General features: G+C 41.5%; 2 protein-coding genes across 4 annotated transcripts in view; one reads left to right on the top strand and one right to left on the bottom strand.

Moving 5' to 3' along the window:
- mapk8b (mitogen-activated protein kinase 8b) overlaps positions 1-26,835 on the bottom strand; it is a 29,717-nt gene extending 2,882 nt beyond the window's left edge. For 2 of the 3 annotated variants that reach the window (XM_085361253.1, XM_085361254.1), the window contains exons 1-9: positions 26,560-26,835; positions 13,732-13,912; positions 12,610-12,739; positions 11,928-11,986; positions 9,054-9,192; positions 7,188-7,353; positions 5,000-5,071; positions 3,048-3,230; positions 506-630 (exon numbers count right to left, since the gene is read on the bottom strand). In XM_085361253.1, the coding sequence (XP_085217379.1) occupies positions 506-630; positions 3,048-3,230; positions 5,000-5,071; positions 7,188-7,353; positions 9,054-9,192; positions 11,928-11,986; positions 12,610-12,739; positions 13,732-13,853 (996 nt within the window). In that variant the 5' untranslated portion in view covers positions 13,854-13,912; positions 26,560-26,835. Of the gene's footprint in view, positions 1-505; positions 631-3,047; positions 3,231-4,999; positions 5,072-5,831; positions 5,943-7,187; positions 7,354-9,053; positions 9,193-11,927; positions 11,987-12,609; positions 12,740-13,731; positions 13,913-26,559 lie in introns of those variants that run through there. The other variant, XM_085361255.1, reaches the window with a different exon arrangement.
- A 4,203-nt stretch (positions 26,836-31,038) lies between these two features.
- frmpd2 (FERM and PDZ domain containing 2) lies at positions 31,039-55,197 on the top strand. The gene is made up of 30 exons (XM_085360460.1): positions 31,039-31,110; positions 31,570-31,702; positions 32,317-32,480; positions 32,753-32,818; positions 32,917-33,096; positions 33,211-33,286; positions 35,477-35,564; positions 35,851-36,007; positions 38,636-38,707; positions 39,042-39,216; positions 39,305-39,440; positions 39,528-39,666; positions 39,936-40,088; positions 40,213-40,398; positions 40,890-41,049; positions 41,175-41,367; positions 42,135-42,223; positions 42,432-42,512; positions 46,429-46,536; positions 46,817-46,933; positions 49,229-49,437; positions 49,588-49,686; positions 50,312-50,405; positions 51,797-51,882; positions 52,558-52,753; positions 53,211-53,425; positions 53,971-54,037; positions 54,118-54,324; positions 54,642-54,718; positions 55,157-55,197. The coding sequence occupies exons 1-28, from the start codon at positions 31,039-31,041 to the stop codon at positions 54,153-54,155; spliced, it is 3,549 nt and encodes a 1,182-aa protein (XP_085216586.1). The 3' UTR covers positions 54,156-54,324; positions 54,642-54,718; positions 55,157-55,197.
- The last annotated feature ends 16,892 nt before the right edge of the window (positions 55,198-72,089 follow it).

Here is a 72,089-nt window from a genome sequence, read left to right as displayed (position 1 = left end):
CGCAGTCAAAAATCAATCTGCACTGGCTGAGTCACAGCGTTTCCAAGGAGAGGCTTCACATTTGTCACCATCTCAATTTTAGAGACTGAAGCACAAAGACACAGCTTTACAGTTTGTAGTCTTGAGACAGAAAAGGGAGCTTAAAATGGCATTTGAAAGGTGTTAAACTTTACCTTTTCACTTGTTTTACAGGAAAATGTTCAATGTTCTACAGAGGAAAGCTACATTGCGGCATTCCTGCTAAACTTCAAAAGACCCTTAAATCGAATTTTCCCATCAGCTATTCAATATGAGGGATATATTCCAGCCTAAAGCAAATTATATTACACTTAGAGCGGCTTTGATGTTGCACATTAAGGATTTTTTAAGAGGTCTGAAATGGGTAGAGCTCAGGTGTGATTGCCATAATCAATGAACATAGATGCTATTAGCAGTGATAACCACTTCCATGTGATTATCACTCAAACAGGAATGCAATGAAAATACACGAAACTCAAGTACTTACTGCCTCCACCTCAGTTGGGTCGTACCACACGTTGATATAGGGGTGCTGGAGAGCCTCATCCACTGAGATCCGCTTTGATGCATCTATTACCAGCATCTTTGATAGGAGGTCACGGGCTTGGCTCGCTGAAAGGAAATAATTGAACATAAAAAATATGCAGGAGTGTGCGGCTTGGTTGATGAGATGCATTTCCTGTTGAGATGGGATGTTGGTGCAGGAAACAATGTAGGCAGCAACCGCTTTGAAATGTAAACGAATGAGTATCCATGAGGAAGGGAAAAAATTCATAACATAATTTTCGTGGTACCACTTATAAAGTCCTGTTTTTCCATAAAGGAAAAATTCTGCTTATATTAAGCTCCAAATGTATATTTTCAGACCCATTTTCTTTCCTAATACAGCGTCAAATCACAACAGTCCCTTCAATATTCTTTATATTGTGAGGTCCCTTCAATAGTAGTGAGAAAACCCCAACAATCAGACAACCCCCTATGAGAGAGCAGGTGGTGACAGTGGGAAAGAAAAACTCTTTAAAAAGGAAGAAACCTCCAGCAGAACCAGGCTCAGGTAAAGGGAGGCCATCTGCCAAAATTGGTTGGGGGTTCACAGTTGAGATTAATCCCCATTTGTCTTATTCTGTGACCCTAAGTTTGCCTCTATCTGAATCACACTGACCATTCCTTTTTAAGTTAAGGCCTCACTCACATAGAGACTAGTCACACAGAGGTCACTTGTAATCTACTAATCGTGAAGGATTACAGGAGTTTGCTTGTTGTTGCCAACTTGTTTGCAAACATTCACCAACTAGTTGCTAAGCAGCAGTGAAACTGAAGAGTGAGATGCCACTCAGAAACAGAGCACGTTCAGCTTCAGAGTAAAAGCTGTGTCATTGATTGATTTCAGCAGTAAGACAACTTTTACTTTCAGGGCTAAAATTCTCTGCACCACACTTTTTCAAGTTTCACTACTGCTTGTTGATTGGCTAGCAAGTTTGGGCATCAAACCACGGGCGACTGTGCCAATCTACTAGCAATCAAAGCAATCACAAGGTGGGTTTTTTTTTTTTAACTCATTAAACTTCTTTATTCAAGTAAAAGTGAAAATGTACAAGCTCTGAAATATACCCAAAATAGTAAAAAGCAGCTCTTTGAAGGACATTTCTACCAGCTTTTTTCGTGCCAAGCTAACTGAAGCTCTTGTTCTTTTAATTATATAATGATAAAATGTAGCAGTCCATGGGAATACAAACGTTTTTTGTTTTTCTTTGCCTCTACACCTAAACAGAAAAAAAAGAGCAGTCAAGGGTTAAAGTGGGATTTGGCACATGGGGGAACGCTAATATTGGTGAAAATGGCTGAGTGTACGGAAAAGCACCACAAATCACAATAATTCCTGTTGTGAGGTCCACAAGGTGGTTTTTGGTGCAGCGTAGTCTTTGTGACCATTTTTACCCAGGGAATACATATTCTACCCTAAACTAACGGAGGTTAATAGGAAGTCATGAACCAATCCTGTATGACTGAGAGAATTAAACTTTCTTGTGATTGGCTATCCCTCCCAAGCAAAAAGTCTGAACGGTACATGGTTAGAGCTTATTTGCTCACTCAGAGGTTTGTACCTGTGATGTCTATTTTAGGGTTTTGACACTGACTCACACAGACCTTAAACTAGAAAAAAAACTGCACAAAGCCTTTAGAACAAATAAAGCCAGCTTTCAAAACACTGCTCCCCGATGCTATCCAAGATGGGAAACTCACCGAGGTTTTTGCCTTTTCAACAGAGAACATGTATCCACTTTTGTCTCCATTTGAGCCTGTCAAGGACATCCGCCCTGATTATCACACATTGTTTCACATTCTGTATGAAACCTGACAGAGTGAGTCATCACAGCTAATTGATGTTGTTAAAGCAGAGAACTTGAGGGGGGAACACACTGTCATCACACGTTCCTACCTCTGTGAAGTAACAAGGACTGAAAAAGAACGACTTTTTTTTTTTGCGACATCTTACAACAGCTCTGTGGCACTCACTGTGAGTGTTCCTGTCACCACCTCTGCATTTACAGAGAAAGACACGCTTGAGGTGAATTCCTCTTCACAGAAGAAACAACTTTGGTGCTGCCGGCTTCTAGAATAAGTGGTTAAGCAAAGACTGCCGCCGAGCAGTGATCTTGCTTTGGCTTTGCTGTCAGCAGATATTTGTTAGGTTGCAAACCCAAAGCACATGTGGAGGAGAAGTTCATATCTATACGTCCTTGAATGTGTACTCACTGACTACCCACGGACTCATTTGTTACACTTCCAAATGCAAAAACAACCCCCCCCCCCCCAAAAAAAAACCTCTAAAAGGTCACAGATGATAAATTCTACATTAAAAAAAGAACAACACAGCTTTACAACAGTGGTTTCAAGCAGTAAAACGGAAACACACTGTGGCATAACTAATGACTGCCTCATTGCTCCTACTAACAACCATCCACCAAAACTGTTTCAACACTCATTACCTTCTTATGCTTGAGTAAGAATTTACAAGACACCCCTACCTTTCAGTTTATTGTGCTCAGAGTCTGCAGGAAACAGGACATCAGGGAAGAGCTTCTCGAAGCTGTAGCCAGCATACCGTGGCCGGTTCTCCACATAGGTCCTCACGGACTGGTTGAGCTTCATCAGGAACTCCTGAGATGGCGTCCCCAGCTGCTCGATCACCTTGTTCCACTGGTCAATATCTTTTGGTTATAGTGTTAAGAAAAGCGTACGGCTGGATTGGAAAACAAGATGCTCCAGTTTGAGAGAAGTTTGAGGAATGTTTGATCTGGTTTGGACATGTTCCCCAAATACTGAGCTGATAAAGAAAGCTCAAACAAAACAAAACAAAACAAAAAAAAAAAAAAAAAAAGAACGAAAGCAAATGACTACAACCACAAATAGCTACAACACAGCTTTGAAACTAAACGATTTTCGTTTGCACATTATTCCTGTAGAAACCTGTTAGGATGGGCTGAGTGGGATACACACAATCTGAAAAAAAACAATACACACACATATTTCAAACATCTGCACTCTGCATAGCTAGACGTCAAGTGAAGCAATGTGAGGTTCACCTGTAAGACATCCAGATGTTGGAAATACAAGTCACACACATGTAAGGACAGATAACACATTCAGACTGCTTGTTCACATCTTTGTTCATCCTCAAACATGAATGAACAAACAGAAGGAGAAACCTAGCCTTGAGAAAACAAAAAGCTCTGGTTGTTAAGTTCCTAATGCCAAAGTACATTTGCTATGATTGATTTTTTTTTCTTTATCCTTTAGTCTGTTGTTTAGCAGCTTTTGTGAATGTAAATAATTTGCATAAAGACAAATCAAAGCTACCGACTGCTAGCATCCTAGTAGTAAGCTAATGAGGAAGCTAGCCTTTAAGCCATGTTTTCAACCAAACACCCTACACTGCTAAAAAGATCCGATAAAAACAAATCAATTGACAATATCATCCTTGACTTAATTTAAAGAGGATGGCATTGACACAAAGCTACAGAGTGGCCTTTTTTTCACATAAAAGGTGGAGCTGGCTTTTGGATCTTAAACTAAAACCAATTGGGGAGGGCCTAAAACCAGCATTCTCTCTAGTGTCCAACAGGGGGCGATACTGGTGTTTGCAAAAAGCCTTGTTTGAAAGTTTGTAGTAAAAGTTTGTATTTACCTCGGTAAATACTTTCCTGATCTTATGGGCTCAGTCACTTATTCTGAATAAAACTTTAAGTCCATTATGTGAATTTTTGTTACTTTAAGTGTCAGAAAGCAGGATTGTTTAGGATATTCTAGCAACTGCGGACTGATAGTCAGTGAATGTGCAGTTTTACAGTCTGATACATAATACACCTAGATGATGAAATTCTAATGTCGTATTGAAGTTTAAGACTAGGAACTAGTCGGTGACATCATGATCAGCCCATTAATAAAAACCCATAACTACTAAACAAAGGAGCTCTTTAACAATATGTTGTTATATAGGGACCTTTTTGAATCAGGGCATAAAATGCCTGTATTCTTTCCCTCCACTGCTTCACAGTTTCTCTAGTGGGATCAAATAGGGTTGTAGTGCATGTTTACTTTCTTGTTAGAACCATTTATATTGAACAGGGTCTGATACAGCATAATAGAAGTGCTAACCTTGGTGTAATAAGACTTACTGGGTCACCTAAATAGATTGGAGCCATTATTCTTGTCACCACATAATTAAACTTGTACTTTGCCTGCTGTAAGAAGCCAGCATTTGCCATGAAAGATGGCTACAATTCTTCCAGCTCTGCCACTGCGAGTGATGAATGTCGACCCTGAGCGCAATGTCGTCATCGCTCATTAAACAGCAGGTTTGGCAGGTTTTTTCCCCCCCTTTTGTGTGCAAAGATATGAACAAGATGTCAGACAGAGGATGGGACAACGGTCGTTTGAGGAGGACGGGGGTTTGGATGGAGGTTCAACTTAAGGATACGATCAGTGCCTGGAAACAACACACTACCCCGGACCATTTCAGCCATGATACAGCCAACAGACCAGACATCAACTGAAAAATGAAATGACAACCACCGAATTAGCATGCAGGACTGAAAACCAAATGGAAAACAAAAATGAAAATAAGAACAAGAGGAGAGGGGAAATTATAATCCATAAACACGATGATGTTCGTGCAAGGTGACACATGACGCAAAATGACCTGCATGCATCTGAGAGCACTCTCACACCTGGATCAGTGTTTAACAGGTGTTTGTCTCCATCATAGCTGCAAAAATGTATGTTTACTTCTCCTTCAGACCATGACTTTTAACATTTATGAGAACTTTGTTTTTTTGCAAAAATGCAATTTAATGTTCTCTGTATCCTCACTGCAACTTAAGCTGGAAAGTGTTATCTAATGATGCCAAGAAATCATTTTTTTGTGTTAAATTTTAGATTAAGAGTTTTTCTTTCACATTACAACAAAAGCCATACGCTAAGCAGTTCGAGGATACTGGAGGGCATTTTATGCAGTTCACTTCTCAGCTATGGCAGAGCAAACTATCAATTCTATTTCAGGTCTTTCATGTGACAGTCATGGTGCTCGAAGCAACAGTGTTGCTGCTCGAGTGAGTGAGGAGGGAGTCGAGCCAGTGGATCTGCAGGAAGAGCAGGTGGGCGGCTGCAAGTCAAGGTGTCAGGCAAATCCAAGAAACAGAATTTCTATAGCTGCGATGTATTTGATGAGAAAGAAAAATAACAAAAAATAAAAATCAGGAAACAAAAGAAGATCTGAAAAGGTGACTGTTTTGAGGCCATCTTCATTTCACATGAAATGCCAGACACTGCTACAAGCAGCTCAAGGATACAATCCCTTCCTGGAAAAAGGATTTTGTGGCGAACCATTTCTGCCATAATGCAGCCCACAGCCCAAATATCCACTACATATGCGCAGCATCAAAGGAGGGAGAAGAGAATAACCCAAAACAATGAAATAAAATAAGAAAGAAAGATGCAACAAGTCAGCAGGAAAAAAAAAAAGAATCAGGTCAGTGTTTCTGATGAGCATTAGTTTTTATGAGACCCTCTAATTGTTTTTTGAGAGGGGACTTGTACTACCTGCACCTGTGCTCTAGGGCAATATGTACACTTTAAATCAACAGAATTTTAAAAGTAACAAACAAACAGTGCAGCTCTCCAATTACATTTAGTGTTTTTGCTTCCACCTGACTCTCAGCATGTTATTAGCCAATGAATTCAGTCTTTATTTCCTTACTGGGACAGAACATTATAACAAAACTGTTGCACTCGTGGGCTTCTCTAGACATTTTATGTCCAGTATTACGGTAACCTAATGAGCTGTGCTGGCATTCACCTTACAGTGTCTGCAGCTCAGTGCTGATAATGTCAATGTCTCACACAATCACAGCAGAGAATCTCAGACTTCCCACAACAAGGCCATCTTCTTAAAAGGAAATGCTCATCTAACACAAACCACCGGCACCACAGCTGCACCCAATGCGTCTCCCTAGCTTTTACTGCACTGTTATAGATTTTTATCTATATACAGAACTGAGGTTTTAGTGGTGATAGGTTTTAATCACATATCGCAGTACATCTCTTATGTTTTGTTTAATCTCTGCTAGCTTTGGGCTGCACTAATTCACAGCACAGTCCTCCTAGTCCTCTACTAATCTTTCTGCTCAACTATATGATATTGGTGCTCTGGCATCTAATGGATCAATATGACATATTATACCATACGTCAACTTCTGCGCTTCAGACTGCCTTGCTCAAACTGTGATGTGTTTCAAGCAGGGGTGCACGGTGAAACTGCTGAAGCATGCATTAGTGCCTGTATTCATACTGAGGTTTACTTTTTGGCTTAGCTGAGCTGAGCTCAGGCAACCTGTTAATAAAACATCAAACACATGCTAAAACACTGCTGGGCACCACAGTCCTCAGACAGGAAGTTCCCCACAAAGCACCGATGCCACACATGCCAACTCCCCCCCCTGAGCGTAACCTTTACAGGAAAAGGGAGTGTGTGCCTGTGTGTGGGAGAGAGTGTTTGGGAAGTGATCCTGAAACATCTCAGGGGGTGAGGGCCATGCAGCAGGCCAGGCAGCAGCTCCTCATTAGCCGGTCGCTGTCAAGAAGCCGCTTCATCCACTTCCTGCACTTACCGTTGGCCTGGTAGCCCATTCCCAGGATGACTTCAGGGGCGCGGTAGTAACGCGTCACCACGTAGGGCGTCATGAGGAGACCAGTGGCGGCCGTCCGGGCCAAACCAAAGTCCAGAATCTTCAGTGTGCAGTCGGACTTTACCACGATGTTGCTGGGTTTCAGGTCCTGTTCAAACACAACACCACCGCAAAAGTTACAACCTGACATAGATTAAACATTTCACAAAAGACAACTAAAAGACTTGACTGAAAATCAAACTCGCTTTGCAAGGAGACTTTTTTTTGGTGCAGGGACAAATATTCCTAGAAATGTCTATATATGGGAAACACAGTCGCTGGTGTAATGGGGCTCAAATATCAGGGTTTGTTTTCCCTCAGAAGAGGCGATCATTCTCTCCTCTACTAAATGAAAAGCTGATACCCACCGAAAGGATGATGAATCACTGTAACCACAAAGTCTTTGTTTTGTTTGGTTACACCATTTCATCCTTGTTTATCTGTTCTCTTGAGTTCAGTGTGTTCATTTCCCTGTGTGCTTTTTTTTGGCAATGCTTCCTTACAAGAACTTAAAAAACAGCCCATCTGCTCAAGGGTGTCTCCTCTCTTCTGAAGCTAACCTGACAGAATCGAGAGGAACTATAAGCAATCCTGCGATAAAGACTCATTGCCTATGGCTATAACCTGGCCATATGCCAGGTGATTTATTGCAATAATTTCCCCCTTTCAATCTTATTTGCATGCAGGCTAATCTGATAACATCTTAATGAGCCTCGTCTGGTTTTGAGAAGAAAATAAACAGACTACACCTGAAGGGTACTCACTGGCAAACGCTAATTTCAGGAAATCTTTAATGCGCTACAGCTGAAAATCCTCCTGATAATAATTATCATCACTTGTTAGTCATAAGAACATCAGACTGGAGGGCTAAACCACAGTCAGTCATACTGCCACCTCCATAGGTAGCTTCTGAGCAGCTGAAACAGACCAGAGAGCTCTGATCACTGAGACAATGCCCCCCAAAAAACGAGAGCACGATCTCTGGCGATCCGTGACTCACGTTGCATCTGTTCACCTGATGAAAGCTTCGCGTGCCAAGCTGCGCCAGTGTGAGCGAGGCTGGTTAGCTCCGCCTGCGGTTCAATTAGTTCTGGCTGGCAGAGCAAGAGGAGCTCTGCTAAATCTACTGGAGCACATCTCTCTGAGGGTGATTGACAGGAGGCTGCCAGTCACTCTGTAAGTGTGTCCATATGAAAAACCTATTCATACAGCTGTTGATGCCTCAGGATGTGTACTGTCATTCTGTGTGTGATCTTTCAAGGTAACGACAAGTGTGCAGTGTGTGTCTCCACTGCAACCTGTAAATGTGTGATTGTGTTATCTGGTGCTTTCATGTTAGAAACGTCAGTAAATGTAAATGCAATGAGATCCAGTCAACTGCAGCTTTAAAAGAGCGCCTTGACATTTTAGCAGGCAAACTTATCCTGTGGACGGGCTGGAAGGTTCCACTTTTATGTCTGCACACTAAAGAAGCTGCAAGAACCCATAAAGCTTAGCCCACAAGCATGCCATCTATAGTGTATATCATGGCAGGAAGTTAAATTACATCACATTTTACTTAGAGATGATTTAAGCATTGGTTTGCACAACTGGTCAGCAAAAACGTACCACCGTCACTGCCTTCCTCCAACCACCCTACTGTGTTTTCACTACTACACTTCGATATCTTTCAGTAGTCTCATATTTTTCCTTTGATGTGAAACTTTAAATTCATAAAAACACAGACTTAACTCAGTGTAAGCTTCAGCTTGCAACTGCTCCCAGTCACATCTGTACAGCTGCATATATGGCCCCCCTGGTATGGCTTACCCTGTGTATGATCCCTGCGGCGTGCAGATGTTTGATTCCACATAACATCTGGTAGAGCAGGTACGACAGCCTCTCGTGGTCCAGCTCCATCTGAATCACCTGACAGAGGTTGGCATCCATCAGTTCCATTACTAGATACCTGCAAGGAAAGAGGTTCAAATAAGCACACAGGCAGAGACAAACAAACACAGGGGCTTTTTATGTTTGTTTCAGTGGGTGTATTACAGTGTATAGATGCAGCATGTGCACGTGCCTGACTCTGTATTACGTTTCCTACATGCCAATAGAATATGAAGCGACATTAAAGTGTGAGATTCTCTCACCCAATCAGCTTTAATTTGCCTGGCATTTTGGAAATGACAGTACGGTATCTCCTCCAAACAGTGATGATGTTATCACAGTTGTCAGCTGTTACATCATCAGTCACTACATGGAGTAAGAAACCGCTGACAGATTTTTTTTTTTTGTTACAACAACAACAAAAAACAAAGCAACATCTTTGTGTGAGAACGATCATTTACAAAGCAGAACCTGTGCTTGCACACAGCTTATAAAATACTGAAACTGGCTACAATGCATTACCAATAGTATGGGTACACATATGTATGTGCTGGTATACATTCAAGTAAACAAACACCAAAGCAAATGCAGTGTTCATCCTCCAACTCTGCGATGGCCCCGCTACCCTCTGGCTACGATTTGTCCAGTTTCCTTTTTAGCTCCACAGCAGAGTACACACACACACACACACACACACACACACACACACACACACACACACACACACACTCTCTCTGGGCTTCAAAAGGATGGCATTAATCATGTTCGTTCCCATCATACTCTTGGTAACCATCACTTCCCCCACATCCCAGCATTCCCCTCTGATTTTACAGCTACTTACACGGACATCTTGTCGACTTCGAAACACATCCAGGGCAACTAAAGTGCATTCATACATGGCACATATACAGTGGGGCAAAAAAGTATTTAGTCAGCCACCGATTGTGCAAGTTCCCCCACCTAAAATGATGACAGAGGTCAGTAATTTGCACCAGAGGTACACTTCAACTGTGAGAGACAGAATGTGAAAAAAAAAAATCCATGAATTCACATGGTAGGATTTGTAAAGAATTTATTCGTAAATCAGGGTGGAAAATAAGTATTTGGTCACCTCAAACATGGAAAATCTCTGGCTCTCACAGACCTGTAACGTCTTCTGTAAGAAGCTTTTCTGTCCCCCACTCGTTACCTGTATGAATGGCACCTGTTTGAACTCATCATCTGTATAAAAGACACCTGTCCACAGCCTCAAACAGTCAGACTCCAAACTCCGCCATGGCCAAGACCAAAGAGCTTTCGAAGGACACCAGGAAAAGTATTGTAGACCTGCACCAGACTGGGAAGAGTGAATCTACAATAGGCAAGCAGCTTGGTGTGAAAAAAATAAACTGTGGGAGCAATCATCAGAAAATGGAAGACATACAAGACCACTGATAATCTCCCTCGATCTGGGGCTCCACGCAAGATCTCATCCCGTGGGGTCAAAATGATCATGAGAACGGTGAGCAAAGATCCCAGAACCACACGGGGGGACCTGGTGAATGACCTGCAGAGAGCTGGGACCAAAGTAACAAAGGTCACCATCAGTAACACACTACAACGGCAGGGAATCAAATCCTGCAGTGCCAGACGTGTTCCGCTGCTGAAGCCAGTGCATGTCCAGGCCCGTCTGAAGTTTGCCAGAGAGCACATGGATGATACAGCAGAGGATTGGGAGAATGTCATGTGGTCAGATGAAACCAAAGTAGAACTTTTTGGTATAAACTCAACTCGTCGTGTTTGGAGGAAGAAGAATACTGAGTTGCATCCCAAGAACACCATACCTACTGTGAAGCATGGGGGTGGAAACATCATGCTATGGGGCTGTTTTTCTGCCAAGGGGACAGGACGACTGATCCGTGTTAAGGACAGAATGAATGGGGCCATGTATCGTGAGATTTTGAGCCAAAACCTCCTTCCATCAGTGAGAACTTTGAAGATGAAACGAGGCTGGGTCTTCCAACATGACACTGATCCAAAACACACCGCCCGGGCAACAAAGGAGTGGCTCCGTAAGAAGCATTTGAAAGTCCTGGAGTGGCCTAGCCAGTCTCCAGACCTCAACCCCATAGAAGATCTGTGGCGGGAGTTGAAAGTCTGTGTTGCTCGGCGACAGCCCCAAAACATCACTGCTCTCGAGAAGATCTGCATGGAGGAATGGGCCAAAATACCAGCTACTGTGTGTGCAAACCTGGTAAAGACCTATAGTAAACGTTTGACCTCTGTTATTGCCAACAAAGGTTATGTTACAAAGTATTGAGTTGTATTTTTGTTATTGACCAAATACTTATTTTCCACCCTGATTTACGAATAAATTCTTTACAAATCCTACCATGTGGATTCATGGATTTTTTTTTCACATTCTGTCTCTCACAGTTGAAGTGTACCTCTGGTGCAAATTACTGACCTCTGTCATCATTTTAGGTGGGGGAACTTGCACAATCGGTGGCTGACTAAATACTTTTTTGCCCCACTGTATATAGTATAGCTACAGCTCTTGACAGGTGAGTGTCAGGCTGGTGACAGATTGTGGCCAATCAGCCTGAAAACTGGTTCATTCCTGTCACCAGCTGATTCAGTCTGTGCTTTTCTAATATTCACCATGAAATGTGCACACCTGACATCCCACTGACTATAAAGCATCATTTCCCTGAAGTATTTAACGTGAGGCACAACAAGAGATCCGGCTAAGCCCCCAAAAAGATCATCTAAGCCCCCGGCGTTCTGTATCCTGTATTGATTTGAGCAGCTGCGATTTGACTCGCTGATACTCACACATCTTGGAATTCCTCCAGTGTCTTCTGTGGTGTGAATACATTTAACAGCCCAATAATCTGCAACAACAACAACCAAAAAAAAGTGTAATTGCTGGAGTTGTTTTGTATATTTGACAACATCTTCACATCCACGTCCCTGGACACGAAGGCCAACTCTTAATTTGAAAAGTTAAACGAGGAAGCGTTAGCATTATTTATGAATAACAGCAGGATAGTTTCCTCATTCACACCTCCGAGGCAGCAGCACCGAGAAGTTTGTGGTCATTCAAAACACTATTTTTTATGGTTCGTTTCCATGTGTGGCGCTCAGCAGGTTCTGCTTTAAAACAAACATATTGTCCAGTTCTTTTTGCTTCCCTGCTGACTCATACTTTACACAACTCTGAATATAGTGACTCTAAAGATCAATACTTAAATCATTGTAATGGACAGGAATGAGAATAGCATTTAAATGCATCCTGCTAACACTTTTCAAAGCTAATTGTCCCCTTTAATTTCTACTGTACATTCTCTGCTCCTGCTTAAATTATACTTCTATTCAATGCTCAGGTTTATCTACATGAAATGCACCTACACTATACAGTCAAAAGGTAAGGCTATCCTCTAACGTCTAAAGAATTAGACCAAAACATTCAAACCATGCAAAAGAAACAAAAATGCCATTAAATTCTGGCTCTTACATTCTTGTGGTTGACACATTTCATTAGCACCAGTTCCCTGTAGGCCCGTTTTGCATGAGTTTGATTCTGAAAGGGTCGGCTCAACTTCTTGATGGCAACGTTCCTCTCCAAGTTGTGGTCGTACGCCGAACTGGGGTGAAGGAGCACAGGAGAAATTCAGTCAGCAATAATGGATGTTAAAAATTGTTCTTTGTTTTTGTTGTTTTTCCCTGACGGCCAAAGGAATATGAAGATTTTGCCTTTTTCAGCTTTATTTATTAGGGACAGTAGAGACTGACAGGAAAGGAAGAGCAGAGGAAGAGAGAAATAGCGCCACTGAACTAAAGTGAGCCAAGTCTGTTGCTAATATTTTGCCCATAATATACACCTAAGGGGAGCTATACTGAATGTGGCAGTCTCTAAAAAGTTATCCCTTGTGTTGCACTTAAGTCCAAAAATCTGTAGTTCTGCAAACTGCCATAAAGCCCAATGACCCCTGGGTTAAATGACCAGCTTTACAATAGAAACAAACATGTTTACATCCCATTACCAAAAAATGATTTCCCCGGTCATGAAAGCCATACACGAACTACATTTTGATATAAATCATCAAATAAGGTTTCGATGTTGTGTATGTTTAAAGGTTACAGAAAGCTACAGCTTCACAGCCAGTAACAGAACCACTCGACCTGAAGTCTTGACCACCACTTGATGCATAAGCAAAAAAAAATAAAAAATATTCATGGCTCATTGCAAATATGAAAGAACACCAAAAAAAAAAAAAAAAAACCCTAGAAAATTTTAGAAACCAATTGTGGTGTGGATCAGTTCACTCCAACACCTAACCCTCTCACATCAACAAAACTTCACATGAAAGATAACACCACACGGTGCTGTCAACAAATAGAATATTATGCATCAATTTTCTGTGTTGTATGCAACTTATGCTGCTCTTTTTACATCTGTTCTTATCAACTTTCGTCAACGGCAGCCGGCAAAGTCCAAGGTGTGCTTTTCAAGCTTTCATCAAATGTTAGACAGGTTTTGGTGGTGAAGTTAAATCTAACTTTTCGCTGAGTAAAGAAGTGACCAATCTGCAAGTGAAGGTTGTCATCTGGGTCAGCAGAAAGTAAATATACTCACCAAACAATTCCCTGTGCGCCGGATCCAATGGGTCTTAGGTTCTGGTAGCGCTTTAAAACTGTAAAAGTTGAATCGCCCACATCTATACTGTAGTACTCCCTTTCACGCTTGTTTCGGTTCATGGTGAAGTCTTGGACACAATCGGTGACTGGGCATCCAAATGGAGCTCGCCTCTCAAGACCTGCAAAGTATTAACAGGAGATCAGACTATAGAGATTTCTAGAACACGTTTCAATCAAGAAACACTATAGCTGTGTGTTACAGCACACCCTCTTTATGTTTAAAGCCCAGTGTAAAATCAGTGAGCCATAAACAGTTGTCCCCAGGCAAAGTATACGAACAGGTCCTACCAGCATCCAAGTTGCCGTTTGTTATCTCTGCCAATAACTATTTTTCCACCGTCCTTTTTCTTTTTTGGCATATTTACAATTTGTGCATAAAAATGTGAATGACAAAGCAGAAAAGTGTTGAAAATGCATCTCCGTGTGTCTGTAAATGCTACAATTGACAGACTAAGCAGATAAATCATCGAGTAAATGATACACACTGTACTGTGCTGAGACTGGAGGAACAAATCTATCAGATCTGAGCAAAGACCACCCTCACTGACTCATTACATCAAACAAAACAGAAAAGCTACATTTTCAACAGTGTTTTTCTCAAGGCTTTCCTGTTCAGGAAATGCAAGTAAACAAGTTCTAAAAACTGGAGTTACTTCAGTCACCATGTGGGACTAGTTCCAAAAGTCCATACCCACAGATCAACTGCACAGCACATAAACAAATAGATTTGGCTTTAAAGGCACAGTGACAGTCTGCTCTTAAGTTTCTCTGGTGCTCAAAATTACACAGGTTACTAACCAAGCTAGGTAGCAGGAACATATATTAGTTGATCACTCCTCTGTGGTACCCTTTCTTCCAGTTGACAGTCACATAATCCTCTTTTTCAGTAGTACCTACTCGGATCGACTCGGCACGGTTCGCCACGGTTTTCAGTATTTTCCCATAAGGTCATAGTACCTGGTACCAGGTACTTTTTTAGTACCTGCTCGACCGGGATGCCAAGCGATCCGTGCAGGTACTAAAATGTGACGTCGCCACACCGCAGTAGCATCACTGAATGAGTCATGAGAGCGTCTCGTTCACAAAAATTGAAGCCACCGAACCCCCCCCCCAAAAAGAAACAAAACAAAATGGCTGTGTTCCCCGGGTCTCACAAAAAGCCACATGTCCACCTTTGTTGTAGCGTTCATGTTGCAAATTAATTACATTGCTGGATGCCCAGACGTGTTGCTATGATGACAAGCACGCACACTGGGTTGTGAACCAGTCGATCCGAGTCCGAGTAAGTATTAATGGGAAAAGGGGTTATACTGTTTTGAAAGAAATAAAAAACAAAAACGAAAGTTCAAAACTAATGAGTGATGTGACAGTGGCTAGGTCCATCTTTTATCTACAGGTTATAGTTTTCTTATAGAAAAGAAAACTGCACCGAATTTAAAACGGATATTTGAAGAATTTCTGTTGAAGCACTCAGGAAAGTATTTCCATACACTATCCCACAATATAGGCCGTCTGACACAGTTTATTATCTCACAATGGCTACTAGTTAATTCAATCAAACAAGCCAGGAGGAAGCAGTTATCTTATCGGTTACATTTAATCAAATGTTCACAGTGTTAGCATTATGTATGACCCTGTCATAATGAATATTTAGGATCATTATCTGTACCAAACAAAATCAGATTTATTTCTTGAAAATAATTGACTTGTAGTGATCAGGTCTACGGCAGCGCAAAACATAATGGTACAAATCCTGTCTTGCTTTCTTCCGCTTCTTCCCCCCCATTCAAACCCGGAAGAACTCATTAATCTCAGAAAAATCAAACCAGCCGTGTCTTGAATCCTAAAGGAAGCTTCATCAACTGTAATGACAACTAAGCCTCTGCAATCCAATTTATAGCCCAGAGGACCTGCGCACACATATATAAATTCCAAAGGTCAGGGCGACGGGAGCAGTGATCAAGGCACAGAGGAAGAAGGAAGCCGGGTTTCGTGCAGGAGATGAAGATGACAAATCATTAGTGGAATTTGGAGCATTGTGCTGAGGAGGTTGGCTGTGTAGTGATAGCTGTACGTTCCACGGGTCATTCCCTGAACTGGATTTCTCCAGCTACTGCAGGCAGACCACACCCCACCCTCTTCCTTTTTAGTATCAGTCAGCCCACCAACCTCCTCTACTCTGTTTGATACACAGAAATTAAGAACTTATTATCTAGGATAGCTTTCAAAGAAATATGTCTATTAACAAAATCATATTAAACAAAGCACTCTGTTGGTAAGAGTAGTACAACAACAAATACTGTTTTGGTATGGAAGATATTATTTGGGAAAAAACCCCTTTATAACAGCAGTGGAGTCATCTTAAATTCTGTGATTACTTACTAAGATTAATCTAGAAAGCAAGTGACCGATACCAGTGCCAGCTTTTAAACCTGGGGGTAGTGTGCCTGTGTTGCTCTATCCTTTCACTGCTGAAGCATTAGTTAGTGGTGGGGTCTCTCTCTTGGAATTGAATCATTCTGTTCCAGTCAATTTGAAAAATGGCAGCAGAGGCATAAGTAGCAGAAACAGCAGTACCGAACAGATGTGGTATGGCTGTGATGACTCGATATGTAGTATATCTAAGAAGGTGTGTATGAGGATTAGAGATGGACCGATCCGATATTACGTATCGGTATCGGTCCGATACTGACCTAAATTACTGGATCGGATATCGGAGAAAAATAAAAAATGTAATCCGATCCATTAAATATCACGAAAGCACCTCACAAAACTTGCAACACGCCGTAACTCACCTCAGAATGTTAGCACGTCGGAGCAGTATGCATCACGTGATAGAGCGGCTGTGGCATGCGGGACCTGTCGGTGGTCTGGATAGCATTTGGAGCTTCGCTAGCAACCCGGCATTTCATCTCCGACAAAGTTATCCCCGAGAGAAGTAAAGCAAGTGTGTAAGTCCATCTCTGAATGTAAAGCATTCCTGCGTTAAGCTTAACAAGCGACTGCCTCTTCTTGCTGCTACTTCAATCATGAAACTGCTTAATGATCAGCTGATCGGCTTTTCTGTCGCGAGTCCATCTCTCTGGTTTGTTTTTGGCCCACTTTGCACCAGAAAGAGGAAACCAGCGGCTGAACAACAGGAGCACGTTTAAGCTTGATCAGCTGTTGTTAGAATGTATTTAATATTACTTTCTACTCGAGGATCTTTTTCTACGTAGCTGACGCTGGTAACTGTGCAGGGGCGGATCTAGCAAAGTTTAGCCAGGGGGGCCGACAGGGCATGAACAGGGGAAAGGGGGCACAAAGACATACTTTTCTTTCTTATTCTCATTTAAAATGTCTAGCTTTTAATAAATAATTATCTGACACCCAAAGTTTTAATTTGATGCAAAATGAATAGAAGTCAATTACTGTATATAGTGACTATTAAGTCATATATATATATATATATATATATATATATATATATATATATATATATATATATATATATATATATATATATATATATATATATATACACCCACCCTAGTAAGCTATAGTACTTTTTCCTTTGGGAAGGTACCATCTGTGCAGTCTGCAATTTTGTAAATAATTGATTTCTGTGCATTTTCTTTCACACTGCATCAAGTTAAGGTTGATTACGTCGACTAAGCATCATGAGGTGGAGCGTGAGGGGTGGTTCCCTATTTTTTATTTATTTATTTTTGTTGTTGCTGGGAGTTGGAACCCTATTAGTTAGGTTGCTTAATATTTACGCTAAGTACTCTTTAAAATACCAGAATAGGGAGGATGGTGTAGGTTTAAGTTTATTAGATTGATCAGTATTGCTGAACTATGAAATATTTTTTTTGCATACAGGTATAACAGAATAGCTTTAGTGTAGTTGTTGTTTTAAACTTGAGTATGAACTTATACAAAATGCAGCAAGATATTTAAAAAACAGTTTTGTTGATTAAAAAACACTATATCGGATTCATATCGGTATCGGCAGATATCCAAATTTATGATATCGGTATCGGACATAAAAAAGTGGTATCGTGCCATCTCTAATGAGGATACAGCACAGTGTAGGATTTCAGAAGGGTCAAGTACCTATGGCACATTTAATGCATAAGTATAAAACCCAGAACACACTTTCAGTCAAACAAACAGTGATTACTGCTGCTGCCCCTCCACGTGACCAACACAGGTGCATTTCAAAGAACAGAAGAAAACACAGCCAACTGCTGAGGGCTAGAACATTCAGCTTTATCTCATTTTCTTCACTTTTGCTTCAACGCTGCTTTGAAGGACTGAAGTCAAGAACACCTCAGTTAAACCTGAGTCACATCTGAGACGCAGTGCAGAAAGGAACTGAGTCACTGCGCTTGCCCAACAGTGACGGCTGTGAAAGCACCCAATACGTACTGAGACTGGATCTGTTAGACCACATTCTGAAGTGGTCTACGTCACACGGGGTCACATTCTTTTTGTTGAGTTTCTTCAAACGCGGCGGTAGTCACGTCAAATAATGTGCCTCCTGCCACATTTTTAAAAATACACTATTTGTTTTGCATATAGCTGTTGGCTCTAATTCCAAGTATCAAAAATGAGATGCGCGTCTGTTTGAAGACGTATCTTTTGAGTTTTAATTAAAACTAACAAACCCGAATTACAAGAAACCAACAGATTCATTCAGAAATGGATGTTTATACTGGCTCACATGCCACCCTGCTGTAAACACAGCTCTGCCTGCGCTGCTTGTGTTTTGTCTTTTCTGCTTCTCCTCATCTGTGCCCTCTCCTCTCCTGCTGCATTATTCTCTTTGACTCTGATCAGAACATCTCTCTTCCCCGTTGCAGAACCATGTCAAAATTCGGCATCTAAGCCGGACGGCGAAGAGGTACAGGGATGAATACAGAGCACAACTTACAAACAACCCTGAACACAAGCAAGAAGTGTGCTGCTGGATGTTGAACAAAAAGACACACAGTGTATACAACAAAGGGTACACAACAAAACAGCAGGAGAAACAATAATAAATGTGCTAGCTGCTAAATTCAATAACAGTCTTCATGCATTTTTAATCAGAGTTTACCTACACAGGCTCTCTGGATTGGCATTTCAGCTGAAGGAAAATGCAACATTTTGCTGTGTTAATGTGACGTAATAGTATCCAACTGTGCACTCAATGTCCCTCATACATTAAACCTGCAGCCATCCTTCCCTTAAACTCCAACCAGCTCTTCTACGATGCTTCAACCGACACTAGTCTGAGCCTTACAGCCCTTATGGTGCCTTTCCAATGTGCAAGCTGATTCCACAGGCGCTAATGCAGCCCATACCATCAGTGATGCAGGCGTTTGAACTGAGTGCAGATAAGAAGCCCAATGGTCCCTGTCTTTTTCAGTCCACAGACTAAACCAAATTAAACCAAACGCACCTTTTAACTCGTGTGTCTTTGAACCACACAGTCAGATTGTTTTGGTTATTCTTGTGTTTAGGATCTCTCTCTTTGCACTGGTCTCTTTGGCTCAACTACATGCTGGATTGGGTTCATAACCCTCTTTGGCTCTCGGAAGAGGTGGACACATCTTTCTCCCTCTCCCTCCCTTATCTTCCCTGCTGCTGCTTCTATGTGTTTGTCTAGTCTCGTCTAACTCTAACCCTCAAAGAGTTTCCCAGTCTTGTTCTCTAAAACCTAAAGAATTATGGATTTGATCAACTGCTCCTGTAATGGAATTGACACCCTGCTAGGCTTGGGAGAGCCCGATTGTCCTGCGGAGACGTTTGCTGCCGGATACTCGATGGTCGGTTGCGTCGTGTGTCTGGCGACACTCTCGATGGAGGACAATGAACGACATCTACCAATTTGGAACCACGATAACAGAGTTCGGGCTGATTGGAGCTGGCTTATCGAAGAACAAGAAGCGGCTACAGCTGTTCAAAATCCCATAAGTCTGGCAGACATGATAGACGATAGCAGGGCTTTGAGTACTCAGACTGTGTTTTGAACGCAATATGGATAAGATCTTGGAGAAGAACAACGGGAATTGAGATAATTGGTGACCAGTGATGGACATTAGACCAACTGTAAAAATTGGATGCAGTTGTTCGCACTAAACAAAAACATTCATCATCTTCACTCATGCGGCCCCCCTGGCGCCAGCTGAAGGCCTGTCAAGGTTGAAGCCGACTGGAACAACAAATTCTTCCCATGATAACAGGATTGTTGTCAGAACTCTTTGTCCCTCCTTCAAGGCCACCTGGGTCCACTGGAGACTGTTGACCTTCGCTTAACCGGGCGTGGTGACACTTTCTCTCAGCTGAACACGGGATACACACATGCACACACACGAAACATGTACACTGATACTGACACGCCCTCACTATCACCCTCCCTCCCCCGAATCCAACGCCTCCTGCTTACCTCCCATCCAATGTGGACAACGGATCAGCTGGAGGCGCAATCGAAGATTGCAGCGGTCCCAGATCAGCTGTACACACTGGAATACTCTCCCATGTTGCTTGTCTGTGTTTTATTGTGTTATGGTGTGTTGATTAGAGATGGGTATCGAAACCTGGTTCTTGTTGAGAACCGGTTCCCACTGTTTCACTGACGTCATTCAGTTCCAGTCGCCCTGAATGACGTCACCACGTTGCCGAGCGTCATTTACCTGGCAGGAAACACGGCGCCTAAGCGGCTCAAACGCTCAAAAGTTTGATTACACTTTACGAGAACGGATGACAACAGGGCAACTTGCAATACTTGCAAAGTAGATATTTCATTTAAGGGAGGAAACACTACGAATATGCAAAAGCATTTGCTCACAAAACACGCGATGACCTTAAATGAATGTCGTGTTTTTAATTCCGCTCCGGACTCGTGAATCTCAACCCAGCAGCAGCGGTAACGTTTGCACGTCCTCTCCCGTTAATGCGGCGGATAAATAATCAACTAACAGTGCATATTATGTTAGCGCGATCTGTCTTATTACAAAACCTGCCATTGCTGTGCATTTAGGTGACCATGATGAGAGAGACAGAGTCTGGCTCAGATGCTGGCAGTTCTCGCTGCAGTCTACCGGTAGCGTCTCCTTTCAGGCCAGGATAGACGAATGTCACCGAGCAGTGACTAAGTTTGTGGTAAAAGGCTTGCACCCATTTGCCACAACAGATGCCCCGATTTTCGGTAAGTGAATGTGTTTAATTGTAGGCAGGGACATTACTGGATATTCTTGTGTAATTGCTACAGAAGAATATTTATTTTTTTATTTTACATTTACAATTTTTTTTCCTGGGGACCCTGTGACACCCCATTGAAGAGCCGTAGGCTGTGGATCTCTTAAGATGTCACTGTTGGGTTTGTAAGGCCATGTTACTCATAAATTTCTATCTTGTTCAAAGAGAAGATATAAAACAAAAGTTCTAAGCTAATCGACCTTAGTGTTCTCCTTTTTTTTTTTTTTTTTTAAAAGAATCGATAAGAGAATCGTTAAAGAATCGAATCGTTAAACAGAATCAAAAATGGAATCGGAATCATGAAAATCTTATCAATACCCATCCCTAGTGTTGATATCTGTGCATTCCTGTATTATCCTTTTGTGTAACACATTTCGATGTTTTTTTTCCCCCCTTGCTACCTGGCCTGACCTGTCTCCCCAATGTGATGTTTGTGTATTGTATGTACGGTTGGCAAGGTCTGTCATCTCGGTTGTGAGCAACTGCAACTGACAAATAAAGGCTACCTCATCATCATCATCATCATAATGCTCAGGTCAGGTCTCACTGTGTAAAGCCCCACTAGTTTGTTTTAATAATTTAAATTATCCAGTTCAGCTAGATGGACCTATGAAGATATTTAATTTTTCTCACTTTGCATGCTGCCGACTACCAAGGCGACAGTAAAACTGCCAGCTGACCAGCTTTTGTTGAATCAAAGGAAAAGAAATTGTCATCAGTATGTTTCTTCAAAGCAGCTCTTAAATGAAGTTAAGTATGAAACAGCATCTGCTGCTCATCTCTGCTGGGGACAGGAAGAGACTGAACAGGGTGATCCGAAGGGCCAGCTCTGTTCTAGGATGCCCTCTGGACCCAGTGGAGGTGGTGAGTGACAGGAGAATGGCGGCTAAGCTGTCATCCCTGTTGGACAACGTCTTCCACCCCATGCAGCAGACTGTGACAGCACTGAGCAGCTCCTTCAGTGGGAGACTGCGGCACCCACGGTGTGGGACGGAGAGATTTCGCAGGTCTTTCCTCCCCACTGCTGTCAGACTCCATAATAAAGACTTTAACTGAACAAACACACACATCCACACATGTGCAATAACACTAAGTGCAATAATCTTTTCTGGCATCGTTGTATTTTTACTCAGTTGTATATAGCATTCGTATTCTATTTTTATCTTATTGTATATTTTTATTCTATTTTATTCTACTGTATATAGTATATTATTTTATTCTATTCTGTACAGCTGTGTACTGTATTTATTCTTATTGTATTCTAATTTTTGCGTCATAACTTTTGCACTGTCCACTTCCTGCTGTGACAAAACAAATTTCCCACGTGTGGGACTAATAAAGGTTATCTTATCTTATCTTATCTTATCTTCAATCATTTAATTAGACTACTATAGCAACTATGCAAGAATTTACTAGAACAATTATGTCTAGCGTAACTTTGACAGCGAATACTCTGAGGCCTCCACGTCGCTTTCATATTCAGTTCCCCGTTCAATCCAAATGAGCTCAGCTTCTTTCATGTACAACATTTAGCCGCATCCACCACAAAGCAAAAATGTCAGCTTTATTTGCCAGAGGTATCCTTCTGCGCACAGACCAGAAATACCATGCAAAACACTCCTGGACACGCTTTTCAGAAAAAGTCATTTAGCATATCAAATATAGGCCACACAGGAGGGAGAGGGCGTATTCAAGCTCTGTTTTACTTAGTATGTGTAGCTCTATCCCAGCGCTGCAAAGAGTATGTCTAAACAAATGGTACATGATCATTTCTCCTATGTGAAGGAAGAGCAGTGCAAAGGTTTTCAGGATCCCTGTGAGACAGGTAAATCCCCAGCTTCCTTTTAAGATGGAACTCAGCAATCTGATGGAGTGTATCAAGCTATCAGCCCCATCAACCTCAGTTGTTAGAAAGCAGCGAATCGTGCATGTGTGGAAGCCTGCATGAAAATAAAATAATCTATGTAAAGGAATTGTGGAGCTGCAAATCAAGTCAACCTACACAGGTAGGTTTGAACCACTTGAATAAGAAATTATAATCACAACAGCACAAACCTAGACGACCACAAAGGTAAGACAGGCCAAGATCTACATATAACTGAATGGGGGAAAAAAAAGAAGCAATCATTTGTGTCTCAACATGAATCAGGAAATACTTAACTGTGCAAGAAGCTGTTAAACTAGCTTATTAATTATTTAGTCTGCACAGGTAAGATTCTGCAGTTTTCCAGATGAAAACCAAGCAGGACTCCGAGTGTAAGCTGCTCTCACCACAGCCAGGCTGGCTTTTGAACGCTCTGCCAGGCCCAAGCATCAGGGATGTTTTCTTAAGACACCAGCTCCAACCATTTAATTAGCTAATGTATGTTATTATCCTGCTCTTAATGATAAATGTTTTTACACATGTGAAAACATACTGAAGCAGCTCAGTAGAACTAAGGTTTAAGACATCTCTTAAAGAAAAATTGCCATAGCAGTGGCGCAGGTTTTTTGACAACTGGCTCAGTTATCAATTAGGATTCGTTTGTACATGCTAATCTGAAAATAAATGACAATACTACAGCACTACAGTATTTTTAAACCCATCAACCCGCTTTTATAAACATATGTGGCACATGAAAGTTGCAGCTGTATCAGAATTCAAATTAAGCACATGTGGCACAGCTACTGCCATCCACTGACACACTGGTGGTGGGCAAATAAGGTCTCTGACAGCCCGACAGAACTAAACAGATAACTGTGTCAAAAAGTAGCAGATATGGCTTCTGAACTGCCGCTCCTGTCCAGATATTCTCCCACACAGCTGTCCATCACGCTGTCACTGCTGGGAGCTGATCCTTCTTTTCCCATCTTGTCTACCTTTGTTCCGTTTCACCCAGAAAAAAAAAACCATAAACGCGAAATTCTTGCAAATATCAAACAGTTCCAAGTTATCTGGGTGACCACAGTCGATTCCACCAGCAGTATCGCTTTTTATCTTCAAAGCGCTCGCACTCAGCCAAAGTAGCTGCTGCTGATAAGAGCTCACAAGGCCTTATTCAGTGCCAAATTCTGGTACCAATGAAGGCCCTGAATGACACTTCTCTCATGGCCATCTGCAGACACAAACCACGGGGGGTTTATTGTTAAACTTCCTGTAATCTTGGCCTAGATTTCAAGCTGTCTGACAAACTGCTGATCAAGTAATTGACAATACTCTGAATAAGAAAAACCTAAATTTTAAAAAAAGAAAAACAACAACAAAAAAAAACCCAGGCAGTTAATTTGTGTGAGTATCACATGCCTCATGGTAGCAGACAGGAAACACACCACAAGAAAAGCTTAACCAATCTATAAAGCAGAGGGGCACATGCTATAATACCAGTAAATAGACCCATCCCCTAGGCTCCAGACTGGGGATCTGCTCATTCAGCTTTTTCCAGTGCTGATAGGATACCAATACCTTGGCTTTAGGTATCTGCCAGTATCAAATAATAATCTGATACCAGAGTTAATGAGCTGTAATCTTCACTCTGAGGATGACACTGGGAATTATTATTTTAATGTGTGAGACAACATAAGGCTTGACTTTAAAATAAATAAATTTTTAAAAAAAATGGGTTAGAACAACAAAGGGACCCAAAGCATCCGATGCCACCTCCGCGACGTTTAGAAGAACAACATGCGCCGAAAAGGAGGCAGTGGAAAGCAGAAAGCAGTCTCAGGTGTGATTCCATTTTCAAAATAGTGCTTTCTGCATTATTTGTAGCTCAAAATTCAATACAAGGCAATACATCTAATCTGAGGAAACGCCTGGTCAAACACAAAATATTCCTACAAACTGAAGAGTGCACTGTTTGACAGCCTGAAAGCCTATTTCAATTAGGACCTGCAGGTAGCATCATCATTGTTGTCGCCAACATATAAGAAGTTCAGCTCATGGATGATGATGAAAATTTTAGAATGGTGACAATCTACAGGTACCGAACCAGGCAGCTGGATAAGCTGCTGACAGACTGGATTTTCCCCCCACCCTGTCGGCTAGTTTAGCATTTTTAAACTGGCTCCGCTTAAGTGTCTTATCAGCATGCTGTTTACAGTAAATAAATGCATTATATGAGACTGCACGTCCACAACCCAAGTATGTAAACATAACTGATAACAGTCTAACATTACTATTTAATACTGTAGTAGCAAACACTGTGACAGCGATGTCAAATCACAGACGACGTCTGAAAACAACAAAGACGACCGGAGCAGTGTGTAAAATGTTGCAGATAACGAAGAGGACGTGTCACAATTCATAATATACAAAAAAATGATTGTTTCCGTTTCCTGCTCAGAAATTCTGGGCCCTTCTTTTAAGAAGCTTAATTTATTTAGGTTAATGTATATGATATTAGGGCCTCTGGAGGCAAAAACAAAGCAATATGGACCAACCTTTTGTGTCCATAATCTAAAAGTGCAGAGAGGCACAACCGTCTCTGCTCTCAGCTGTGACTGTTTGAACTGTGACGTGCTGGGTTAATTGTTGTATTTGTGTTAGGGCTGGTCCCAGCAGAAGAATTAAAGCAGGACGAGCACTGCATCGCTACCGTGATGACTGGTTTTATGTCAAACAATGACTCCACTCTCCAAAAAAAATGCTACACACTTGTGTCTACTAATAAAATGGCCTGCTGATGGGTGTCTAGATACAAACAGTTGTCACAAAAAGACAACACAAATCAGCTGAAACCATGGTAAAATTCACAAGTTAAGAGGCTTATAATCCCTCGGACATTTCAGTATCAAGATGTCAGAGTGGGCTCGATGTGGATTCATAATCCTGGCTCTGCAGGCTACCTTTTGGTGCAGGAATCAGATTTCTTGGATCTTTTGGCCTGACCATCCCTGTCCTCTTGGCAGGTTGTTCCCAAAAGCCCCGCTAGCAATGTGCAGTGCACTGTGAGAGCTGCATCGCCCAAATATGACGACAGAAGCACTTCAGTGTAACCAAGATGCACATATTGAGTGCACAAGCTGCAACCTGGGGTGATTTCTGCCTAACCCAACTTTGGCCATATAATAAAATTCTTAATACAGCTAATAATCTCGTGTGTTAGATAAGAAACACACAATCCTCTGATCTCATCCCTGTTTATAATAAAGACAGGAGCTAAGAAATGCTCTCACACTGATGCAACTGGCAAAAAAAGGAGTACATTTGTCAATCTGCAGGTTAAATCATCACATTAACACACACACACAAGCACAAAGACTGCAGTCTGAGCCTGATACTTTTATACCTCTGTGACACCACCCGGTTCACGCTTGGCGGTGTAAGCTGTGCTAATGACATGGATAGGTATACTTCCCAGTGTAGCCGCTCACTCTGGTTGCCTTGTACCATTTAGGCCAGACCTGTCCTGCCTGCTGTGGTGCTGGTCACCCTATACGTTATGGTGACACCTATTTAGAGTAACGTGTGTGACCCACATTTGTCCGTTCCCCTCCCAGCAGTTGACAATAACACGTCAAACATGTCTCAGTGGGAGAAAAAAAATCCATATGTCGAGCTCACCCCTCTCTGGTTAATTCCAACAGTGTCGACCCCGCAGTCGCCACTCGCTGCCTGCTGCCGGAGACACAAGCTGGACGGTGTTTAGGAGGAAAACAGCGCTTTAATCCCTTTCTTCCCTCCGGTTACACTCCCGTTTCGTCACACTAGCAGGCTGGGAACACCGCAAGATACATGTGTAGCTTCTACGCAACCTAGTCTCAGTGCTTCCGCGACCCAGGCAGTTTCTGCCATTTCATACCAACGTCGTCGAAACCTTCCGATGTTTCCTCGGCTGCACAATGAGAACCAGGGGGCGTTCAAAACCGCCTGCGCGTTCCCGGCGGCTACGTCTGCAAAGCGGAAGCGACGGTTTTGCAACGTTTTGGAATGATGTCGCGTTCAATGGGAATGGGTGGATGTTAACTACTTGCTAAAGGGTTATTTAAAAACCTGAAAGGTACAACTACTCATCTTCTACTGAAAACGTTATACAAAAGTGACGAGTAACATTTAAAATAGCGCTAACAAAGTATTATCAGTTTTATAGCTGTTTTCTACACCTAGCTATCAAGCAAATGTAAGACAGGTTCACATAAAAAATAACTATTCCAGTTAAACTTATACATGTTAAAGCGCCAAATGAAAATAATTTTGTCCTGAATGACAATTTAAAGGTATTTATAGACTACTTTTATGAGGTGTAGCCTTTGCTTTACTTTTCTAGATAAAAACCTTTCATTAAAAGTACAAAAGTTGGTCCATAGCATCATATTTTGTAACATTTTGACTTATCAAGGCCTCAAAATCAACATATATCCCATACATATAATTAAATTATGTATAAGTAAAATACATATGACATTTTATTCAGCACCCTACACAGATTTGGTGTTGGAGAGGCAGTCTCCCATTGAGTAAGAGAATGGTACACAGACGGGCTCACACCACAAAGATTCACACAACAGCTCACTATCTCCATCTTTCTTTGCCATTTTCACTGACCTGCTCACTGCAGCAGCGCTAATCAGTGATGCCCAATTGTCAGATCAACACCTCGAAATAAGAAATCACACAGTGGACTTCAATATTTCATCGCTATTTCATAGCTTATGAACTGCAATATTTATCATTCCAGCCCCACATTTTCTAATATATAATTATACACAGCTTTACACATCAATTACCTTCTTTTATTTAGCTGTTTATCCATTTTTTATTATAGTAAGTTTATTAAATCAATTTCCATTCCTTGTCCTGTCAGTACCTTGTCTCCACACTTCATCCTGTTGTCTATATAGAAAAAAAAAGCTTACTCTGGCAGAGAATGGGGGAAATGCAGACGTCTCTACGAAGTGCTCTTTCATATGTTAGGGTAATAAAAGAAGTAATTAAGCAGACAAAAAAATATATAAAACTGCCTCCCCAAAATGGCACAGTTTTCTCAAGGAATATTTAACTTTTGAGCCTGTCTAATTACAGGACTTTATAGTACTGAGGTATCCGAGGTTGTAACCTACATGATTTACAACCGAGTTGTTATTTTGCAAGTTTTTAAATGCAAAGCTGACTACTAATGATGTAGATTGTCAGCATACTTTAAACAAAAGAACCTGGGCCCAATGAAACATAATGCTTGCCTGTCCACAGATGCATAAATCCAAGTTTCAGAAAATCACTTTTAGAGAAGTCACATGAAGCTGTCAGTAGCTGCATGAACACACTGTGTTTATTCCTGCTTTAACCTAATGTGTCACTAGTAGTTGAAGCATCAGATTAACACAGTGCTGCCTACAATGGATTGGTGCTTTGCTGCCCCATCTGTTGTTAGCTTGCCCTGCAAATCCAATTATGTTCTTAGTTTCCCCGGTCTAAAAATAGTAGAAAATAAGGGAAAACGCAGAGGGCCACGTCATTAGATGCGAGCACAGGGGAAATTTGTGCTATGGGTTCTTTTTCTTGTGATGAGGAGATGACTGGGGTGTCACGAGCTGCCAGACGGGAGCGCCGGGATGAGGGAGAGGTGGGTGGAACGGCAGCAAGGGATGAATAAGAGGAGGAAGGATTAGGTTCAGAGAAAGGAACTTAAGAAGAATCTCTCCAGATACTGGATGAAATAAGGTAGGCTCCATAATGCGTGGAATGCAGATTTTATCGTTTATAGCCTGAGCAGCGCTCATCCGACAAAGTGTAAAAGTGTGTGTTTGCGTACAGTCACACAGTTTGTCACCAAAAGTCAGCATGTTTTGTACTTTATCCTTTGTGTCAGCTGCTATAGCTACTCACTTTTTATTCTAGAACAGTGCTGGTAAGTTTGCAGAACAGGGAGCGGTTGAGGAAGGCAGAAAACACCCATTTCAATCCCACACACAGTGAGTGAGATACAGCTTATTAATAAGAAAAACAGGAGTATTTTACTGAGCCGCCTTCATTTTTATCTGTTTGTGTGTAAGTGACACAGAGCAACTGAAGTCATTCATCATGTGCTCTGTGTGAAGAGAAAGACTGTGACTTTTGTCATTTATGTCAGCAATGCAGTGACTTACTTTCTCTGCAGGAGTTTTTATTTGGAGCTGTGATTTTTAAATCAACTGATGTACTTTGCCTTATTTGTGTCAACGAATGTGTCTGCATGCCAATAAAACATCTTTAAAAAAGAGGGCTTTTCATTGAAGGCATTTTCAGTGTTGGGTAAAACTACTTTGAAAGTATAGGTTTGATTGATGCATCTGAAAGCAACTTGAGGTTAGTATCTTGCCCGAGAATATTTGGCATGCAAACCCACAACCCTCTGATTAGTGCTCTACCTCCTCAGCGACAGCCACCCCAATGGAGTAAGCTAGTTTGGTTAAGTAAATCTTTGAAGAAATAAACAGAAAAACCGACATTATTTAAAGAAATAAACACGTTAGTTCTACATATATCTGAAAAAGTGCACCATTCACTGCAGAAAGCAAGAATTTCAGTTATGTCATGTATACACTTGAGGACCGACAGCTTGATCCCCAATCACGCCTATACATGATCACTAAGCAACACCCACCCTTGACTTCCAAAAGGTCAAGTGTGAGGCAGTGGCTGCCTGAAAAATACTTTACCTGGGCATGGCTTCGCAGTGGTCAGCAGGGAGAGAACAGCATGCTAAAAAAAAAAGTGCTTAATTTGCAGTAAAGAAGCAATGTACAATAAAAGTCCTGCATCATTTATTTCCTTTTACAGCCCAAACTTATTGGAATCGTGTCTGCAAAGGGCCTTAAGAGCTGCCTAGATGATCGTTTGAAACTCAGCATTGCCTTATCTCGAGAATAGGGATGGAAAATGACAGTGGCGATGAACAATAAACCGTGTTCAGCTCTGAATTTTTTTGACATGACTTGCAGGAAAAATGAAAGGCATTTTCGTTGCATTCCATTAAGCTTCTTCAGTTCTCCAGTTGTTACTGGTATTGTGCACGGTGGATGACTGGGATACCGCCCTGGCTTTAATAGACATGTTGTAAGAAAGGGCCACACTAATTGTTTCCACACAGACGCTTGACCCTAGGTCATCTTGAATTAAATCAAAGCACACGTAACCTGATTAACAGAGCTTGGGTTACTTATTATACTGCAGTGGCAACAAAGCAGGAAACCTTATAAGTTATTAATGTTGTGTAAATGTCTTAGGTTGTTAATCTGGTTACATTACAGCTTGTTATATTCCCTGTACTATAATGAAATAGTAACTTAGTTTTCTCCTTCGTCTTGTTATTTGCTACAAAGTTTGTTGACAGGTTTGTTGTTGCTGATGATGATAAGTTTTTTGTAAAAAAAAAAAAAAATTGTGTATAATCAGTTTTGTGCTTTCCCTTAAATTCTGTCATATACATATGGCGTACTGTTACAATAGCCAAAGTTTCAAATAATGACGTTACAGAATGTACAAGTAATCCCTGTAAGCCATAAACTCAGGCTTCAGACAGCACTAAAGGTTCAAGTTCAGACAGTTTTTTTCTGCTCTGGAGTCTGTGTGATGTCAGTGAGAGATGCTGAGAGCCCCACCCTCCTGACAGGCAGCCAATCAGAAGAAGATGGCCTTTTAGGATGGGCGGTCTTAAAGTGAGAGGAGATAAAAAGACTGAGGGGCTACAGTAATACCCAGCATAAGATGCATTTTTTTCCAACGGTGAGTCATGCAGGGCTGTTCTGATCGAGTCCAAGAACAAAAGCTTTGCCTTTTTTCTGGCTATTAACCGAAAGAAAGCCTTTCTAGCACTTCTTCTAGTAATGCCAATTTTTTCCTTTAAGAAATCCCACTTACTCAAAATGTATTTTATATGATTTTCTAACATTTAGGAACTTTAAAGCCAATGTTAAAGTAAATATAAGCAGGTAAAAGTCAAGGATTATTGCATTTTAATGTGTTCAGTTGTGACCCATCCTGCATATCTTCCTGAACTGTATTAAGTATGTATTGTTTAAAATACATATATTAAATTTATAGGATTGGAAATTGATAATAGTGATGAGCAATAAGCCGTGTTTCATGTTCCTGCTCAGTACACCGGATGTTTTCACTTACTGGAAGCTTCTCAAGGTAATTTAGCACTTCAGAAATCCTTTAACCTACGCACATAAGTGCTTTAAATGTGCTGATCACCACGCTTAGCTCAGCAGGCTCTTAGTTAGCACTGATAAAGAAACTGATTCAAAAATACACTTACAACATCTAACGTTTTCTGTTTCCTTATCTTTCATTTAATCTTCAGATGTGCATATCAGTATGATTTGTTAAGAAAATACGCTAAGCACTTGTCACAAGAGCTTTCATTTAAATATAATTCTAATGACACAAAAAAGGAAAAATCAACTTTCAGAAAGCTTCTATGGCATTTGATTGAGTATTTCATCTAAAATGAGTCTATTTCACAAAATGTAGTGTAGATGAACATCTGAACTTTTACGTTGTAACATAAGGAAACAAAGAGCCTTATTCTCTTGCAATAAAATAAAAATTTGGTAATGGGGTGCTTTGGGTTTGTCTCTTTTGCTTGAGTATCCCAGAAGTATGGGTACGTTTGTGACCCTGGCAGAGGTTTTGGAGGCCCGGGGCTCACCGCTGGATGAGGATGAGGTCTGGTGTCTGCTTCTTGCCACCACTGATGCCTTACTCGAAATCTCCAAAAAAGGTAACTTTCCTTCATCACCTTCCCAAATTCACAACTGTTTAAGGACAGGGCTTGATTTAAAACATAGACTGTACAATAAAGATGGATATAGCCACTGTACTCATTAGTGTATGAGGTCCCATTTTGAAACCTTTCACGTTTGCCATGGTGTTTTCGATGTGAAACGGTCGATGTAGATGATTACAAAGTAACCAGGGGACAACTCATAGTCATAGACTAACTATTTGTCAGTTAGGAGGTAAGGCAGCTGTATGCATCCTACTTTTTCTTTCTTTTGATGCTAAGGGAGCTCATAATGTACAAAATGAAAATCATGTTGTAATTATTAGGACCTGAAACTAGCAACCAAGACTGTAAATGCTTCCATACATGAAAGTTTATTGATGTTTTAAACTGAGGGCCCTTTCCCCATGAGCCCAAAGAAGTCACCTTCTCGTTGACCCCCTTTTCAGATCTGAAAGTTACATTTAGTATCTCTGATATTCTTTCTCTAGTCCAAAAGTAATGTTCAATAACAAACACACTGTGGCTGAAAGCATGATCTTATTCAAAGAAATCTCTTTTTATCAAATCTCTCGAGCTGGTGACAAGCTTGTGGTGTGCTCTCCGTTTAGGTTCAGGCAACATGAGCAGCGTGCTGAGCCCAGGCTCAGTGCTGCTCTCAGCCAACGGGAGTCTGGCCTTCAAAAGCTGTGCTCGAAATGAAGACGTGGCCTCCTTCACAGCCCCTGAAGTCCAGCAGGGTCACACCGCCTCCTCGAGGACTGCAGTCGAAAAGGTGTGTTGTTGTTGCTTTGAGGTCTTTTATATTGCAGTGCGTGCTTGTTCCAAAAAACAGATGTTCCACAAGCACAGCTGTGGCCAATTTGCTAAATATGCAGCTGACTAAATTTGGAAAATCTTGCACTGACCAAAAGAAAAACCATAATTGGAAATCATGCATGATACCTCGTAGGATTAAAAAAAAAAAATCTCTAAATTGTAGATAACAATGAAATCTCAGGTTAACTTATTTAGTAGTCACGTATTTGGTGTGTATCTACTCTTCAGATGGTTGTATACTCACTGGGGATGACTCTTTATTGGTGTGTTGACTATCACCTACCTCACAACCAGGTACTCCTCCTCTTATATCTTCCCGTAATCTCATTCTTCTTTATTCTTAGCACTTGCGTGCCATTCATTTTGCTTTTCTTCTGTATTTTTCTCCACAGCCAGTCCAAATAAGTGCTGAGCTGGAAGGTTTGCTACTGAGCATGTGCGAGGACATGATGTTGAGAAGGACGGACCTGCTAACGGTGCTGGAAACCTGTGAGCTACACCACAAGGCTTCAATGCTTCCTCCTGCAGAGCGTCTTATTAGGCAGCTGGTGGAGGATGTTTACAGAAACTCGGTGAGTAGTGGTTAAGTGTTTAGGTTGAAGCTCCGCCGGTTAGCTGAGATCATGTCTGGTTTTGATTTTTGTGATAACTCTGTTTCCTTGAGTTTGACAATGATTTCTTTACAGGCTGATCACGTCTCTATGGCTGATAATGGATCCCAGCTAACACACCGCAGTCAAGTGGTCCGGGACAGATTACACAGTAAGAAAGTGCTTCTAATTGTCAAATGTAATGTTTCTGAAAAGTCTTATTAGCTTAAAGCATTAGAAAAACAATAGCACTTTCATGTCTGTATATTAAATGTAAAGCTGCTGCAATCAGCAGGTATAGTTCATTAGTGCTCATTAGTGAAAGTGTAGATCTAGTTGAGGTCCACCTAATAGGGGGAAAGCAGGTCTTTCATCAGTTATCACTTTGTCTGAAGAGGAAAAAAAGAGTTTAATGTTGATTGTCAAAGGTCTGGTCAAAGTACACTACCTAACAATGCTTTACAATAGCATGAGATTGATGTCAGTCCTAACTATAGTGCTGATTGGTGCTGAACCAATACTCCTCTAGTGGCACTGATAGGACAGGTACTCTTCAGATGAGTCATGCTTTATGGTCTGTCCCACTTTTCTCTAACATTTTCCGTGGTACACGAAGGCTGTGTCCCAATTCAGGGTCTGCACGCTTGAAGTACGCATTTTAAGTGCGATTACGTCACCGCCACGCGACGACGGCTGTCCCAATTCGAAGTGTACTTCAAATGCATACTCCAAATGCGCCGTTGATTTCCCCAAATATCAAGCATGGTCCGGTTCACGCTTCGTGGTCCCATATATCCCACAATTCATAGCGTGGCGGTGGGTGTGGATAATTTTGCCGCAAAATATTGCAGGAGGGAGCGGCCGAAGAGTGAACTGTTAAAAGTAAGTACTGAATAGGATGTCACTTATTTATGTGCAAATGTTTAATAACATTAAAACATTGCTGTTGGCCACATGTCGGCAAAGTTATGTAACATTAGTGATGTTTGTACTTTCAGTGTTAACTTGGTTTTAAAGCCTCTACAAATATATATATCATAATAATCGGACAATACATATAATATTGTCCATATTATATTTACATTACCACAGTGAGATGATTTTAGTCTCATGACCAACATTAGCTAATTGTTATTTACTAACTAATCTTGAAATGACTGTTCAGTACAGGAATGAAGCCCAACAATCATGTTTTACAGTCACGTGGTCTCAGCCTCAGATACTCAACTAATCAAAGTGATGTCATGACAAAAATGAATGACCAACAAAACATTTTTTCTCCTTCATTTCTGTCACACAAAGCTGTATGAAACATTTCTTGCGGTTAGTATCATGGTTGCTAGGCAACCTGAACAGCGCGACGAAGGGTAGACCGTCCCATTTCACAAGCCTCTCACTTCCGCACTTCTTGTACTTATAGTACTCGTGCAGACCCTGAATTGGGACACAGCCTAAGAGTTTTGTCATTTCTCACTGATTTGTGTCATTCTACGTTCTTTCAGCTTGCTAGTTGTCAAGTGCCAGCGTCCCAATTTTGACTCCTGACTGTGTGCACTGCTCTGCTTGCTGAGTTAACTTATGCTAAATATTAAATTAAACAAAAGAGAGAAAGTTATGTTGTTCCTTCGGGGCCCCCTGAAGGAAATCCCCTTTCCTACTGTCCTAGAGACACATAACTGTGTTAAGTAACTCCCAAGCAACAGTATAAATTTACTTGAGTCATTTGTGTTATTTCAGCAGAATACTGTGGCTGGTTAACTCAATGGCTTTTCAGTAAATCAGTTTAGAATTTTAGAGTAAGTAAGGTTTATTTATATAGTGCTTTTTAAGAGCAGAATTCACAAAGTGCTTTACAGTACAGAAGTAAGTATACACCAAATTAAAATAGTATAAAGAGATAAAAATAAATAAGAGCAAGCCTGCACAGGTGGGTCACAAGTTTCTTGAGTAAAACACAGTCTAACCTTTACATAACCTCCATCCATGCATCCATTCTCTTCTGCTGGTCCTTGTGAGGATCGCGGGTGCAGTTTTTCACTGAAACAACACAAAGGACTCAACTGAAGAAAACCTAATTTGTTCAGTAAATCTAACTACATTATTCTTTAAAACCAACAAAAGTTGATATTTTTTTAAAGTATAGATAAAGTATAGATTTTGATATAAAATGTGTTCATTAATGAGCCACAGAAGTCTCATCATCCGTGGACAGAGCTTGTCCCTGCTTCCAGGCTAAGCTAATATGCTAAGCTAACTACATGTTAGACATCAGTGGTATCAGTCTTTATCCTGCAAGAAAGCTAAGAAGCATATTTTAAAAATAATATTCAGCTTTTATGTGACATACATGTTTATTTTTCAGGGAGCTCTTTTAGTAACTCGACATGGTCGCTGAAGAAGAAGATGTCCGGAACATTCTCGGGGGTATCTTATTCAGCTAATGCCACAGGGTATGAAATGTGTTTTACACATCTTATAACAGCATTCTGCCACATTTTAAATCCTATTTTGTTTGCGTCACGGGTGGGCATGTTCAGTGAAATGTATTTGCTTAAATAAGGTGTGGTAAAATAACTAAAAAAGACATAGAAACCATACAGAGTTGTCAAATCCCAAAGGAGTGTTTAACAAAGCTAGTTCCATCAAAATGTTACTCCTGTGTGCACAAGCTATCATCTCATGAGTGACGGATCTCACCTGCCATCAGACTGAGAATGGAAATCTAATTTTCCCCAGGATTCCCTTGGGAGGCCGGCAAATAGAGAGGTACGGCAGCTGGCAGCAGCTGAACCGCAGCCCCGGTAGTCCTTATATGGATGGTAATCGAAATGCCAACTCAAGATCCCTCACACAGTTTGACTCCTCAATGAGTCTGAATGATAAGAAAGTAAAGGTGAGTGCATTTGTGACATTATATTATAGTATAGTATAATGTTTCCCAAAATAATTGTGATAATGTATGTAATTTGTGAATCATCTATATATTTAGTTATTACTACAACACATTGAGAAATATGGTCTTTTTAAATGGATTTCAGACTTAAACAGGTTTTGATTGTTAGATTGATCAGAATCAGAAACATAACTGACCTTAAAGAAGCACCCAAGATAAACAAGGTCCTTTCAAAGCTGACAGTGAAGGGTTCACCAGTCTGTGAAAGCCAAAGTAGGCAAAATTCTCAACAATGAGAACATTTTTCAGTTTTAGCTATAATGTTTGTTTCTTTTGTTCACTGATTGCCAAGACTCAAGAAAACAGTCTTCAAAAGTAGAAAAATTAAAATAATATGGGATATTCTGTTAGCATAGGTTAGAGAAGGAACAAGGGTTACAGGGATAAGGATTTGGAGCAACATATGCCGCCCAGAGGTGGGACCAAGTCATTGTTTTGCAAGTCTCAAGTAAGTCTCAAGTCTTTATCCTCAAGTCTCAAGTCAAGTCTCAAGTAATGTCAGGCAAGTCAGAGTCGAGTCTCAAGTCACTGGTGTAAAAGTCCGAGTCAAGTCACAAGTCTGAAACTTTGAATTTCAAGTCCTTTCGAGTCTTTAAAAAAAACAAACGAAAAAATAATGTTGCAGTTATATGCTAAATGTAAATATTAGACCATGTAATTTTAAAATCTGTGTTTTTCTCAACACATACAAAATAGTGAACTTAGAAAATATACACAAATTGTGAAATTGCACCTCTTTAAAATGCAGCTCAATTAAACCTAGCTCCAAGAATAATTTTCACGGACAGTTCTGAGATAAGCTGCATGTTATTCTTGGATGCGGTTGTAGGACCAGCTTTAAAATCGCATGACAAAAATATCATACACATTAAAAAAACTGCATCACCAACGTAGCCTGGAAAACATTTGCTAGTTAGATGAAGTCAGCTATCTCATCTTAGCATATTTATATGCATATTTATAATCATACGGTTCTTGGAGTGAGCGCATACGATCATGAAGTTTAGTAACTTCAGGTCACTGCAACAAGCCCAGGTACAGTTTACCGACGGATGGGTGCAGGACCTTGAAATGCACCGTGTAGAACGAAAGACCATCGTACGTATCATAAGTTTACCAGTCTCACAAATTGTCGTCATAAATACACATTCCTTAACCGTTTATTAATAGGACCTTTGAGCTCAACGGTAATTAATTAGTAGTGGAAATAATTTCTGGTAGCATCACAGAAATGTAGCAGTGACAATAATACTGTATGCTGTAATCGTACTGGGCAATTAGTGATACAAAAAACCTGTTTTATCCTGTGAATAAAAGTATATGTTTTTGTCAATGTACCATAATAACAGAAGCGAAACGCAATATTGTGTCAGGATAATTTACTATTTATGCACAATAAATAAAGGAGCATAGCGCGACAATTTCTGTTCAGCGCCAGACTTGCTTGTAACCTATATCACCAATTATGTTAAGAAAAATGACGCATTAACTACTAAAAAACACTGACCTTCGTGTAAATGCTTGGAGCAGACTAACCTGTGAGCTGGAGTGTTCTGGGACGTTATATTTGATCTTTGAATGGCTGCAATCCAGGCCATCCGTCGCGTCTTTGTTACTTCGGAAACATGGCTTGAACAATTTCTCTTCAACGACGTAATCCGATAACAACCGATCTCTTTACCCGTCGGCTTCCCGTGGCTGTCATGCGACCGGCTATTGCAGTTAATAATACAACGGCTTCTTGCCATTTTTGTGTTTCTTTTTATCGCTGTATAACTGATTTTAATTGAAAGCCTGCGTGCGCTAGTACCGCTTGCCACGAGTTCCACCCGTGAATGACGTCACATTTTCAATCTCTATATAATATGCATGTTAAATTTTATATTTGGGGTAAAATATCAAGTCTTTTCAAGTAAACCGGTTCAAGTCCAATTCAAGTCCCAAGTCATTGGTGTAAAAGTCCAAGTCAAGTCACAAGTCTTAGAACATTTTTTCAAGTCAAGTCTAAAGTCATAAAATTAATGACTCGAGTCTGACTCGAGTCCAAGTCATGTGACTCGAGTCCACACCTCTGATGCCGCCATCCAGACTTTTTTCCCTTAACAAATTGAGTAGGACACCACTTCCTGTGTGTACCACAATCACACAGTAAAATTGTCAGTTTCACAACCCTCCAGTGGTGTATCTACAAGGTACCATAGTTCCCCCATGTCCCAGCTACTTTAATAAAGTTTAAATTTAATACATTTGTATTTATACTTGTATTTTGTATTTGTTGTGCCACTTTCTGCTTTTACGTTTTCATTACAAATGTCATGCTTTGTACCCTTTACCTTAAAGTGTACTTATTATTTTACAGCTGAATTACATTATTATAGATAAACCACAAAACCAAATACAAATAATAAGAATGATGAACACGTAGAACATTAAAGAGATATACAAGCAACAATGGATTAATACTTATGATCCAGTAATATGTATATGTTTCTGAAAAGTGCCATTCTATGTAATGAGTATTCTTACTTAAGGACACTATATTTTCCTCTCCATTTTCCTGTGTTGCAGGACTTGGGTCCTGAGTTTATTAGAGTGCTGGATGAGCCGCTGGTTGTCTTGGAACTTCCTGGATCCATTGTGGTGAGTACAGTCCTGATATTTTAGGAGATTTTCTTTCAAGGACACACAATACTAGAATACTGCTAAATGTGTTTACTCAAGTACAGTTTTGATGTGCTTTCCTCAGTTGCATTGGTCTCTGGTTGAATGGAATATTAATCAGTTTAGTTTCAAAATATCCATTATAGAATTCTGAAGAGTAATATTTTGCAAAGTGAATATTTTGTCTATTCATCTAAAAAATTATATCTTTCATAATCTATTTTGTTCATCTACAACCAAAATTGACCCGTCAGTCCTCTTAGATTAATTAGACAGATAAAAATCTGATATTCTCAAACTTCTATTTTTGCAGTCAAAGAAAGGGAAATCTCCTACCACTCAAAGAGAGCTGAGTGTTGTAATGCCGAATGGCCAGAGCATCCTTGTCAGGTGCGAGGTGAAATCCAGAGGAGGAGACGTCTTTGACATGATTGTGGCTCACTTCAACCTTGTGGAGCATTTCTACTTCGGCCTTGCTTACATTGATGGTAAACGTTTTTGTGTGGTGCTGGTATGCTGTAACTGATACGTTATCAAGTCACTAAAGTTTCTTTCTTTTCTCTCTTCTCTGGTCAGATAATGAGTTTTTCTTTGTGGACAACGACACCAAGATTTCTAAAGTTGCTCCAGATAGCTGGAAAAAAGTGCCTACTGCCACCTTTGTCCTTTTCTTCAGGGTCAAATTCTTCATCAACGACATTTCTCTTCTTTTGTATGTTGTTTTTCCCCCTGTTCGATTATTGCCAACAGCCCTAGTTTGAGGGAGAAACCTTTGAGTGTGTGTGATCTTCTCCATCAGGCACAAACAGACCCGACACCAGTATTACCTCCAGCTTAGGAGAGATCTTTTGGAGGACAGGCTGTCCTGTCATGAGGAGACTGCTCTGTACCTAGGAGGTCTGGCCATGCAGACGGAGTATGGAGACTCCATGCCTGAGGTTCTGTACCTGAAGCTAAACTATAGTTAGAATGTAGTTATATGCCGTCACTATAGTTAGTTAGTAACTCATATATAGATTGGATCAAGCTGGAATCCAGGTAGAGTGCTTCTATAGATCCTGCTTATCCATCATACCCTTAGTTTGGGGTGAATATTTTGATTATTATTGTTTAGCTTATGATCCTGATGATGTCATTATCCTTTAATTCTGTTCAGAAATTATTTGAATAGCATTAACATAAGTCTGTTATCTGGTGTTCTTTGCAGGTATATGGTAGGGGCTACTACCGCCCTGATGAGTATGTCTCCAAGAGTGTGTTGGAGAAATGTGCCTTGCCTTACATTCAGGGGGAGCTGTTGCGACTTCACACCAACAATGCTCAAATGCTCACCGACGAATCAGAACTTGAATTTCTCAAGGTATCAAACCTGTCTTTATTGTGACAATATTTAAATAATGATGCAGTGTGTTTTACTGTATCTTCATAGCTGTGACCACTGTTAGTCTCACAGAAATGGTGGTTACCGCTTTGTGTTTTCTTAGGTGTGTCAACAATTGCCTGAGTACGGCGTTTCGTTCCACCGTGTGACACGAGAGAAAAAGCCTTCAGACGGAGAGATTATTCTTGGGGTTTGTGCCAAAGGTGTTATTGTCTATGAGGTGAAAGATGGCAGCAGATCCACTGCTCAGACTTTCTATTGGAGGGACACAGCAACCATCTCGTCTTATGTGAGTGAAGTAATGGTTTCGCCATTGGTTGGTAGTGACCATAAACTCTGTGTAAAGGATGGAGCTGTTGTTTGCTAAGCTATTCTTAAGTCTCAATAAGTTCTGGCTATCACCGTATTAGGTCTTTGAAACCATACTCTTTCATGGTAGCTGCTTGTCCATCACAAAGTTGGCCGGACCTTAAGCTCAACCTGTTGAGTTATCCTTCTGGATAGTAATGGAATTCAAAAAGTACTTTCATAATACTTCAAACTAGTTATTAAGACCGTAAACCTAGCGGGAAAATATTTACTGAGAGCATGAATCAAAGGAGCTTAGGGCCATTTGCCCATAGACTTCCACACAACCAGACATCTCTTTGCAGCCAGAGTAGTTGCCTTCTGCTGATTAGGAATGAGACTTGGAACCTTCCTCCATGTTTTATACAGTCTATGGGAGTGACACACGGTTTCCTTTCATGGTCTAGAAAATTTTCCTTCATTTTTCCGCAGAAGCATAAATTTGTAGTAGAGTGCCGGGGCAGCAAGAAGAAGCACACGTTCATCACGGAGAGGTCGAAGATAGCCAAATACCTTTGTAACCTTTGTTCAGCGCAACACAAGTTTAACAATGAGATGAACTCCCGTCAGCTAAGCCACAGCCTGGTGTCAGGTTAGTTATTTCAGTGTTACTCTGTCTCAGTGAAGAAATACACCAAGAAACTAACAAAAACACAACCATAAAGTCTACTCTGCTGTCCAAATACTAAAGATGACTTCTGCCTCTTTGTTCTCCAGAGGACAATATTGTGCAGTACGCAGCAGTGTGCCGTGCTCAGAGCAGACAGCTTAAGTCTTTCTCATGTTCTGAGACCCCTCAGGATGACAGCGGTCTGACCATGCCTCAGAATGAGTCCATGACCAAGCTGTATGATGATGTCACAGCCAAGATCGAGGCCCGCATAAAACAGCAGCGCCTCAACGAGCAAAGGTACTTTGTTTTCCAGCGGTTTTTACAAGCATAACGCTGTTTCCCGCACTGAACATTCAATTTACAGATGAACCAAATCATTATGACCACTTAAGGAACACTGATCGTGTTGTAGCATCTAATATATACGGATATATTAGATGATAAGTGAACAGTTGGTTCTTGTAGGAAATGTGTTGGATGCAGCAGAAATGGGCAGGTGTTAAGAGCTGAGTAACTTTGACAAGAACCAACTGGTTGCTGCCAGCCACCTGGGTTGGATCATCTCTGAAACAGCAAGGCTTGTGGTGAGTACTTACAGGCAGCGACACCTAAGGCAGGGACAAACGTCCAACTGGAGAGAGCATGCTGGGGGATGTGCTGGAAGAATGCTGATCCAAGTTACGCCTTACAGGACTTAAAGGATCTGCTGCTGTCGTGTTGATGCCTAATGCTACAGAACTGCTTCAGAAACCCATGCTTTGGTTTGTGAGAGCTGCGCTGGTAGTGCAACGTGACTACCAACTAGTGGTGGTCGTAATGTTTTGGGTCATCAGCTTTTTATCTCATAACTGTAGCAACGACAGAGGAGCAATTGGCTTTTATGGCCCATACTTTCGTGAGAATGTCAGTGATTCTCCTGCAGTTATGTAATCCTTATCTAGATTATTATTTTTATAAAAGTGTACTAGACAGGTGAATAGAAGAGGAAAGATATTAAAGCTTTCATGAAGTTACCACGGGTAATTTTTTTGTGCTTTGTGTTTCTTATTTAATGCTTGCTCTAGCAGTCAGCGCAGCAGCAGTGTTATGCTCTCACCATCGTGCTCTCAGAGGAGTGGATCTGAAGCCCCTTGTGGTTCGCCAGCAGCCCAAGGTACACTATATAACCAAATACACTTTCAGCCACTTTAACCGACATATGACAGGTGGTTTACACCAAGTACTCTTATGATAGAGCAGCATCTTAAAAATGTTTAATTCTGGTTGGTTGCCTTGTGATTCAATGCTCCATCATCAAGTCATTGAAACACAGCTGCTTTTCCCACATGTTAACTCCACTGTTAAACTATATTTTTTTGTAGAAACTCCAACTAAACTGGGGACACCATCTCAGAGAGAAGTTATATGTGTTTCCTTAAAGAAAGACCCAAAGCTTGGCCTAGGTAAGCTAAACTCACTTTGTATATATAAAATGCTGTTTTCAAAACCAGCTGGACATAACTAATACATGTTAGATACAATCACTGTGCCATTTCTGCTACATATTAGTACTATTCTGTATAAATATGTGTGATGGTGTCACGGTCCGGGGCAGCGGCCGTGTGGAGAGCGGAAGGAGGACTCAAAACGCAGCACTTATTCAGGTGTGAGGGTGATTTATTGATAATATCCAATATAAAGTGGGGATGGTAAAACAGAACTAAGGATGAACTAACTGGGAGAAACTACACAAAGAAATAGCAAACCTGAGCATGAAGGGAGAACAGCAGGGAGAGCACGCAGGGGATTACACCAGGTATGAACACAGACGACGCGACGAGGAGCAGAGGAAATCACACACTATAAGTACACGAAGAGACACTGGGAAATCACACACAGGTGGGGGAAACAGCTGGACCTGATTAACCTGACGAGACAGGGGAACACTAACACCAGGGACCAACAGAGGGAGCACAAACCCAGAACCCAGTGTCTAAAATCCCAAACACAAACCATCCCAAAACAGCCATGAATAATAATGAAAGTAATAACAATAAAGAACATAAACATAAAGTCACTGAGTCATGGTCGCAGGACCATGACAGTACCCCCCCCCTCAAGGGCTGGCCCCCGACAGCCACAGAAACACACCACCAGATCCGGGCGGGCGGCAGGGGGCCCAGGACGGAGGGACCGGGCCAAGACCAAAGACGGAGGCCCCAGAGTCCCAAACAAATGTTCACAAAAAAAAAAAAAAAAACTCACAGGGGAGCAGAGTCCAAAACACAGTTCAGGCGGCCGGCCACGAAGAAGGCCGTGGCGGCGCGTAAAGAGTTCGGGAGGCCGTCCACGAAGAAGGCCGTGACGGCGCGCAAAAAGTTCAGGGGGCCGACCGTGCGGAAGGCAACGGCGGCCGCTCAGGCGAAGAGGTTCCGGGGGCCGGCCGTGCGGAAGGCAACGGCGGCCGCTCAGGCGAAGAGGGTCCGGGGGCCGGCTGTGCGGAAGGCAACGGCGGCCGCTCAGGCGATGGCGGTCCGGGGGCCGGCCGTGCGGAAGGCAACGGCGGCCAGTCAGGCGACGGCGCCCGGCCAGTAGCCTAGCCAGCGGTCTAGAAAACGGCCGTTTAGCTCCAGACCCAAACGAGGCTGGGCCAGGCGAGGCTGAAGGCACAGAAGCCGGGGCCGCAGCGGGCGAAGATGCTGAAGACGCTGCTGCAGGCGATGGTGCGGATGCTGAAGACGCTGCTGCAGGCGATGGTGCGGATGCTGAAGACGCTGGACCAGGCGAAGATGCGGATGCTGAAGACGCTGGACCAGACGAAGATGCAGACACGAAGGCTGGACCAGACGAAGATGCAGACACGAAGGCTGGACCAGACGAGGATGCAGACACGAAGGCTGGGCCGGGCGAGGACGAAGCTGTAGCCGAAGCCGGGCCGGGCGAGGCTGAAGCAGAAGCTGAAGCTGGACCGGGCGAGGATGAAGCCGGACCGGGCGAGGATGAAGCCGGACCGGGCGTGGATGAAGCCGGACCGGGCGTGGATGAAGCTGGACCAGGCGAAGCTGACGCTGGAGCTGAAGCTGGGCCAGGCGAGGATGAAGCTGAAGCTGGGCCAGGCGAGGATGAAGCTGAAGCCGGGCCAGGCGAGGATGAAGCTGAAGCTGGACCAGGCGAGGATGAAGCTGAAACCGGGCCAGGCGTGGATGAAACCGGACCAGGCGAGGATGAAGCTGAAACCGGGCCAGGCGTGGATGAAACCGGGCCAGGCGTGGATGAAGCTGGACCAGGCGTGGATGAAACTGAAACCGGGCCAGGCGTGGATGAAGCCGGGCCAGGCGAGGATGAAGCCGGGCCAGGCGAGGATGAAGCCGGGCCAGGCGTGGATGAAGCCGGGCCAGGCGAGGCTGCGTCCTCAGGCTGAGGCGTGGTAGCAGCAGGTGGTAGCGCTGCACATGGTGGTACTGCAGGAGGCGGCGCTGCAGCCACGGGTGGAGAAGCAGCCACAGGTGGAGAAGCAGCCACAGGAGGCCGGACGGGCTCCTCGGGCCCCCCAGCCGACGTGGCAGCCGGTGTGGCATGAGGCCGGACGGGCTCCTCGGGCCCCCCAGCCGACGTGGCAGTCAGTGTGGCATGAGGCCGGACGGGCTCCTCGGGCCCCCCAGCAGGCGAAGCAGGAGGCTGGACGGGCTCCTCGGGCCCCCCAGCGAAAACAGCCGCAGAACCAGCGGGCACACACAAAACAAAACTAGGAGGCACGTGGGCCTCTGGCACACACGAAACAAAACTAGGAGGCACGTGGGCCTCTGGCACACATGAAACAAAACTAGGAGGCACGTGGGCCTCTGGCACACATGAAACAAAACCAGTAGGCACGTGGGCCTCTGGCGCACGTGAAACAAAACCAGTAGGCACGTGGGCCTCTGGCGCACGTACGGAGGGCTGCAGCTGCGCAGAGCACTGACCCTGCTCAGGCAGTGACAGCCCGGTGCAGTTCACAGCTGGCATCTTGGCCTCCAGGGGTCCAGAGTAAGCTGAGGGCAGTAACCCAGCCTCTGGGGAAGCCCCGGAGTGAGCAACAGTCTCTAATGTTGCCAGCTTTTGAGGAACAGGTCCGTAGCGAAACAGTTTGTCTCCCTGCCCAGAAACAGCGGTGGAAAAACAGTGCGAAAATTGTGGCTCAGCCATTACCGGAACTGTGGGCTGTAGCGATGCTAGCGGTGGTGGTGGCTGAGTGGTTAACTGGAGCGGCGGCAGAACGGGTAATTGAGCCCTTAGGGAGGCTAACGGTTGAGCCACAGACCTGGGAGCTTGTGGCTGGACACAGAACTGAGCCGGAGAATGGTGATAAAGTCCTGGCTCAGAAGGAGCGGCAGAGAAACAGTCTCGGTTTTACAGAGGGTTTGTAGACGCCCACTTGCGAAGGATCCGTTACCACGAAGGTAGGTAAGCTATCTACACTGTCTCTCATCCCGCTCTGAATAGCCCCAGAAAACAGAGTCCCGGAATCTGGGGAAGCCAGAACATGTCGCTCACTCACCGCCTCGGGCTGCTCGAAAGTAAAAGCAGACGGGGGGTGAAGTCCGAGGTCCAAAAGGAGGAACTCCCGCTCCCACGAACAAAGCGAGCCCAGAAGCCATGGGAGACCGGTCACCAGACGCTGTAGCCGCCTCTCTATAGCGCGCTGGGACGTGCCACCCGGGTTTTCCAGCCACCGGTCGATGAGCTCCTGTGTGGCATCGATGAGATTTTCCCGTAGCTCCCTGGACGGGTTAAGCGCTGCTGGGTCCATGTTGTGGTCGCGTCGTACTGTCACGGTCCGGGGCAGCGGCCGTGTGGAGAGCGGAAGGAGGACTCAAAACGCAGCACTTATTCAGGTGTGAGGGTGATTTATTGATAATATCCAATATAAAGTGGGGATGGTAAAACAGAACTAAGGATGAACTAACTGGGAGAAACTACACAAAGAAATAGCAAACCTGAGCATGAAGGGAGAACAGCAGGGAGAGCACGCAGGGGATTACACCAGGTATGAACACAGACGACGCGACGAGGAGCAGAGGAAATCACACACTATAAGTACACGAAGAGACACTGGGAAATCACACACAGGTGGGGGAAACAGCTGGACCTGATTAACCTGACGAGACAGGGGAACACTAACACCAGGGACCAACAGAGGGAGCACAAACCCAGAACCCAGTGTCTAAAATCCCAAACACAAACCATCCCAAAACAGCCATGAATAATAATGAAAGTAATAACAATAAAGAACATAAACATAAAGTCACTGAGTCATGGTCGCAGGACCATGACAGATGGTTCCTCTGGAATATGTTCAACCCAACAAACTCTCTGTTCATCTGGTTTATGTTTTTACAGGTATAGTAATAGTTGGCGAGGACACAGTAGGGCGTTATGATTTGGGCATCTTTGTAGCCTCTATTGTGCCTGGTGGACCTGCTGATAAAGATGGACGCATCAGAGCTGGTATGGACTCATGTGGATATTTTACTTAAAGTTAAGTAACACCACATAAAACACTTAGAAAGAAGGAAAACGGATTCCAATATATTATGCTGACTGTTTCATCCAGCATCGTCTTTTATTCTAAGAAAAATGATGCAGAGAATATGTAGCATGTAAGAAGAAAGGAGGACAAAGATGGCACTTGAGGTGTCTATGGGGTGTTTGAGGTCACATGTAGTCTGTACATGTACTGTCACTGGACACTAGCACCATTTAATTTCACCATGACCTTTGCCTACAGGTGGCCGTCTGATCTCTCTGAACCACATCAGCCTGGAAGGTGTTACCTTCAGCGAGGCAGCAGAGGTCATGCAAAACAGCCCAGAGGAGGTGCAGCTTATTATCTCACAGCCGAAAGGTGCTTTGTGTGCATGTGTGTATGGATGTATGTGTGTGTGTGGTTACTGTATGTGTGTAATAATACTTGAGTACTTGTGACCTTTGACCACTTTTATGTGTAATATTGAGGATTCAGCTGGTTTTTATTTTTTTCTACCTTTTAGCCTGCTAGCAACATTTCAGCTTTTTGTTGATTCCACCTTCCAGCCTCCATTGTCACTATAAAAAGCTTGAAACCGCAGTCTCCATTTTGACTTAATGCCGAGAGTGTTAATATGTGTTAGCATTTCATTCTTTCTGCTTTGCCTTACATTTAAAGTCCTAAAAAAAAGAAACATAAAACAGGATTACGTAAATGGCTTGTATACTTTAAGATTTTAAGATTCAGATCAATGTAAATGAATAATTTTATTACATGTTCTTATTTAAAACCAGCAATATTTTTTCAAGCAGATTCTGTTTAACTTTGTTTAAAAAATAAGTATTTATAATGGGAAACTGCCCACTGTTGCTCTGTCCAAGAGTTTCAAGAAGATTTGATGACAGATTGCAAGACTAGCAAGTACCCAACAGACTTATTTTGTTACTAGTCAGGTTTCAGTTCATGTGCTAGCTTGTATAGACCTAGCTATCAAAAAGAGACTACAGAAGCACTCAATACAGGGGGCTCCGATTACCACTGGGATCACTGTTCACTCCCGACTTCTTCTCGAGCTCTTCTCTCAGCCTTCTTCCTGATTTTGCTATCGCTCAGTATAGCTACATTTACCACGACAGCCATCTTCCTCTGCTTGTCCACCACTAGCATGGCAGGTTGGTTAGCCATCACCGGTTTGTCTGTCTGTACCTGGAAGTCTCACAGGATCTTAGCTCGGTCATTCTTGACTACCCATTTTGACCTCGGGACTTCCAGGTCACACATGGCACACATGTTATGTGTACTATGCCAGTCACTTGGTATGGCGTTCCATGTATGCCCTACCTGCATCTTGCACCCTGCTGATATGTGCTGGATTGTCTTTAGGGCATGTGGGGCATTACACAGCCCACACCTGGGGTCTTGCCTGGTGTGGTAGATCTCAGCCTCTATGGATCTTGTGCCGAGATTTTGTTCCTGTGCTGTAGGGCTGTGCGATATGACCAAAATCTCATATCCTGATATAAGATATCTATTGTCCCGATAATGATATAAATCACAAAAATTTTACATTTTCTGTAAATTCTGTGAATCTCGGGCAGCTCGACTTGCGTGAGGTGTTTCCAGCTGGGCGTCAATTCTGCTTAGCGTTTATTAAAGGGTTAGGGTCAGGGTCCGTTGATCGGCGGACAGAGGTGGTTTCTCGCAGCTTAAGTACAGTTTTTTGTTTTACGGCGGTTTTTCCCGAAGTCACAAAAGTATGACATCACAACATTCTGACTGGTCACTTGCAATGCTGATCCTGGAACAACATTTACTATGTTAATCTGGGAACAACACCAACACGACGATATCAGATCGTGCGCCATTATTAGTGCTGCCATTTAGTTCCTGATGAAGGCTCTCATGGTCCTGTTGATCTTGTATAGTTAGGCATTCCAGCATCCATGTGTGGGGTATTGACTCATAGGCTTTCTTGTAGTCAATCCAGGTGGTGGTCTTACAGTCTTGAGCGACTGCTTGGTCTACCAGTAGCTGATGTTTTGCCCCTCTGGTATTCCTGCCAATTCCTTTCTGTGTCCCGCTCATTTATTGAACCATGTGCCTGTTCATCATAGCTGCTAAGATGCCTGACAGGAGCTTCTATGTGGTAATGAGGCCGATTATTGGCTGCTAGTTGGATGGGTCTGTTGTCTTCTGGAGGTCCTTGGAGATCAGGACTGTCCGGCCTCAACTTAGCCATTCCGGGTGTCTCTCATCTACAAGCAGCTGGTTCATTTGTGCTGCCAGATGCTCACGGAGTGCAGTCAGCCTTTTTCAGCCAGTAGGCATGAATTATATCAGGGCCTAGTGATGTAATTCTTCACACTGGGACCATTTCTTGGATATATGCCACTGTGATGGTCACTGGACCCTTTTCAGGAAGGTTGACATGGTCTGCTCTTTGGTCCAATAGCCACTGAGCATTGTTGTTATGGGTTGCGTCCTTCTCCCATATGCTCTCTAGCAACTAGCTAGCTTAGATAAATTTAAAAAACCCTACTTTTTTTAAACCCTTCTTTTTTCACTTATAGTAGGGTTTAAAAAGTTTTTGCACTACCACCATCTTTGCTGTTGCAAAATTATCCTGTACATTTTCATTTACGATTCTTTGAATACTGTTTCTCTTTCTTACAGTGTCGCTGCCATTATCCACAGTTCCCATCAGTCCCAGCAGTAATAATTGTCGTTCTCCTGGGTTGAGAAAATATATATCCCAGACAACACTAATGACAGATGGACGATCGAGAGATGATAGCCTCGATGAGATTGTGTCAGTCATGATGACGCCAAAGACCAGCAAGAAACTACACTTCCCCCCTGAAGTTCGAGTTCTCAGTACACAGGTAACATCCAAGCAGTTTAGGGATTTAAACTGTGATAATTCTGCACAATTAATTGCTAAATATCTCTTTAACAACCTTCTTTAAGCATACTTCAGGTGAGGTAAGGATGAAGCTTGAACTTTGTGTTGTTAATGTCTGTGTTATGTTCAGGATAGCTGTTCTCTGTCATCATCTATGAACTGCGTGAAGCCGGAAGAGATCAGCATGGAGCTCAGGAAGATATCAGGAAATCTGGGCATTAGCATATCTGTAAGTTTGTGACATGAATGAATATAGAATGAACAGATTGGGCAGGGTATTGCCCATTTTTAAGATGTGGACTACAAAGTGAGATTTTGAAAATAGCTTTTTTGGTATTAGCGTTCAATAGCCTGTACGCATCTAACTAACGTGTTAAGAAGAATAATTCGATTAAAAACATTAGGCTTGACAGTCATGGAGGACAATTAGTACAGCAGCTCATCTCCAGCAGTAGACTGCAGCCAATCTTATTAACATCTATGGTCTGACAGGATTAGAGAGAGTTACCTTTCTTGACCTGATCTGCACTGGAAAAGTAAGCAATACGACACTGTAAAGTACTTTGTAGTTAAAGCTCCTTAAATGTTCTTCAATAAAAACACGCAGAATGGACGATTTAGGAAAATAACTAGGATACAACCAGTTGACAGTCAGCTGAGTTGAGTTCTCCATTGCAAAGAGACTGACCCAGATTGACTGGAATATGCTGAGAATCTATCACAGAGGTTGCTCTCCTATTTTATTCAAAATAAACTTTTTAAGCAACTTTATTATCAGTATATCACAGTATAATTATCAATATATCTATGTTGTCATCAAGTTAAACTAAGGTCTTCTGTTAATGATGGTTTAGGGTGGCATCAACACTAACCTTCCTAATGGAGGAATCTACATCAAGAGCCTTGTTCCAGGAGGGGCTGCTGAGAGAGATGGACGTTTGCATATAGGTATTACACTCTTTTGTTCTATGGCTCTCGGAAGAGGTGGACACATCTTTCTCCCTCTCCCTCTCTTATCTTCCCTGCTGCTGCTTCTATGTGTTTGTCTAGTCTCGTCTAACTCTAACCCTCAAAGAGTTTCCCAGTCTTGTTCTCTAAAACCTAAAGAATTATGGATTTGATCAACTGCTCCTGTAATGGAATTGACACCCTGCTAGGCTTGGGAGAGCCCGATTGTCCTGCGGAGACGTTTGCTGCCGGATACTCGATGGTCGGTTGCGTCGTGTGTCTGGCGACACTCTCGACGGAGGACAATGAACGACATCTACCAATTTGGAACCACGATAACAGAGTTCGAGCTGATTGGAGCTGGCTTATCGAAGAACAAGAAGCGGCTACAGCTGTTCAAAATCCTATGAGGCTGGCAGACATGATAGACGATAGCAGGGCTTTGAGTACTCAGACTGTGTTTTGAACGCAATATGGATAAGATCTTGGAGAAGAACAACGGGAATTGAGATAATTGGTGACCAGTGATGGACATTAGACCAACTGTAAAAATTGGATGCAGTTGTTCGCACTAAACCCAAACATTCATCATCTTCACTCATGCGGCCCCCCTGGCGCCAGCTGAAGGCCTGTCAAGGTTGAAGCTGACTGGAACAACAAATTCTTCCCATGATAACAGGATTGTTGTCAGAACTCTTTGTCCCTCCTTCAAGGCCACCTGGGTCCACTGGAGACTGTTGACTTTCGCTTAACCGGGCGTGGTGACACTTTCTCTCAGCTGAACACGGGATACACACATGCACACACACGAAACATGTACACTGATACTGACACGCCCTCACTATCACCCTCCCTCCCCCGAATCCAACGCCTCCTGCTTACCTCCCATCCGATGTGGACAACGGATCAGCTGGAGGCGCAATCGAAGATTGCAGCGCTCCCAGATCAGCTGTACACACTGGAATACTCTCCTATGTTGCTTGTCTGTGTTTTATTGTGTTATGGTGTGTTGATATCTGTGCATTCCTGGATTATCCTTTTGTGTTACACATTTCGATGTTTTTTCCCCCTTGCTACCTAGCCTGACCTGTCTCCCCAATGTGATGTTTGTGTATTGTATGTACGGTCGGCAAGGTCTGTCATCTCGGTTGTGAGCAACTGCAACTGACAAATAAAGGCTATCTCATCTCTCATCTCTTAAATCTCTGTGTTAAATCAAGCAATGCTAAAACCTAATGGTTTAATCAAATAAATTTAAAAAAACCAACAACCCAAAAGCAAATAACACGGAGGCACAAAGGAGTCAAAACTACAATATCACACATTTGTAATTGTAAAAGGAAGAAGTGTTATAGTAAGAGTTAACTGTTTCTTAACTCTTTCATTTTCAGGTGACAGACTGTTGGAGATCGACGGCACTAACTTCCAGGGCTTCACCTACCAGCAGGCTGTGGAGTGCTTGAGTAAAACTGGGGAGGTAAAATTCATGAAATGCGACTACAAGGGACCAAGGATTACCAGTGTCTGCATTTGATGGTGACTTATGATTTAGCCATACTAATGATGTGGATTTGTGGATGTCAATGTGAGAAACAACTACTGCATGATGAACTATCCAAAATTATAGAATCAGATTTGTGTGCTCAGACTCAGAAAAACTCCTGAAAATCATTTGCCTTCATATTAGATACAGTTTGTATCTTTATTGGATCTCAAGCGATCTAAAGTAAGGTCTAAAATAATCTCTCACTAAAGTGCCGGTGCTGCACTCTGTCTATTGCTGCTGTCCATGGTGCCAACTATAATACCCTGACAGTATAAAGATGGATTTAGTTCACTTCCATGATTCTGGATTTGAGTTCTACGTCCTGTGGTCATTGTTGGTCAAAGACACTTAAAGATGAGATATGAGCGAGCACAGCGTCCAGACTGAGCCACATTAGTAGAAATCCAACATGAATTCCATTTCAGTCCAGCTGCAAATGGATTTATCCTGTCAGTTTTCGGTCTCATCTTTTTGCTTCATATCAAACTGAATTCTGTTCCACCGTGGCCATCCATTTACATTTTTCCTTTTGTTACTCTCATATCTCCTTCTCCCCCCCTTTTTTTAAACCAAATCCCAATCTTGTCCTGTCTTCTTCTATCATAGGTAGTGTCCTTGGTTGTGGAGAGGGAGTTGGTCAACCTACCCAGGGTCTCTCTTATTGCTGACACCAGCAGCACTGTATCCAATCCGAGCCTGAGTTCATCTACCAGCCAGCTAAGACTCAACAGCTCCTCATCTGTGAGCACTACTTCAAACACGATATCTGATCGGCCCAACGAGTACAGCTTTGTTACTGATGGTACGACACCTCAGCTCAGGTTTAGAAATTAATACATTAATACAAAATTAATACAAAATGCTTAATGGCAAGCACATCAATGAGATGTTTCATGTAGTTAGTCAGGAGGGATTTTGGACCACTATCTTTACAAAAACTGTTACACAAAAAGGTGTAGTGGGGAAAACAGGAGACATCACTCTGACTTGACTGAAGAGCAAACAATACAGATTCAGACTGGCCTATCACATAATCCTTCCAGAGAGGAAAAAAAAGGAAAAAGGAATAGGTGAATAAGTGAACTTTTAGGAGTTGGTGTAACATATTCGTAAGCATTTAAGCAACATGAATTAACAGAGACGTTATTGAATGAAGGCATTTACTACACACTCTTCTATCTTCCTTCTTCTTCTCCTTTGCCCTTCCAATGCTTCACCTTATCATTATCCCATTACTGGCCCTATCCTCGACCTCAAAGACAACACCAAGGAAGTGACTCTGATCAAGAATGAGAGTGGGCTGGGCTTCAGCTTCTTGATGTGTGAGCTGGACCCGCCCACCCGAGATTTTGGGAGCCTCGTCCGGATAAAGCAGCTTTTCCCGGGTCAGCCTGCTCAGCAGAGCGGCAGAATCCAGGAGGGAGATGTCCTGCTGGCCATCAATGGCCAGTCGCTCAAGGAGCTGTCCTATCCAGTATGTGGAGATGCTAAATTAAAGTAGGCAGTGCAAATGCAAATTCATCCTTGGGGCTGTAGATTTTGTGGTAGATGTTCATTGAGATTTACTTGAGAATCTTTTTGAGTAACTGGGTCATGATTACTGGAAAGAGACATCACTGCTGAGTTTTTCAAATGTACTTTTTTGGTGCTTTGAGCAGCACAAGGCAAGTACAATTTAGTTCTGTTATATTCAAGAGCGGGCTGACATTTTTACAGCTGATATCTACAAAAGTGGACAGCTCACACCAAAACAATCTGTAGGATAAACAGCACTGCAGGCAAGAGGGAAGATTTGTTAATTTGGTGTGAACCGTCCATTTAAGCTTAATCATCTGTGTTTGCTAATTTTGTTAGTGGGCTTTGATTTTCTTCCATTCAAATCAGATATAGCCTTACGATACAATGGATTTTATATGTATGAATGCTACTGAACTTGGTTTATATGCAGTATATACGATGATTAAAATCTCAAAAATATCTGCATGCATTTTTGTTTGTTATCAACTATTTATCCTGCAGAAGGTGCTAAAGCTTTTCAAAACTTCTCCACCTGAAGTCCAGCTGACCCTCTGTCGTCCTCCACCAGGTAAATACGCACTCTGACACACACACACATACACGTTTCTACATGCACCGACTTCACCCACTTGTCTGCCTGTTTACCAGGGATTCTTCCTACAATTGATCAGTTCGCTGGCTCATGAGTGACCTCATCGTCTTGCTTCGCCAGCATCATCTGAAGCAACCGTGTGCTTTAGAACAAAGCAGGGAGTGGCGACGGAGACTGTAGGGAGAACGGCCGATAAAGCTGTTTTGATCAGTTGACAGGAACATTAAGCTGATCTCATAAATGGACTCCAACACTGTAGAAAGGTCAGGAATGTTCCACAGCGTCAGCTGATGTGACTTGACAGCAACACTGTGATAAAAAGCCTGTGGGAGTTTTGTCATATGTGATTACACAGTCACTTTTTATCACTGTCAGAAAGACACTGGAAAGTCTATTTAATGGTGTTTGATAGTCCACAGGGATAAACACTGCTCTTACATAACTAACATTGTAATTTGGCATAATGTTGCTAACACTAACATCTTACATAACGTGCCATGACATGAAGGAATGTAACTTTTATTAGATTAAGAGGCTGTGCTTCTAACTAATAATGAAAGTTTATCTTTGTTTTTCAAAGAAATAAAGACGGGATAGAAGAGCAGAGAGGCTGGAGACACAGTATGGCTATGTCTGCACAGAATATCTGATGTATAGGTGAGTGTCTGGATAATGAGAAATAATAATGTTATTGATGTAGATTGTGTTTTGGAATGGATAAGGCAGACTAACACTGACCTTTAAAAAGCCCCACACTCAACCCTATTAAAAGTTTTAGACTATGCTTAAAAGCTTGGTTGGTGCCAGAAAACCAACCAATTTAAATAAGAAGATCGACCAAAACCCTCCAAAACTGTACCAGAAGCTTGCTAGGGGCTATCACGCGTCATCATAATTCTCCTGCCAATACCCCACTGTGAGATCTATCAACTCCCACTGATCTTAAAGTGTTTGTTCATATCTTATCCACAAGGTGGAAGCATTGTGCTACATGTAACAACACTGTCTGTGCCTTGCACCAGAGATCACTAGTACTGAGTCTTGTGTTATGACTTAGTTCATAATGGTTATGGTTTGTTTTATTTTTCTCCACAGCAAACATTTTGGTGACATCAAAACAAGAAGATGACTGGAGCAAACCTCTTGAAGTAACATGTAACAAGTATCATTCAGAGGGACGTAACCGTCATCAGGCATTTCTGTGATCCACTAACTGCTTCTTTTTTTAATTTGAGTGAAATTTTGAGAAATGCAAACCTTCATTTTCTCACAAAAACAAAAGCCATTAAACTAAGTATGACCTGAATACGGATGATCTGCTCCCAAACACCCATTTAGTATATGAACAAACTGGGCAGCACACACAAACACACACACTTCCCTGAGTGAGGAACCAGCAAAGGCCCCTCATAAATAAGGGTTCCTGTATTTTCAGTGAAACCCAGTAGTGCATCTGGATCCCATCAGAGCTTGTGTTCTCTTTGCAAATGATCCCAAATGTTTCTAATTATGCCAGTGGAATCGGCACGAGGATGTTTGAGCATGCATGCGTATGTTTCTGCGTGCGTGTAATCACCCTAGCAGACGTGTACGCCCATACCCTGGCCTCTGTTTATTCATGAACTGAGTAACGGAGATGGACAGCGTGGTTTGACCTCTGCAGCCTCTGCTAAGGTCACTGCTCGTGGTGATGACGGATCAGTGAAAGATGGGCTGGAGATGGATTTGTGCGGCCTTTCAGATGTTTTCTAACCCTTGTCTTGTGGTGTACTAATAATAAAAAAAATCCTCCACATACGTTTTCCATACATTTGGATTTTGTGCATGACTCTACACAGAAGGGAACATTTCTTTAAGTCGCACTTTGTTGGATTTGAAAAACAAAAGGTAACAACCATTAATGAGTGACTTTCCCAGTTTTCACAGTAAAAGCATTACCAGAGTTGCTGTTTCTGGAAGCAGGTGTTCCAAGTTAATAAAGTAACCCCCCTTTGTTAGATTTTCTTTAGGAATAGTTTCTTAGAATGCCCATAATAAAAAGCGACAGCTGAATGACCAAGTGACAACCTCCAAAGGTGGAAAACAAAAACAAAGCCAACATCTTAAACCAATTTTGGTCATATAGGTAATATCCACATTCATGTGACATCGTATCTATCCTGCTCTCCTTGTGTGTGTACGCTACACAATTCAGCAGTAGCCTAACTCCACTTGAAATAACGCGCGAAGTCAGGATGTAGCGTCCAACTCCTTTTAATTAGTGAGTATTTCCTCATGGAGTAAAACTGAAATACAAATAACATAGCTAAAATTAACCTAGCATCATTAGCACAACAAAATTAGATTCCAATACACATCCATTAGCGTTAGCACACAGCTACTAAAGTATTCATCTACAGCAAATATTTCCACAAAATATACATAAAATACAATCCTACAATTCAATACAAATGAAACTTGCAGACGGTGGTGTCGATGGCACAAACAAAAGGCAGATGTCACTGGATCAAATTTCCCCACATGTGATCCGCTAGGAACTAAACAAACATGGCTGACATCCTGTCACTTTCTGAAACTGGTTTTCAAAATAAAACGAATTTCAAAATAAAATTAGCTCATTGCAAAGAGCGCCTATATTGCAATAAATTAAGAGCGGAACAGTATCAATGGTCAATTTTTCATACAAGACAAATGTGTAAATGGTATTAAAGCTTGCTGTGATTGCTATAATCACTGTAATAATCAGAAGACCCCCTGCAAGCAAGCACTTGGTGAGAGTGGGAAGGAAAAACTATTTTAACAGGAAGAACCCACTGCCAGGACCAGGCTCAGGAGGGGCAGCCATCTGCCATGACTGCTTGTTGTGGGTGGATTAAACGATCAATTCAGTTTGTAATTGGATTACATTTTGGTTTTGGCTGCTTAGCTCTTTTTTTTCCTGCTGGTAAAGGTTAGCATCCCATTTAACAGCAGGTTAAAGATGCTGCTTTGCTAACCAACCTAGCTAGTCAGCTGACAAACCCCCCAGGCTGATGGAAAGAACCAAAACGCTAAACTGGAGACTTTGAAAGAAAAGTCCAAAAATAACAGTGACATTTCTGACACACTACCAGCGGTTTAATTCAAAATGACAATGCAAAACCAATAGTAGTGACTTCCATCTTTTATATACAGTTTTATGCTGCAGACCTGATCATATCATGAATTTTACTTAGCACAAACTATAGCATTAAAGAATTATTTTACTTTTGAATAAAGATGGGTTAAATAACTAACTAAATAATATTCCTTAAAAAAATCATTTATATTTTTACATCTTATGGTTTCTGCACACTTCTCTGTGGCAAGGTTCAGCAGCTAAGGACATTATTAGCCAATGAAGGCAGTAGAACATTTAGTAGATATTTACCCAAACCTGGTGGGGAGTAAAACAGAGCATGAATAATGGACCTAAACTGTGTGTGTTGGTGTTCATGTTTGTGTGTGGCCAGAAACTTGGCAATAAATGAATGACACCAGGAATGCTTGCTAAGAGTCAGTTTTATAATGTGGCACTTGAGGCTCCAAAAAGTATTATTGCTTTAAGGTTAAGCTCTGCTTCCTGGAAAACAAAGCTGGTCCACACTTTAACCTTCAAAGGGTGCACATTTTCACTCTCATCAGTTAGTGTCTCTTGTGGCGAGACTAACACATCTTTGAGTTCTAAAGCCCTGAAAATAACCTGATAAAAACTCCACCAAGACAAATAGGCACCGTAACGCAGGCTGGCATGCCTCAAAGACCTCTCTTGTCTATTAAAGGACATTGTGCGGGGTTCACATTTTCCACTGTAGCTACCGTGACACACAGCCTCATCTAGAGGCAGCAATGGATGCCGAGTGATTGCATGAGTTTGGCTGCTTGCCTGCGTCTTTGATGTCACCTCTCGCTCAGCTATTTCCCCAATTAAATTGATTGTGCTAATGTGTAAAGTGGGCCGCCGCGATTAAAGGTAAGCTATGTTGTTTTTGAGAAGGGTTTCAAATCCATCACCATGGCTGCGGTGCCAAGCATCCAGCGACACAAACTCTGTGCTTGGAAAAAGCCCTCCAGCCCTGCTTGAAATATAAAAGGGAAATCATCAAATTTGACTTATTACTGGCAAGTGGAAAAGGAAATCCTAATTATAATTATATCCTGACCAAAATGGGACAATATTTGAAAATGAAAACATCGGTAATTGCACATCCTAATGGAGGTGTTTGCCAAAGAAATCCACATTTCTGGGGGAGTCAAAATGGCAGAGAAGACTGAAACGGTAATGGAGGGGATGTCAGTAAAAAGGAAGCAGTCAAAAGAGAAGAAAAAACAGTTCAATATGTCAAATAGATGAATAGAGGGTGAAGGACTAAGTGGGTGCGTATTCATATGTGCACACACAGACACATTTTGAGGAAAGCATGAGAATCAAAGGAAATGGGAGAATTACTCGGCTAGTTCGTAATGTGTCAACACTGTTCGGTGTGGGAGGTCGCCCCGAACCTGTCTGGAACTCAAGGGAGAAATTCAGCAGCTCTTTCAACGGAAATCCTCATCATACATCTCTTTAAAAAAGCAAAACAGCCTAACGAGAGGACCGACAAGACCCAAGCTGGAGCCAGAGCTGCGGTTGTCGCAGTCCATGAGGCGGAAAGGATCATGAAAGATTTATTCATTTTGATGACAGGAATCCAATAGCTCATGTGTCAAAGCTAAGAAGAAAGAGATACTGCATTTAAACATTATCAAATGGCAGTTAGAAGGTTGGTTTGTCCCCCTACCACAAAAATGACCGTTTATACATCTGCTGGGCGATGATAAGCTCTCTGATTGGTGTCAAAGGGTTCAGCAGTTACTTCATTAGATGCGATTTACAGCTCTCATGTTCTCTTAGTTCCACCCAGTGGGAGTTGTCCACACACTGACGAGATCCACCTATCCTGGGAAAGGTAATGTGTCTCGTGCATGTGTTCCTTCTCAGCAACACCAATTTCACACTTGGTTACACCCATTTACATCTGGGAGCTACACACTACATCAACAGCACGCCCAATTAAATGTATTGTGGCTAAAGAGGACGTCCAGCTCGCAAGACATTTGACAAGTACATAGCTCACCCTAAGGCCATTCTCTGAAAGCATTTAAAACTCATCATTAGCAAATTTGATATCGCAGCACATTTGCTGATTATCATGTATTTCTCTCGGTGCTAATGTTTGGTGCTAGCTAGCTAGCAGTCAGAGAAGTTACAAAGAAAGTTAGCAAGTTGTTCAAATGTTAAAAGCAAAGTAAGTAAAGGTGAAAAACAAGAGATAAATTTTTAGAAGTTGTGGTGAATGAGCATTGCTAACTGCTAGGTTCAGTTGTTTCATTGCTAATTCACTTACCATGTGCCACACTGCAGAGCTGCCAAATTTTCTTCATTATTTGTATTCGTAAATGTAAAGATGGTGAATCTGAGGTCTCAAGACAGAAAAATAAAACTCAATTATTCTCACATTCATTCCTGTTGCGTTGCTCATTGCACTGTTGGCCCCAGTGGTTCTTGGAAGAACAGCATGAACAGTCTTCAGTATTCTTGGGCTCTTTTAATGCCATAAACCAGCCTTTTCAGCTCTCACTCAACACCTTTTCCCAGAAGAAAACCATCTGTGCAAAGGATGAAGTGGCCAAAAGGAAAGAGGCTCAGTCTCTCTTGCAGGACCTTGTGTTCTTCATGCTTCAAGGCCAAACGTTCTGGTTATGAACTTACAGCGGTGGAGGAATGGTACTCGTTACAGACGTGGACAGAGGAGTGATGGGACTTTAATTTGCCTGAATCCCTTTACAGTGATGATAAGACCAGAAGGATAAGGTATTGTGTGACAAATTAACTCATTTTTCCAGAAGCTTTAATGAGACTTACGTAAGAAGAAGGAGTACAGTAGTGCCAAAAAATAGAGGAATCTGCCCCAGTTTTACATTAATAAAGGGGGAATAATATAAGAATGTAAGTTAACGTACCAATTTACAAAATTTAGATACAAACTGTATTCCAAAAGTGCAAGAGGTCAATCAAATAAAATAGTACAAAGGAAAAATGTCAAATGGTGAAACTGTGAAATTTTGTTTGATTTCTGTTCTTTTAAATTTATGCTCACTTTAAAATTAAACCTAGAAATTGAATTTAAAATAATTACCTTTGACACATGAGGTTTGTCAAGAAGGGGGGGGGGGGATATGATTCAAATATATTATATGAAGAAGGAAATGAATTGTGATGAACAATGAATCTGTCTGGCATCTTGCTTGTCTAAGCAGCCGTTTTAAATTACTAATACTGGCAGCAGTAGCATAGGCAGTAAAAGTGTATATTTTCCAAAATAAGGTCAGCATTTGACTCTGCCTCCTTACTCCAGGAGTGACTAACTGTCTGAAATGTATCTGCCACGCTTGTTTTTTCAGCCAAATGCATGAAGCTAACCTTTCGTCGATTCAGCTGTTAATAGCTGATAACAATAAAAACATTTGTCACTTCAATGAGAAAAATTGTATGGAAGTGCTGAAAATAGGGATGGATTCTAGTCTATCCAGTAGACTCCCATGTAAAAAAAAAAAAAAAAAAAGAACTTTACAGTACTTTAACTTTACAATAAACATGAGAACCATTTTCATTCTTTATAATTTTTCCCTCATGACCACTGCTTTAAATTCACCAGTAAACAGTACTGGTGTAAACGTTAAAGTATTAATATGGAAAGATAGGTTACGCTAACTAGCTGGCTAGCTGTCAGCTAACTCGAGTGCCCAGACATCTGGCATTATAGTAGAATGAGGTCATACTGCCAATTACATGCACTTTGTGATAATATGGTGATGAATTGTTATAAACCAGCTTAAACTTCAAATCTGTTGCTGTCTGTTGCAAAGCTGTTTCCATTTACATACGAAGAAATTCACATCAAACAGAGATTTACATTAGCGACTTACATTGGGAGTCAAGCCAACCTCACAGATTTGAAACAAATTCAAAAACTCCTCGAAGAATAGTAAAATAATTGCTGCAGGAGAACAATTAAACAACAGAATGATAGCAGCCTTGTTTTTCCGTAAGAATATAACCAGTAAGTTTTACTTATTGGTGCAGACTGACTCAGATTGATTGCAGTTTGTTAGCAATCCATCTGCGTTCAGTTAAATTCAGTTTTGTTTAAACAGTGCCAAATCACGATAACAGTCACCTCAAGGCGCTTTATATTCTAAGGTAGACCCTACAACAATATATACAAAGAAAAACCCAATAATCATATGACCTTCTATGAGCAAGCACCTTGGCGATGGTGGGAAGGAAAAACTACCTTTTAACAGGAAGAAACCTCCAGCAGAACCAGGCTCAGGGAGGGGCGGGGCCATCTGCCATGACAAGCGTTAATAAATTAGAGGGTAATTATTATCAAAACCTTTGCTGATCTGTATGAAAAATACTGCACTCAGTCTGTGACTGTTTGGAGTAAGATTGCCTCTCCTCAAGCAACCTGTGCAACTGCCTTGCAATTGAAAGCGATCAATAGGGGTTGACGATGTTGCATACTCAACCTCTGGGCGTTGCTGCTCACTGGAACTACTTTCAAAAACTGTGAGATTTTACACACTGTAACTTTAAGATAAGATACAATAATAATACTGAAATATATTTAAATTAAAAGTTTAAAGCCTACACTTTTCAGTGCAGCAGTTCATATTCTTTCTGTGTAATTGATTTATTTTTATTTATCTGTAATTCTGAGAATGTTGTGGCATATGGTACTCTAGAAAACTATCAATCCTGACCAAAAAGCAATACTTCTACTATTAGTAGTAGTAGTAGTAATTCTAAAGATGTTTTAAAATTTTCTAAGACAGCCAGGCCTTCATAATTCATTTGAACATATGGTTTAAGACACTTCTAAATATGTTCTTAACGTAAAAGCGTATTCAGGTACGAGACTGTCAATGAATAACTGATTACATTAGCGTAATTGGTGCATGTGCACTGTCAGTAAATGAGGGCTATTGTGACGCCAGCAATAACTCTGTCATCCGGGTGGCATCACCACATGAATGTATAGGGTCAAATCCATAAAGTACAACTCTCACTCGTACTGTAAAGCCAGCCCATCTGCTGTGAGAGCCGTGTCTTCTAGAGCTGTCTCTTTTTCTCTTTAAGCCCCCGGCTACCTTCGTGTCCAGGAGAAACAGACTAAGCTTGGACCCTCCACCTCGCTGGGGCAGTTAACATCAGCCCCAGTGAAACAAAGCGAGACTGCATCAGCCCCAGACAAGTTTTACAAGCCCAATACGCTCTCTGTCCAGGCCTCAATCAGCCCTCCCGTCTCCCCCAAAGGCCCTTTGTCCTCTGTCAGACCACTCCTTTGGGGCACATTAGCACTCACAGCTTGAGGTTTTACTTAAAGAAAAAAAAAAAACAGATCTTAGACAGGGCAGTAGCCAAAGATTGGAAATGTTTTGATTCTAGTTCTAGTGGTGACCACATCATAAATTTGAGGTTTCTGCCTGTGATTTATAACTCCTAAATGATTTAAACTGCTAAAAAGCATTACGGTTTTTGGCTCTGTTAAGGCAAATGTGTGCATGTTTTCTTTGTTCTAGTTTTTTCTTAAACTGCTCTCAAAATTAAAATGCAACAGCTTCTATGTGGAGCCTTTTCTTTCCACATATGAAACAGTCATACAGCCAGAAATCTCTACCATCAAATGGAAAAAGAGCTGCACTGTATCTATACAGCAAGTGGTTGGCATATTGAACCTCTTACACTTTGCTTACAAGAGGTATGCAGAAAATTCAGGTAATTTTATTTTATTTTATTTATACAGCATTGAATCACAACAACAGTTACCTCAAGGTGCTTTATATTATAAGTTAGACCATACAATAATACACAGAGAGAAAGCCCCCCAAATCATATGACCCCCTATGAGTAAGCGCTTTGGCAGTGGGAAGGAAAATGTGCCATAGGCTATAAATAAAATAGATGTGACAGTCAACACGAAGAGGTTGAGACAATTCAATTAAATTTTTTATACAGCACCAAACCACAACAGCAGTCGCTTCAAGGTGCTTTATACTGTAAGTTAAAGACTACAATGATACAGAGAAACCCAACAATCAGACGGCCACCTTTGAGCAAGTACTTGGCGACAGTAGGAAGGAAAAACTCCTTTTTAACAGGAAGAAACTTCCAGCACAACCAGACTTAGGGATCAGCCATCTGCTGGGACCGGGTGGAGTAACAGAGGGTAATTCAGGGCAACAAAACAGCACATTTTCTCAGATTAAACGTTCAGAAATTTTCTAAATTTCAAAAAGACACAAATTTATTAGACATAAAACAACAGCACCACTTTAGGTGGTACCAGTCAATTATCTCATCAAATTATAGCAGACTTTGCAGTCAGGCATTGGTAATATAATCAGAAGTATGCATACTTTGAGAATAGAATACAGCTCCCTGATTCGTACGTTCCCTCTGCAAGGCAATGCGTGCGTGCAAGGGCATTGCTGGTTGCATCATCCATGTCCTCAATAACAGCAACTGGAGGTTTATCCAACACTTGCAAAGTGAAAGGATGTGATTTTGAGACAATTTTGTTCTTATTAATTTTGTATTTTTGTGCAAATTTACCATTTTTTGCAACATTTTATTTTATTTTATTTTTTACCTGCAGTGGTTCTGATATGTTTTAGTAATAGTAATTTAGTACGGTTGTTGTTACAACCCTCATCAGCAACAGAATTTATAGTGGAAGCAAACAGCATTTTTTTAAACAAAGAGGAGAAAATAAATCCTTTTTCCTTTTTAGCAAATTTTGGTAAGTATTTAACTGCTAAAAAGGAACACGCTTTCATAAGGAGTTGGTGAAGACACAACAGGGTTTACAGATGAACATTTGCCAGGTGGCGAACTTAAAATGATAGCTTGGGTTGTTCTGTTTCTGCTAAACAAAGCGGCAACATGTTGACAGCAGTGTTTGCCAGGTGTTCCAGCCATCCTATGCCATCATTTTCATTCTGGTGCTTTTTAGATTTTTAAGCAATATTTTGGGTAATTTCAAAACTTTGTTAGTTTTTTACTCTATGAAATTCACGATTCTAGACATGGAGTTGACAAGTGTCAGTGCTGGGTCTCTGTGTCATTTAATGTTATGCCTTTGTTTCAGAGTTGTAAAATAAACTGTTGACAGCAATATTTTTAAACTTAAAATTACAATCTTTACATTTGTATTTTAGATCACAATATTTTACGTTAGGACATCTAACCATTTGTTTGTGAAGAGTGCTTCAAATTTGATATACAGTATTCTTTTATTCAGAATTAAACATATGATGATTCACGATATACTTGAAATGTATAAAAGAAAGCTTTTTCCATGTGGTCTTTATATAATCTATTAAATGACTGAACTGACAGAAAATGTACCATGTTGTTATATATATTATTGTTATGTTATTGGGTTATACTGGGATATGAGATTTTGGTCACTGTGCTACTATATTATGGCAAACTCCATATTAAGGATAACAAAGCAGCAACTTTATCTTCTGCTGCTACTTTTTGACTTAAAATTGTGGTTCTGTGGTTGATTCTCTTGGTTCCATTCAGCCCAGCATATGCTTTTATAGCAAACTGATAGCCCAATTAGCTTCTCACTACCTCTTTAAATAGATGGGCTGTGATCACGGTGCTATTCAAATCTGTAATATAAAGTAAGGACACGGGTCAACGACTGGAAATGTGTACATAGTGAGGGTTTCAGCGCAAGATGGAATAGAGTTGTCGAACATTAGAGGGCAAATTAGCCACATGCTCGGGGTTTGGAAATAAAACACTGCAGAGGAATGTAGTGTGACCACACCTCACTGCCCTCGCTGTTCTTTTATTTGACATTAAGATAATGGCAGTGAATGAAAGGAATTCCCACAGAACTCTTTTACCCTTTTTTTCACCCTTCTAGTTCCTCCAGTTTATTTCCCGTTTCACGTCCCTTTGCAGTTTTCTCTCGCTCCTTTCTCCCTTCCATCTCTTCCTTAATGTATCCCCGTGGATGAACAGAGCCGTAAATCTCAGCCTTGTATCTGTCCATCACATCTCATAAAAGTCTTATTCGTCCCAGCAGAAACTCGGACTTCTCTCCCCGTAAATGTTTTTTGGGTGGCAAAGATCCCTGTAAATAATTTGTTGCTATGTATTTTACAAATCGTGCTCCCCGTGTGATGTCCATCTTGTTTCAATCACTCCCCGGAACGGATGATTTGATGCACAGCATGCACAGATTGTTACAAGGTGGACTGGGGTTTGAATTGAAGGATGGATGCACGCATGCAAGCGCAGAAAAAAGAGCGACTTTGCATAATGCAAAGGCATTCTTTTGACCTGCGGGGTCAAGCTATCTCCGCCTCTTATTTGTGCTCCTATGGGCAGTTCTGTTGCTTTTCCTTTTGGGAATTTATGGATACAAAGAGTCTTTTTCTGCAGGTTCTGAATCATTTATGATTTTTGACCTCATACCCAATAAATTCAACCATAGAAAGAAACCTGGATGAAAGGGTCTGTTTGCATAAAATCCTTCAGCTGGATCAGCAAAGTTAGCTTCGATTACACAATAAAGACTCTACATATGGGGGTCATTAATGCAACAAAACCAAGATTCATTTTACACATTCAAATACAGAAATGTACTTCTTTCTAATTTTAACGAGTTTCCTTATATGTATTTTCTCCTTTATGTATAAAAACATATGGTGCCTTTCAAAACCACAAATTTAAGTCTTTATTATTTTTCATATAATTTTGCAGAAAGGGTGGCAATATTAATGTAAAAAGTATGAATTAGAGGATGATCAAAATCAACAGACATGAATTGACCAAAATAAAACAATCAAAAAAAATATTAATGCTTTATTTGTTACTGTATGGTAGGACAATATATTGAAATATACAAAAAATATAAAGCCTGTGATTATTGCTTTTGCAGGAGAGAAGAATTCTAAAGTTTCCATTGATATTTGAATAATAAATGATCTGTTATTTCTCCATTTGATTCTCCAGCCCTTGCTGTTTGTCATGTTTCTCAACCAAATGTGTCCCATGAACTCATTGCCATTTATTACAATATATGCAAATCCAGAAGATGGCAGTGCAGAGCTTCAGCTGCTGTCAGTAATACAGCCTGACATTATCTTGTGCTCCAGTTTGTGCTCAGTAGCGTCTCTGGAAGTCTTGAGGACTCAAGACTGATATGAATGTAACTTTAGTGCTACCTGAAGTTGATCCTAATATAACTGTAAGTATGTATGTTTTTGTGGTTGTTGTTGTTACTTTAGTTTTCTCATTTTTTATATGTTCTATAAGTTCAACTCTGTCCATCATTACAGAGAATTGCAGGAACTATCAGTCTAACTGTCTTTGTCTGCTTGGCTATTAGCGGAGCAGACAGACCATCAGATTGGTAAAGTATATGTGTTATTAGTGTGTGCATTCCTGTCTGTTTAGTGCGCATGTGAATGCATGGATGTGCATGTGTAATTGAATACGCGTGACTCTATGTGAAATCTGTGCTCTCGTACTAATTGGGGATCGAAAGTTGGAACCAGAGTGGAATCAATTATTCTGGTTCACTAATGGTAAGTCAATATGCCTTCAGCTCACATAAAAATAAACATACTGAATTAAAAGTATGTACATGTGGCATATATGTTAGCCAAAGTAATGTTAATGATATGTAATAAACTCTAGCTGAATGAACAAATAGCTAAAATTGGTAGCTAAAATAACGCCATTTTCTGGTATTCTTTTGAAAAATATCTCCAGCCACTTTAAAACCCAAAAAACAACGTCAGGTACTATTAAGAGCAAAGCAAAATAGAGAAGTGTCTGATGTCAAAAAGGAGACCAAGTGCACACCTTTGACATTGCAATAGAGAATCTGTGTCTTTTCTTCCACACATAAACGCAGAAATAGAGTTTCTGAAAATCTTCACCCTGCAATTTTTCAAAATCTCAGTTTTCAGTGACATAAAACAGCATCTACATGCTGGCCAACATACATTTAAAAAAATCATCACAATATCCGTGTACAGTGTAGTGAAAAAGTATTTGCTCCCTTCCTGATTTCTTAACTTACTGCATATTTGTCACACTTACATGTTTCAGATCATCAAACAAAATTGAATATTAGACAAAGATAAATACAAAATGCAGTTTTTAAATGATGCTTTCATTTATTAAGGTTAAATGTTTTGCAAACCTACCTGGCTGTGAGTGATAGTCATTGCCCCCTAAACCTAATAACTGGTTGTGCCATCGTTGGCAGCACGAACTACAATCATGCGTTTATGATAATTGGCCATGAGTTTTTCACATTGCTGTGGAGGAATTTTGGCCCACTCTTCTTTACAGAATTGTTGTAATTCAGTCACATGGGGGGTTTCAAGAGTGAAAAGCCTGTTTAAGGTCATGCCAATACAGCTAAATCTCATTCGAATCCAGACTTTTATTTGACCACTTTAAATTTAGTTTTTTGTTGAGACATTCAGATGTGGACTTGTTGGTTTGTTTCTTATTGTCCTGCTGCATAACCCAAGTGAGCATGAACTTCAGGGCATAAACATTTCTTTCAGGCATTTCTGTTAGAGACCATCCATTACAGGAAGTCATCCACATCCTGACCACAGCCATAGACCGTCACACTACCACCACCATGTTTGACTGTTATTATAATGTTCCTTTTTTTTATTAAATCCTCTGTTAGTTCTGTCAGTTTTATGCCAATTTTAACGGGACTCAAACTTTCTAAAGGTTCACCTTTGGTCTCGTCAGTCTACGGGATATTTTTCCAGAAGTCTTGGGGATCATCAAGATGTTTTTTGACAAATATGAGATGATGTTGTTTTTTGTCAGCAGTGGTTTTCTCCTTGGATCTCTTCCATGGATGCCATTTTGTTATTGTTGAATCATGAACTCTGACCTTAACTGAGGCAAACGAGGCCTGCTGTTCTTAAGATGTTGTTCTGGGATCTTTTGTGACCTCCCGAATGAGTCGTTGATGTGCTCTTGAAGTAGTTTGGTAGGCTGGCCGCTCCTGGGAAGGTTCACCACTGTTATGGTAAATTGACTGATTCTTATATAGCGCTTTTCTACTCCCCCAGAGTACGCAAAGCGCTCAATACAACATGCCATATTCACCCATTCACACAATCGCTTTCTTCTATGATTATAAGTAACTCCATACTTTGATGATGCATCAGAAAGTGAGGCAGGATCGAACCACTAACCTTCCAATCAGTAGATGACCTGCTCTACCTCCTACAGCCACCCATACTGTTCCAAATTTTCTCGATTGGTTAGAGTCCCAGAGCCTTAGAAAGGATTTTCTACATTATACATATGTTAAAAAGCTCCATTCTTGAGTGAGGTTAACAGGCTTCTCTGCGTTTTCCCTTTTAGGACAACCTCTAGCATTCTGTTCAGAATCAGACACACTTGAAACCCAACAGTTGGTGAAAAAAAACACCTGCTGGACTTCATCTGGACAAACCTGGGAGGTTACGTCACTGATCTCGAGTTGCTGTTTCTCCCATCAAACCTCAATGGATAGCCACAGCGACCACAGCTTTTCCAGACCCTAGCGGCTGGCGGTTGGGAGCACGCTCAGTTGCTGCTGCTCTGTTTCCTGAACATTTCATGATGCTTCACAAACCTGTGAGGGGCAGTAAAAAGTGATATTTCCATTGCGACCCATGTGTGTGGACGGTGGACAGGTCTATATGTGTAAGGATGCCTATGGTGGCCCCATGATCGGAAGGTCGGGGGTTCGAATCCACTGAACGGCTACCCTGAGGTACCCCTGAGCAAGGTACCGTCCCAGTGGCTGCCCACTGCTTCACTGAGTGGGTTAAATGCAGAGTGGAATTTCCCCACGGGGATCAATAAAGTATACATTATTATTATTAGGTCTTTCCGTATGAATAGGTGTGTAGTGGGTTATTGTCTGCTTCTGTGTTTATGAATGTGTGTAGATGTGACACTGGTTGCTCCATCTGCGATGACCTCATTGTAATAATGACACCATTATTCTCTCTAACTAAGATTCCATCCTTAACTTCAGATGACAGTTGAAGCTCCTTCAGCCCCAGCATATGTGTGTGTGTGTGTGTGTGTGTGCCAAAGACATATGCCCCAGGACACACAGCTGAGCCGGCTGGTGGAGGCTAACGTTTCACTACATAAAATGTGTCATCCTTTCTCACTGTGATGGATATTATATCCATGCCTCTTCCAGGTGCCTGGGCTCTGTTTGACTGCGTGTGAGCATGTTTCCTGACTTACTGTACCCTCGCCATGGTTTCATTAATCACCACCCTCAGACATTCTTTTTCCTGTCAAAAGAGAAAAAGACGAGAGACAGATGATCTTTGTTTCCACAAAAAAAAATAGTTCTTTAATTTCCGCAAGTGTCTTTCCTCTCCCAAAACCACTAAGTGGGATACAAAACACGATCTCTTCAGACTGCCAATACAAAAACCCCAGTGGCACTCCAGACGGAAGCCCATCCTGTATTGTCTTTAGATATGGACTAGATCATATAGACTATGCATGTGGTTTCCCGGCTGGGTAAAAGTGCAGCAGCAAGAGGAAGACGAATGTTGAACAGACATGACCAAAGCCATTTATTTTTCGTTGCTAAAGGATAACATCTTGGGCCTTTTACAGCCCATTTACTGGGCTTTACTGGCACATCCATAGTTTCATTCATTCACTCACATATTACTCATACGTCCTTTTAAAGACTTGGATTAAATTGCTGTTTTTCTTCTATTTATTTGGGCTGCTGCCTTTAGGGAAGTGCCCCTCAAAAGTACATTTCAGGGTTACAGCAGCTACTAAGACTGACACTCTGCAACTCAGTGAAGAAAAAGATGTTATTCCAAAGCAGCAGCCTTCTATTAAGTGCAATCTCACAGCAGTTTAGTAATGTGCATAGCACAGTAGAGCTCTACCACACAAAGTACACGAAACAATGCAAATACAGTTACTGTGGGGAATAAAACCAAAGCAAGAGGGTTGACGCCCTGCTGATATCAGACCCAATTTTGAAATAGAAATCAAGCCATGCTGTGTAAGCATTTACATGGGGATTGCTGTTAACTGCTTGCATCCAATTATATAACAAGGAAGTAGGTCTGCACAGCATCTGAACCAAAGCTGCTTTTTTCTGCAATAACTTGATAACATTTGCAGGTTTATGTTAAAATACAAATATGACCCCGTTGGATCCTTGACGTGCCAGGGTCTATAAAGTTGCACATTTTTGACGGAGCGTTCCCTGTAGCACTTCGGTTTCTTCCTGTGGGCATCAAATGACTGGCAGGAAGCAGAGTGTAATCTCATGATTTACTGATATGAAAACACAACTTGTGCACTTTATGGTTATTCTGTTAGATTCTGACACTCTTACATTTGTTTTCACAGTGAGCTACAGTGCAAAGGAGCACATGGATTCTTTTGAAGGTGGAAAAAACATTGTTATATCATGCTGCGCTGATCAAAAAAAAATACAGAAAGAGTATTAGATTTATAGATTGCATTCATTTATCATTCTTCAAAACACTGCACCCACAAATGCAGGACATTCCAAGCGATTTGGGGTGTGTCACCCTCTACATATTTCTGATCGTTGTATGTGTCTGGCTGAACTCCCGTGGTTTTTGATTCATGCACATTGAGAATATTCAGAGGTCGCTGAGGTCCAGCGAGAAGCGGAAAACAGCATTCCTGTTAAATGGTTTGAGCTTATCGACATGGAAGACACAAATTTCGGTTATTTATTTCCCCACTTAAGAAACAAAGTAGTGGTTGGTAAGAGTACTCCGGAGCCCCAGGAGACCAAGAATGACTGACCAGGATGGTTTCCAACAAAGATTTTCAAGTAAAAGTTGTCTCTTGCCAGAATGCGGTCTTATCACGTCGTAGAGTTCAAGGTTTGGACAACACAGAAAATCCTCTACAGTAAAGCCTTGAGTTATCCACATCCATTCTAGAGTTGGTGCATCTAATCATGCTAAATACTGTTTATATGTTCACCATGGAACTGATTTTAATGCATATTTTCTCTAAGTCTCTGGCTGTAATAGAGGTAGCAGTTGAAATTCTACTTCAAATTCAGGTTTATTTCTTCATGCCGTCATGATAGGTCTGTCCCAAATCAAAGTAACCAGCAATCAATTACAGAACAAAATGCAGCTACACGGAATGAAAAAGTCAGAATGGTAGACATAACAAGTCTTCCTAATCTCCAGAAGCCAGCCCAGGCTACCTGGCACCACCACCCACAGGTTTTTAAATGTGTTTAAGGAAAAACTGCCATGAAAACCTTCATGCATTTATTTATCCTGCATCCTTCAAAAGGCCTGGAACAAAATGTACAGTCTCCTACGAAATGCCTCTCTGCCAAAAGCCCAGCTCTTATTTAGTGTTTGGAGAGGTCATGTACGTTTTTAATCCAGTGTAAATCTACCTTATTTATTGTTTGTTTTATAAAACATGTATGCCCAAATGGTACTCCACATTTTTGGTTAAAGACAGATGTCTTTTGTTAAAAGTAATCCTACACAAATCAAAAACATGACTTCTTTTTTAAGTTCTCTTCAGGACATGGAGTTACTATTATTGATGTCTTAAAACTAAACGTAACCGCGGGTTTCTAATGCATTTTACGCAGAGATTTACGAAGTATGAAACATGAGCGTGAGCGATAAATGCTCGACTTTATTATCCAGTGCAAATGCATTTCAGAAAATGCATAATGCCAAGGTCTGGTTCACTGGGAGTGAAGAAAATGACAGCTGTGCCAGGCACAGGGATTTAAAACAATAAAGTAAAAGTAATTGTAGCTTTTCCCAGGCTTTTCTGTAATGATGTTCAGTTGTCATTGTCACTGTAGTTGAAAAGCTACAGATTGCAAATTTGGCTCCA

This window comes from Diplotaxodon limnothrissa, linkage group LG8 (assembly GCF_057381915.1).
Source record: "Diplotaxodon limnothrissa isolate DT_005_m linkage group LG8, D_limnothrissa_male_GT1.1, whole genome shotgun sequence".
In the NCBI taxonomy this organism is placed as follows: Eukaryota; Metazoa; Chordata; class Actinopteri; order Cichliformes; family Cichlidae; genus Diplotaxodon; species Diplotaxodon limnothrissa.
The sequence above is the reverse complement of the archived record's forward strand: the minus strand, read 5'-3'. Positions and strand labels throughout refer to the sequence as shown.

Coding starts and splice junctions, on each gene's coding strand:
- frmpd2 (XM_085360460.1), top strand. CDS start 31,039: ATGAGCAATAAGCCGTGTTTCATGTTCCTGCTCAGTACACCGGATGTT. Junction 41,368..42,134: donor CAGCGCCTCAACGAGCAAAG/GTACTTTGTTTT, acceptor TGCTTGCTCTAG/CAGTCAGCGCAGCAGCAGTG. Junction 49,438..49,587: donor TTCGAGTTCTCAGTACACAG/GTAACATCCAAG, acceptor TGTTATGTTCAG/GATAGCTGTTCTCTGTCATC.